The sequence below is a fragment of the Lepidochelys kempii genome, chromosome 14 (assembly GCF_965140285.1).
Source record: "Lepidochelys kempii isolate rLepKem1 chromosome 14, rLepKem1.hap1, whole genome shotgun sequence".
In the NCBI taxonomy this organism is placed as follows: domain Eukaryota; kingdom Metazoa; phylum Chordata; order Testudines; family Cheloniidae; genus Lepidochelys; species Lepidochelys kempii.
This window is the reverse complement of record NC_136393.1, coordinates 31,675,358-31,729,890: the sequence shown is the minus strand read 5'-3', so window position 1 is coordinate 31,729,890 and position 54,533 is coordinate 31,675,358. Positions and strand designations below refer to the sequence as shown.

At 48.4% G+C, this 54,533-nt stretch overlaps 1 protein-coding gene and 1 pseudogene across 3 annotated transcripts; one reads left to right on the top strand and one right to left on the bottom strand.

Moving 5' to 3' along the window:
• Positions 1-6,868: 6,868 nt before the first annotated feature.
• Positions 6,869-38,609, bottom strand: LOC140898207 (uncharacterized). 3 transcript variants are annotated; one of them, XR_012154918.2, is made up of 6 exons: positions 38,529-38,609; positions 36,103-36,215; positions 29,676-29,750; positions 29,214-29,447; positions 15,941-19,052; positions 6,869-11,741 (listed from the first exon to the last, which is right to left on the bottom strand). XR_012154918.2 is itself a non-coding variant. In XM_073311695.2 (5 exons), the coding sequence occupies exons 2-5, from the start codon at positions 36,134-36,136 to the stop codon at positions 16,873-16,875; spliced, it is 2,523 nt and encodes an 840-aa protein (XP_073167796.1). In that variant the 5' UTR covers positions 36,137-36,215; positions 38,529-38,609; the 3' UTR covers positions 15,326-16,872. The 3 variants fall into 3 exon arrangements, 2 of the variants coding, with proteins under 2 accessions (XP_073167796.1, XP_073167800.1); XM_073311695.2 differs by lacking the exon at positions 6,869-11,741 and having other exon boundaries at positions 15,326-19,052; XM_073311699.2 differs by lacking the exon at positions 6,869-11,741 and having other exon boundaries at positions 15,326-19,049.
• An 8,997-nt stretch (positions 38,610-47,606) lies between these two features.
• Positions 47,607-51,565, top strand: LOC140898116 (uncharacterized; annotated as a pseudogene).
• Positions 51,566-54,533: the final 2,968 nt, after the last annotated feature.

The following is a 54,533-nucleotide window of genomic DNA, read 5'->3' as shown; positions in this document are numbered from 1 at the left end:
AATCAGGCTGCATGGTTGGTGCCTTAGAGGTGAGGACCTGGGGGGGCGAGATAGCTCAGTGGTTTGAGCATTGGCCCCCTAAATCCAGGGTTGTGAGTTCAATCCTTGAGGGGGCCATTTAGGGGTCTGGGGGGAAAAATTGGGGATTGGTCCTGCTTTGAGCAGGGGGTTGGACTAGATGACCTCCTGAGGCCCTTTCCAAACCTGGTATTCTATGATCTGAAACTGACTACGAAATGAGACCTCCAAAGCAGCCTCTTTTAGGAATGTCAAGGGTTTTTACTGGGCTATCTGCCCAGGGGCACAAACTGGACTCTATGCATAATGTCCCAGAATAATGTCCCAGGCACAGCTGACACCAGGGGAGCACATTGCCCTTCACCTCCTCAATAGTCTGGGAGAAGATCAGTGTTACCAATAATTCCTCCCGCACCATCCCTTCATCTATACACGTCCAACAGAGAGATTTAGAAAAGCTGATGTCTTAGGGATCAGAGCCAAATCTTCAGGACATTTCCCCATCAGCTTCATTGGTACAAGGCCATTATTTTTTTCACTTATTTCCTCAGTTCCCAGAATTTTACCTTGTCACTTCCCTGGTTCCGATGGCAGATCCTCTAGAGAAAAGAAAGAGTGAAAGATGTGACATCCCATTGTATGTTTGTTATCAGTCCTAGGGTTTTGTTAATAAGAACATGAGAACGGCCCTACTGGGTCAGACCAATGCTCCATCTAGCCCAGTATCCTGTCTTCTGACAGTGGCCAAGGCCAGGTGCCCCAGAGGGACTGAGCAGAACAGGCGATCCTCCAGTGATCCAGCCCCTGTCGTCCACTGCCAGCTTCTGGCAAATAGAAGCTAGGGGCACCCAGAGCATGGGGTTGCATCCTTGCCTATCCTGGCTAATAACCTTTGATGGACCTATCCTCCATGAACTGATCTAATTCTTTTTTAACCCTGTTATAGTCTTGGCCTTCACACCATCCCCTGGCAATGAATTCCACAGGTTGACAGTGTGTTGGGTGAAGAAATACTTCCTTTTGTTAGTTTTAAATCTGCTGCCTAGTAATTCCATCAGGTGAGCCCCTGGTTCTTGTGTTATTGGAAGGAGTAAATAACACTTATTTACTTTCTCCACATCATTCATGATTTTATAGACCTCTATTATATCCCCCCTTCATCGTCTCTTTTCCAAGCTGAAAAGTCCCAGTCTTTTTAATCTCGCCTCATACGAAAGCTGCTCCATACCCCCGAATCATTTTTGTTGCCCTTCTCTGCATCTTTTCCATTCCAATATATCTTCTTTGAGATGGGGCGAACACAACTATGCACAGTAGTCAAGGTGTGGGCATGCCATTATGATATTTACTGTCTTATTATCTATCCCTTTCCTAAAGGTTCCTGACATCCTGTTAGCTTTTTTGACTGCCACTGCACATTGAGTGGATGTTTTCAGAGAACTATCCACAATGACTCCAAGATCTCTCTCTTGAGTGGTAGCAGATAATTTAGACCCCATCATTGTATATGTATAGTTGGGATTATGTTTTCCAATGTGCATTACTCTGCATTTATCAACACTGAATTTCATCTGCCATTTTGTTGCCCAGTCACCCAGTTTTGTTAGGTCCCTTTGCAGTTCTTTGCAGCCTGCTGTGGACTTAACTATCTTGAGTAGTTTTGTATTGTGTGCAAATTTTGCCACATCACTGTTTAATTCTTTTTCCAGATCATTTATGAATATGATGAACAGTACTGGTCCCAGTACAGACCCCTAGTACAGACTACTTACCTCTGAAAACTGACCATTTATTCTTACCCGTTGTTTCCTGTATTTTAACCAGTTGCTGATCCAGGAGAGGATCTTCCCTCTTACCCCATGACAGTTTACTTTGCTTAAGAGCCTTTGGGGAGGGACCTTGTCAAAGGCTTTCTGAAAGTCTAAGTACACTATATCTGCTGGATCACCCTTGTCCACACGCTTGTTGACCCACTCAGAGAATTCTAGTAGACTGATGAGGCAGGATTTCCCTTGACAAAAATCATGTGGTCTCTTCCCCAACAAATTGTGTTCATCTATGTATCTGATAATTCTGTTCTTCACTAGAGTTTTAACAAATGTGCCTGGTACTGAGGTTAGGCTTCCTGGCCTGTAATTGCCAGGATCGCCTCTGGAGCCTTTTTTAAAAAATTTGTGTTAATAAGCTATCCTTTATTCATCTGGTACAGAAGCAGATTTAAATGATAGGTTACATACCACAGTTAGCAGTTCTGCAATTTCACATTTGTGTTCCTTCAGAACTCTTGGGGGAATACCATCTGGTCCTGGTGACTTATCACTGTTTAATTTATCAATTAAATATAATAAATAATAATAAATAACAATAATAATAATAATAATATCTCTTTCCCCTTCATTCCTGAGAAAGAAACGACTGAGTTTTATAGATTGATAGAGTCCCAGGCCAAAAGGCACCATTGTGATCATTTAGTCTAATCTCCTGTATAACACGGTCATAGAAACTTAACAAGTGAGTCCTTACCTAGCCCATAGCTTGTGATTGAGCTAGAGCATATATTTTAGAAAGAGACCTCCAATGTCGATTCATTGACACGAGAAGCTGGATATGAGTCAGCAGTGTGCCCTTGTTGCCAAGAAGGCCAATGGCATTTTGGGATGTATAAGTAGTGGCATTGCCAGCCGATAAAGGGACGTGATCGTTCCCCTCTATTCAACATTGGTGAGGTCTCATCTGGAGTACTGTGTCCAGTTTTGGGCCCCACACTACAAGAAGGATGTGGAAAAATTGGAAAACGTCCAGCGGAGGGCAACAAAAATGATTAGGGGTCTGGAACACATGAGTTATGAGGAGAGGCTGAGGGAGCTGGGATTGTTTAGTCTGTGGAAGAGAAGAATGAGGGGGGATTTGATAGCTGCTTTCAACTACCTGAAAGCGGGTTCCAAAGAGGATGGATCTAGACTGTTCTCAGTGGTAGCTGATGACAGAACAAGGAGTAATGGTCTCAAGTTGCAGTGGGGGAGGTTTAGGTTGGATATTAGGAAAAACTTTTTCACTGGGAGAGTGGTGAAACACTGGAATGCGTTACCTAGGGAGGTGGTGGAATCTCCTTCCTTAGATATTTTTAAGGTCAGGCTTGACAAAGCCCTGGCTGAGATGATTTATTTGGGGATTGGTCCTGCTTTGAGCAGGGGGTTGGACTAGATGACCTTCTGAGGTCCCTTCCAACTCTGATATTCTATGATTCTATGACCTTGTCTACACACAAATATTGTACTATCTAAACTACACCCACATAGTGAAAGTGACACAACACTCCCCTAGTGTGGAAACAGTTAAATCAATAGTTTATTCTTGTATTTGACAAGGATAAAGCAGTACTTATCTAACTGTGTCTACATTAGAGGTTGAGCTGATATAACTAGAAAAATCATACTCCTAACTAAAATAGTTAAACCCATACAAAAACTGTGTGACCAGACATAAAAAATACAATAAAGAGAGTCAGAGTCAGATCTTTCTAAAGTGTCAAGTTTGCAGCAGGTAAGTTTCCAGAGCTTGGCAAAGATTATTAGTTCGGTGTCACCTTTAACCATCAATTTTTTTCTGCTGACTGGGAAAAACCTGTATGGAGAGACTGCAGCTCTCCATTGGTTGCAGTTTGAGGTATTGTTTGACTCATTAAAAAGCATCATTCTGGGTGATTTAGGTTGGGTGGTTGGAGTAGATTGGAGAGCAACAACACATGCCGTGTTGCTGGTGTGTTTCATTGTTCCTTATGTAGGAAAAAAGTAAATTTGTTAGAACAAGCAAAAATGTATTTATAGGTGGCAGGGGATGGATCACTTGATAATTACCTGTTCTGTTCATTCCCTCTGGGGCATCTGGCATTGGCTATTGTCGGAAGACAGGATACTGGGCTAGGTGGACCTTTGGGCTGACCCAGTATGGCCGTTCTTATGTTCTTAAGCATGAAAACTTTAAAAAATTTCAAACGTCTTCTGTTTCCAAAGCAGATTCATTTTTTCCCTGAAGTTTTCTGCAGATTTTGGTTTCGCTCAAGTGTTGTTCTTTTCCAACATTGGTCAGTCACAGAAACTGAAAATATTTCCATTTTGGGAATAACCTAACAAACCCTGCCTTGTGACTGAGCTAGCCAATCAAAACTGGAAATCTGAAAACAAGAAATGGCTGTGGATAGCCAAAAAATAGCCAGAGTTATGACAGCTGGTGCTACCAGCTGTTTTTGGAAGGGATATTGAACCTCTTGCTCCAGAGTTTGGGCCAATCTTTAGCTATTAGAGACTAGGATGAGATCTAATCTGGGGGGAAATTATTCCACGTGTACCACTGTGGAGTTCTTAAACTTTCCTCTGAAGCATCTGCCGCTGGTCATTATCATAGGTGGGATATGGGGCTAAATGGGTCGCAGTTCTGATCCAGTCTGCTGACCGTTTCCTTTGTTTCTATGCCAAACAAATCCTCCACCCACGCAGAAGGGCAGGAGGGGGAAGTCAAGGAAATCTTAGTGGGTTTTGCCAAAAAATAATTCCATTTGGAGGGGGGAAATGCAGCCTTTTTTCCCAAAATTTTTGAATATGAACTTTCAACCATCTTGGTCTTGCCAATTTTTCTCACAAGTCCCATGACACTTGGTGTTTTCTTAAGCCCCTTTCCCATTCACCTCCTCCCTAAACTCCAGGTGTCAGGTGAGAATCTTTAGGAAAGTAGTAAGTTTCATGCTGTGCAGGGGCAGAAAAAAGTTTCACAGCACGTTATAGGCTCACAAACCAGAAGGTAAATAAACAGAACCCAACATTAATTATTTTGAAATTTTCTTGATCTCTAAGCCAATGTCATGATTTTTGGCTCATGACTTTTGAATGTTTGGGCTTAGCAGTACTGCAGCTCTGATACTGATATGTACATAGGCTAGGCTCGCCCCTTCCAGTGGAAATCACAATAAGAGCAGGTGGACAACTCCTTGCGGCTCTCCTTGCAGAGTTGTCCTCTGAGCATTCTGTCAGAGGACACAGCCAAGAACTTTCCAACGGCACCAATCTTCAAGGAGGTTCCATGTGGACACAAGAGTAAGTTTTTCAGAGTGGTAGCCATGTTAGTCTGTATCAGCAAAAACAATGAGTCCTCCTTGTGGCACCTTAAAGACTAACACATTTATTTGGGCATAAGCTTTCATGGGTTAAAACCCACTTCATCAGATGGATGGAGTGGAAAATACAGTAGGGAGGTATAAATACACAGAATCTGAAAAGAGGGGAGTTGCCTTACCAAGTGGGGGGTCAGTGCTAACAAGCCAATTCAATTAAGGTGGAAGTGGGCTATTCTCAACAGTTGACAAGAAGGGGGGGAAATCACTTTTGCAGTGCTAATGAGGCCAATTTAATCAAGGTGGCCCTTTTCAAACAGTTGACAAGAAGGTGTGAGTATCAGCAAGGGGAAATTAGTTTTTGTAGTGACCCATCCACTCCCAGTCTTTATTCAGGCCTAATTTGATGGTGTCCAGTTTGCAAATTAATTCCAGTTCTGCAGTTTCTCATCGGAGTCTGTTTTTGAAGTTTTTTCGTTGACGAATTGCTACTTTGAAGTCTGTTATTGAGTGTCCAAGGAGATTGAAGTGTTCTCCTACTGGTTTTTGAATGTTATAATTCTTGATGTCTGATTTGTGTCCATTTATTCTTTTGCATAGACTGTCCAGTTTAGCCAATGTACATGGCAATGGGGCATCGCTGGCACATGATGTCACATTGGTAGATGTGCAGGTGAACGAGCCCCTGATGGTGTGGCTGATTTGGTTAAGTCCTATCATCAGCCACACCATCAGGGGCTTGTTCACCTACACAAATATCAATGTGATATATGCCATCATGTGCTGCAATGCCCCATTGCCATGTACATTGGCCAAACTGGACAGTCTCTACGCAAAAGAATAAATGGACACAAATGTTGATGTGCCCCCTAGAAGACCTCTGCATACTCCCAGAGGTACACATAACCCTGGCTGAGAACCAGGCCCCTGTTGCAGTGAGATACAGTCAGTCATGTCTCCTTGATGGGGCTCAGCAGCTCAGAAACAGGACTTCCCACCTCAGGGAGCGAAGGGCTTACCTCCCTGCTCCCAGCTTTGGAGATGGGAAAAGGAAATAAGGACAGTGTGTTTGAAAAGCAAAGGGTCCCCCCTTGTTCATCTGAGCACGGGGCAGGGGAGACAAGAGCTTCCCAGCACTGGGGCACCCAAGGACGGATGTTTGGGTAGTTGCCTTAAGAACAGCAAACATGGGTGGGATGAGCACTGCTTGGGTAACTTGCTGTGTAGGGATGCAGTGTGGTTAAGAGACAACCATGCCCCCTTGGGAACCAGGGCTCTAGTCCCCAGTTTGGGAGGGGAGTGGGGTCTAGTGAATAAAGCAGGGGAGCCACGACTCCTGGGTTCTATCCCTTGCTTGGAGAGAGGAGTGGGTCTAGTGGGTTAGAGGTGGGGGGTTGGGAGCCAGGACTCCTGGCCTCTATCACTGGGATGGGGCGGGGGGGGGGGGGGAGGAATGTGAGATAGTTAATGGGGGGGGGAATGAGATGAAGAAGCCTAGGTTTCTCTGTCACTGATTATCACTTAGACCCATATTTTCAATAGACAGAGAGCAGTTCTCATTGCACCAGCAAGCTCCCCAGTGCATTGCTATAGTCACACCAGTGCAAATTCCCCTAGTGTAGCCAACCCCGAATAGACCAGGCACTGGCTTAGCTTCTCCAGGGCTCAAGGATGTCTCCTTTAGCTCTGCTCTCTTCTTCAGCACGTGGCAACAAGGAGTTCCAATAACGCAGCCTCCACAAGGTTGGGGACAAACAGATAAAAAGGTTGAGTTTATTTATTTACAGGCTCTAACGCTACTGCCTGGGCTATTTACAGAGGGTACAAAAGCATAGCAAAATGAAAACAGGCTCAGAAAACAAACAGCAACACTCATAAAAACACTCCGAAGCGCCGACACACAAGTATATAATACAGGACTATCAAAATGAAACTTGTTTGCTTCTATAACCATCAACCAGCTCCGCATTTAGGATCCTCATCCCGGAGATTGGATGTTCCCATCATCCCTCACCCAGGCAAATACGCAGCCTGTCCTGCCTCCGCTGTCCAGGAGGGACATGTGAGAGCATTTAGGGCAGGTACTGAAGACTTGTCAACATGGGAGAGATTTCCTGACATGGCTATTCCACTCCGGTCTAGTTTAGCTATTCCATCCTAACTCCCCCAGGTGGACACTCGTCCAAAATAAAGGTGTTTTTATTTCGGAATAATTACATGGAGTGCTGACTCCAGAGTAAAGTCACTTTTTATTTCCTAATAGTGTGTCCATACTGGAGTGTTACTCTAGAAGAGCTATCGTACAATAGTTATTGTGCTAAAGCTACGCTAGTCATATCTCCTCCCCCTCAGACAAACTCTACGCTGGGCCAGTCCTTCGGCCTTCAGCAAAGATGCTGAACCACCAAGTGCAGTATTGCTCTCAAGAGCAGCTTTTCAGGGAGCAAGGATGGCCCAGTGGTTAGATCACTGGCTTGGGACTCCCCAGCTCTTGGTTCAAGTCCCTTCTCTACCACCGCCTTTCTGCATGACCTTGAGAAAATCACTTAGGCCAGGTCTATGCTATCAAGGGCTTGTCTACACGATGCAGCTTTTAGCAATAAGCCTGTGTCGACACAGCTTTATTGCTAAAAGTCAGCGTGTGTGAACACTGTATCGGTATTTTGCTAGCACTTTTGTCAACAAAACACTTTTGCGGGGGGGCTTTTTAAAGTACCCATGAAAGACAAAAGTTTTGTTGACAACGTCGCAGTGTAGACAAGCCCCATGTTTTTCCAGCAAAGCTTTGCCAGATGGGAGTGAGACAAAATTGTGTCCTCAGAGCTGTGCCGGCAAAACCCCCACCTAGCCACAGCTTACCCTGGCCAGCGAGCCCTTTTGCTGGCATACTTTATGTCGTTCGAGGAGGTGGTTTAACTATACTGAGAAAACAGGGAGGTGGGGACTCAGCCGGGATCGCTAGAGTGATGTATGTAGTGTGGTCTGCCCCATAGCATCTCTGTGCCTCCATTCCCCATCTGTAACATGGGCATGTTAGTCTTTGCCTACCTCACAGTGGTGTGTGAGATGCTACAATGAGAAAAGGGTTAGATAGAGTTTAAATTTGCCTCTTCTTCCTGCATCAACCTATTCCCCATGTATGTCTTTTCTGGAGCAAGTGAATAAGTTTTCCCTACTTTATACTCCGGATAACATGACTCAGAAGGGATATAGCGAATTACAGACTCAAAGTGCAGGGCAGATGTTACACAATTCACCCTCACAGTGCCAATGCAAGGTGGGTGGGAAGCACTGTTATCCCCCTGCCCTCCCTATTTTACAGATGGAGAAACTGAGGCAGAAGGCAGCAACAATGACTAACCCCACCCCAGACAGAGATCTCTGGCAGAGTGAGGATTGGAACTCAGGGCTTCCCCAGCCCAGCCCTGTGCTCAGTCCCCTCCAGACCAGACCAGACCAGACCATCCCTCTCCCTGGCTTCGCATCTGGCTCGTGCATCATCTCCAGAGCTAAGTCCAGTTGCAGACTAAGTGTCAGTGTTGACGATACAGAAAGAGCTCAGCTCCCAGGCTGAGTTTGAGGGGCTTGCATTTAAAAGCAGGATCTTTCGACTTCTCCACTGAGGAGTCACTGAGAGATGATAAACCTGATACAATTTTGCAGTCACTTTCCCAAGTTAGAACTGCACTTCAGCTGCCTCTTTATTCCCAACAAGAGAACACGCAGAGTGCATTTCTTTGGCAGTGCATGTGGCTAAAAATCTTTGTCACCTGCCCATCCATTTGCATCCCTCCCTTTTTCTTTCCATGACCTGGCTTAGATTTCCTATGGCCCCAGGACACATTTACAGCACTGCCAATCCCAAGATGTTAAAAAATTCAAGAGTCAAGCTCCAAATATCATCAGTCTGATTTAAAAAATCAAGAGGTTCTTTTTAAAAAAAAATCAATTTAGGGATTTTTATTCGCTTTCCTGTTTCGGAGCCTTTAGGTTCATACTCAGGGCCCATTTTCAAGTTTTTCTCTTCAACCACGAAGGCTAGAAAGTGTTTTAAATGAAAGGTCAGATTCACCCCTAATTACATGCCTCCAGGAGCTGGGGCTTAAAGGAAAACACCAAATGTCACGAGACTCATGCTAAAATTGTGAGAGTTGGCAACCCTATGTTTAGCATCATTCGGCCCCATTTTCACGGCAACTCATTGGTGTGCAAAGTCATTGTATTATCTTGGAATAGCAATGCTACAAGGACCCTGACACTAGGTCTGCTGAAAAGGTTTAACTAGGGAACAGGAGTTTTTTGGTCTGGACATAGTATTCCAGTAATGCTGCCTACAGAGGTGTCACAATCTCTACCATTCACTTTAGTGAGTTAAAACCTGCTCCTGCCCTCGGAATGGAGGAATTGTTACACTGGATTAGGGCTCCACGTAGCCCCGTATCCTGTCTCTCACAGCCGCCAGCGTCAGCTGCTTTAGACAAAGGTGCATTTATACAATTCCCTGCCCCGGGGGAATTTTGTTCCTCACCTCCATCAGCCAGTGACTGGCTCATGCCCAGGAGCAGGAGCGTTTATAACATGCCCGCATTTTTCACTTTGGTCGTGGAATGGCAGAGCTCATTACCTGCAGCAGGCCTACTTTTTCTGAAGTGACTATTGATTTTGGTTGCCTCCATTTTTGGAAGCATGACTTGAGACCCTTTCCGGGGACTGCTTTTCAGAGAGTGGGGACTCAGCACCTTTCTGAAAACCAGGCCACTTTCAAAGGCGTCTTAAGCCACTTTGGAAAATGTAGCCCATTCATGACTAAAGTTTTTATGAAACACTTATTGCTGTGGCAATGGGCAGAGTAGTATCTAGCGGGAATGAGTTCCACAGGTTAACTACACATTGGGTATAACTACTTTTTTCTTTTATCATCTTTAAATAGGTGCTTTTTCAGTTCCACCATGTGCCCCCTATGGTGGTTGTGTTATGGGAATTGCATGAAGGGGAGCACCTCGCTGAACCGTTCATTTCCTCCATCATTCTACCTCACCTCTACACTAAGTCCTGACCTTTATAAATCTATCCAAGACCCTGATATTTTTCTTTGCTCTTCTGCATCACGTCTCTATTTCTGCCATATCCTTTCTCCTATGTGTGGAAGACAGTTGGCCACAGTATCCAAGCCGGGGGGGGGGGGTTGACCCTTTAGGACGTGGCCTTAGGGCCTGGGATTTTCAAAGGCAAGTGGCGTTGGACCGAGCTGCCTAGTTTTGCCATTGATTTCAGCGAGAGCAGACTCAGGGAATCATTTCAGAAAACACCCTCATTACGTTTCCAGTGACATTCTCAGTACAGCCTTCTGTCTCCTTCGGCTGGATGTGGTTCAGCGCATGCTGTTTTGTGTATGGTGCTCCCAATGGTACTGCAGCAGTAACCCCCCTGCTCCCAAAAAACCTTCTTCACAGTGGGCCAGTCCCCACTCTAGCAGGCTCACCACTTTAGCACCCCAGCAACAGGTCTGCTGCTGTCGGTAGTGGCCTCGTAGACAGAGTTGGTCCATGGCTTGGGTACACCTCATACCTCCAGTTGCAGACAAATGTATTCCCATTCAGCCCTGGCGCCTCTTTGCTGGCCACCCTTTGAAACGCCACATTCCAAAGGGAAGCACCAGCAGGCAAACTGGCTGGTGTTTCCAAGGACTGACAGTGCCATGGAGCCCTTGGCAGACACGGTACTGATCTACCAGTCCATCGGGCTTTCTGACTGGGTTCAGCTTTCAGATCCCTGTAACATGCCCTCAAACTGTCCACAAAGAGATATGTTTCAGTTTTTCTAGGGAGACACCTCTGATGGCCTCTCAAAGTCACTGGCACGGAAACCCTGCATACAATTTGTACCAGCCCCTTTACTGAGCAGGCAGAAGCATCTGCACTATGCTTCCATCACCAGCAGAACAGCTTTCATTTTTTAGCACAAGAGCTCATTCTAGCATCAGCCTTATGTGCTTCCCCAGAAACAGCAGTGACAGGTGAAAAACTCCTGTTTCTTCTTTCAATTTGCACCATTCACAAACTTTCTTGAAGGCACATAACAAACCCACCCCAGATAAGGCATCCCTAGCAGTGTGTTTACAGAATAACTGTTTAAAGCTGTGGAGGTTATTCTTCATCTGTCACCATCACCCTCAGGTGAAAGACCAACAGCTGCTGGAACAGTCTCTCTGCTCATGACTGTGACAGTCCTGTGGCTCTTCCTGACAATGCCATCCCTCGAGATCTCGCTCCTTGTCAATGTACTGTTCCTCCTGGCATTGATACTTCTGTGGTTGTCAAGGGTTCCACTCCATGTGTAACACTTCCAGTTCCAGCTGCAATACCACACACTGGTCTCCCACCAAAAAACACCCCATCCTTATTTATTAACAAGATCACGAGTCTGAATCTTTTGGTCTTCTAGGTCACACAGGAGGTTGAGTCTCAGGTTGCACAAAAGCCTCTGTTATGTAAGCCATAACTCTCCTGATGCAGTTCTTTCTTGATATCCCGTGTCTTTCCACCTGTCTTTCTATTTAACAGGCCTATCTAAGTGTCTGTCTTCAAAGCATCCTGTCATTGTGGCACCTAAGATGCTAGCACAAAATTAAAGGCTGTAAATAATTTAACATCTAAGTTTAATGTTTGTCACTTAATCAGGTCAATTGATTTTATGGTTCCTCACCATATACATGAAATCAAACTTCAAACCAAAAACGACAAAAGTTTTCTTCTGTCACTTCAAGTGTCTGTTTCTTTAAGAACAAGGAACTTCCTGGACCAAGTAGCTCTAAATATTCTAACAGAACTCTGGATCAGCTGGCACTTGCATTCTGGTTGGAAGTTTCCCATTCTGATGATACAAAACCCATTCATAGACTCCGTGGGAGGACTGTTTTTTTCACTGGGCTGTGGGGTGTTTGTACACTGAAGCACCAAACCCCACTCTGTCAGAAACAGACGCTCAAGCCAAAACCCAAATTTGAAAGTGCTTGGGGATTCCAAATCTCATTTTCCTTCTCTTTCATGACCCACAAAAAAGCTAGGATCATCCCAAAACAACACAAGAGTCCAAATGAAGCCTGGTTCTTTAGTCAGCTGTACAATACAATTTTCTGGGTCTTTTTATGGGAGGTTTAAAAACATATTTAGGCCCAAATTCTTAGAACTCGGTGCCTAAACTGTTAGATATTAGACAGATGTTTCATGCACTACTGAAAGGCACTCAGATGCCACTGTGATGAACATGATATAAAAACCACTAGAGTAGAATAGTAGCAGGGGGTAACCGCGTTAGTCTGTATCCACAAAAACAATGAGGAGTACGGTGGCACCTTAAAGACTAACAGATTTATTTGGGCATAAGCTTTCGTGGGTAAAAAAACACTTCTTTACTAGAATAGAATAGAATTCTCAGTTGGAGTTTTTCACTGCCTTCAGGTCAATGACAACACTAATGTACACCAGCTGAGGATCTGGCCCCTATAGCCATATGAAGGCATCTAAATGAAAGCTGCCTGGTTCTCAGGGGCACTGGGCAGCCATAAAGACTATCAATGTCAAGGAGAAGCAGCAGTATTTCACTTATTACTATCATGGGTGTAATGCTTGGGGCCCCAGTCATGGGCCAGGAGCATAGCACCTCTGAAAAATTAGGCCACTCATTTAGGCTGGAGTTTTCCAAAGATGTGATGATGTATGCAGTGTTGTTGTAGCCGCATTGGTCCCAGGATGTTAGAAAGACAAGGTGGGTGAGGTAATACCTTTTATTGGACAAACTTCTGCTGGGGAGAGAGACACGCTCTCGAGCCCCAGGGAGCTCTCCTTCAGGTCTGGAAAAGGTACTCAGGGGAAGTCTACACTTAAAACTCTGCATCGGCGCAGTTGTAGTGCTTCAATGAAAACGCTCTGCGCTGACAAGAGAGCTCTCCCCGTGGAATAGTTAACCAGTGACAGCTATCCTGCCAACATAGCACTGTCTACACTGGCATTTAGGCCAGGACAACACCACCCCTGAGTGATGCAGTTATGCCAAGGTAATTCTGCGGTGCAGACCAGGGCTCAGAGCGTCACAGCGAAGTACAAGCTCGAACAGCTAGTTCAGCATAAGTCGTTAGCCACTATTCTAAGGGACCATTCAAGGCAAAATGTGACTAACACCGTTGAGGTCACAGAACAAGAAGGGGGTTAGAGGGTTACATAAATAGAACAAGCCATGAATCCAGTGTCTTTATCAAGACCATGACTTTAGGTGTCTAGCACAGTGATGAATTTAAACGCCCAGGCTCATGTTTTGAAGGTGTACAGCAGGCTCCTTTGAGGATGAGGCCTGAGAGGTCAGCTACGGGGGGATCACTTTGTGGCAAGTGTTCACTGGTGATAGAGGTTTTGTCCTTTATCATTTTTCTGTGTGAGCTCATTCGAGAGTGTAGTGATTGTCTGGCCAGTATAACTATGTCGCTGAGGGGTGTGGATCATTCACACCCCTGAGTGATGTACTTATATCAAGTAATTCTGCAGCGTAGACCAGGGCTAAGTTTCCCAGATCTGAAGAAGAGCTCTCTGTAGCTTATAAGCGTGTCTCTCTCACCAATGGATGTTGGTCCAATAAAAGATATTACCTCACCCACCTTGGTTCTCTAATGATTTAATGAGTTAATCTGCATGCTTGCAACCACTCTGCACATCATCATTAACTGCAGCTTCTGGCAAACAGAATGTTGGGAATCATTAAGACAGGGATTGATAATAAGACAGAAAATATCATATTGCCTCTTTATAAATCCATGATATGCCCACATCTTGAATACTGCATGCAGATGTGGTCGCCTCATCTCAAAAAAGATATACTGGAATTGGAAAAGGTTCAGAAAAGGGCAACAAAAATGAACAGGGGTATGGAACGGCTGTCATACAAGGAGAGATAAGACTGGGACTTTTCAGCTTGGAAAAAAGACAACTAAGAGGAGATATGATTGAGGTCTATAAAATCATGACTGGTGTGAAGAAAGTAAATAAGAAAGTGTTATTTACTCCTTCTCATAACACAAGAACTAGGGGTCACCAAATGAAATTAATAGGTAGCAGGTTTAAAACAAACAAAAGGAAGTATTTTTTCACACAATGCACAGTCAACCTGTGGAACTCTTTGCCAGAGGATGTTGTGAAGGCCAAGACTATAGCAGGGTTCAAAAAAGAACTAAACAAATTAATGGAGGATAGGTCCATCAATGGCTATTAGCCAGGATTGTGTCCCTAGCCTCTGTTTGCCAGGAGCTGGGAATGGGCAACAGGGGATGGATCACTTGATGATTGCCTGTTCATTCCCTCTGGGGCACCTGGCATTGGCCACTGTTGGAAGACAGGATACTGGGCTAGATGGACCTTTGGTCTGACCCAATACGGCCGTTCTTATGTTATCTTCTAACACTGCGGTGCCCCCAGCAATGATGGGGCAGGACATGAGGCTGCACAAACCTTGGCAAGCTGCAGGGAGTCGGGTGGGTTGTTGAGTGCTGGAGAGAGCGTCTCGGTCCTGTCTGAAGGGTGCTGAAAATGCTGGGGGGGATGGATCCTGAAGTATCAGGGCTGCTGTCTGGGAGGCAGCCAGGGGATCATGTGGCTTGTACTGAATCCCCTCATATTCCATCCCTGCCAGCTGGGCCCTCTGCTGCTGCCTTCTGCTTTTCCCATGCGTTCCTTCCCTGCTGGGATCCAGCGCCAGGGGATAGCAAAAGGCAAGCCAGGGAGGCGCCTTGCCTGCTCACGTGTGGCAGAAAGAGGGAGCTGAAGGCAAACACTTGGGGGTGGGGGGGGCGCATGAAATTCCAGCTGGGATGTGGGAATACATGACAGCAGTTGCAAAATGCAAGGGTGATTTGGGATATGCTGGACACTTGGTGGTTGGATACACCAGCCTAAATATGGATTTAAGTAGTCTAAAGTATTTGATGCTACCACACTGACTCTTTAGTCTCTTAAATGGTCCAGGGCTGAAGGGGAATCTCTCTTTGGGTATCAAGTAGTGTGCTCGGAGGGTGGCTAAGTCCAGATCAGTCCTCCCTTCTTCATTACAGTACAGCAGGTGTTTAAAACACAGCATTCTCCTCTACGAGTAACAGGAAAATAGATTTTTAAAAAATATTTACAGAGTCTAAAACTATCACTGGGCTATTTACAAGGTTACAAAAATTTTTAAAAAGGAAAATCGAAACAGACTTGGAAAACAGAGTCGCAAGAGCAGTCAGAAATAGTAATTGATCCAACATGACAGCAGAAATATGGGACAAGCCAAATGAAATTAGTTTGAGTGATAACTGTTACCTAGCTTTTCAGTGATGATCCTAACTAGAGGCAGTCAAAAAACAGGGTGGAAGGGGAGGGGAAGCAAAAAAATAATAAAAATAAAAATTTCAGGTCCAGTTTTCAAAATTTCATTCTAAAATTTGCACAGAAGTTTTGAAATTCCAGACAATGTTGGCCACGCTCTAGAGATGTTCAAAAAGAAAAAAAAAAAGGAGGGGGGAGGAATTCACAATCAATGTTGGAAAATTAATTTCTTCTCTTTTCTTTTTAATCAAAATTCAAAAGGTCAACATAATTTTTCATCAAAATATGACAAATGTTGACCAGCTCTAACCTTAACCTTCCCCTGCCAACCTATGCTTAGTCTACAAGTATGGAGATGCCAGCACTCCAGTAGCCCATGAAGTCAACGGCTCGGCTTGCTAGGCTGTTGTGTCTCTGGACACTTGAACCTCTGCAGGGTAGGGATTGAATTGTTCATTCCACTCACCGGAGGAGCATGGGACTTTGCTGCTGCTCTCAGCACAGGATGCTTCCAGTCTCAGCCTATCTGCCTTTCCATTCTGGCCTGGGCCTCCTAAGAGTCCTTTTACGACAGCACCATGATCCCTGTGGGGATCTCACGGAGTGAAGATAGAGAGGATCAGAGATGGAGAGGGCTCAGCAACTGCCTTGTCCAGAGAGGGGCCAAAGCTGGTGATGAGCCAGGGAGGGGATCTGGTCCAGCGCTGCAGGGCTGAATGAGGATGTCGTGCAGCAGAATCAGAGGGGTCAGTGGTACAGGCATTGAGGACATGGGAAGGGAGAAGGGGAGGAGCCAGTCCAGGGGAAAGGTCAAAGGGATGGTAAGGGGAGAGGAGGTGGATGGCGTGAATGCTGAAGGAAGAGAAGGACTGGAGAAAGACAAGACCAGCTTCATAGCCATGGCCCCACTGCAGTATCACCAGCCCCACATCTTCAAAAAGCAGGAGCCAGGCCCCAAAACAATCAGGAAGTTGGCTTAAAAATACTAATTTCAGCGTTGAGATTATTTGCCTTCTGGTGTCCGAGCCGCCAGGGATCATGTTTTCCTGCTTTTCTCTGCAACCAGGAGGACGAGAAATTTTCTAAGCTGAAATTCTCATGAAAATCCCCTGCTCTAGGAGCTGGGGCTTTAGGGAAAATGCCAAATATCACGAGACTCACCATGAAACTGCAAGAGAGTTGGCAGTGGTGGTGGGGATGGGGGAGGGAACAGGAGTGGGGACAATGTGGGAGTTGGAGAGAACGCGAGATTCATGGGGTACCAGGAGAGGGAGAGTTGAGATTACGGGGTGCCAGGTGGGAGATTGGAGGGGGAGAGGCAAGATTCATGGGGAGTAAGGAGGGAGACAGACAAGAATTAGGGGGAGCGAGGGGGAAGAGAGAGGCTGCGGGGGGCGGTTAGTTTATCAGTGACGAGGCCGGGGCCCCAGACGGAGCAGGCGAGGGGAAGGAAGGGTGGGGGAAGGCGCGGGATGGGAAGGACAGGGCCCAGGGCAGATCCAGTGGGTTGTTGGAGAGGGCGGGGATGGAGATGGGCGAGGGAGAGGAAGGGAAAGAGGGCAGGGAGGGGAGGGGGGTGGAGGAGGTGCCCAGTGGGGATGAGAAGGAGGCAGAGGAGAAGGCAGAGGAGGCCTGCAGGGGGTTGCTGGCAGCGGCAGAGTTCTTGGAGGCGAAGAGCAGTGAGGGTTTGTCGCCGCCGTGGGTGCGCTGGTGCCGGTTGAGGTGGGAGCTGCGGCTGAAGCACTTCCCGCACTCGGGGCACTTGTAGGGCTTCTCGCCGGTGTGCACGCGCTGGTGGATGGTGAGCTCTGAGCGCTGGATGAAGCTCTTGCCGCACTCAGAGCACTGGTAGGGCTTCTCGCCCAGGTGGGTGCGCTGGTGGGTGATGAGGTTGGAGCTGACGCTGAAGCACTTCCCACACTCGGGGCAGCGGTAGGGCTTCTCTCCGGTGTGCATGCGCCGGTGAATGGTCAGGTCCGACTTCTGGATGAAGCCCTTCCCGCAGTCGGGGCAGGCATAGGGCTTCTCGCCCGTGTGGATCCGCTGGTGTTTCACCAGAGCCGAGCGCTGCCCAAAGCCCTTCCCGCAGTCCGTGCACTTGAATGGCTTCTCTGCCGGTGGTGGCGGGGGCTTCCCCGCTGCCAGGCTCTTCCCGCAGTCCATGCACTGCTGGGCACGCAGCCTTGGGTGCAGCACGGGAGGCGAGATGCCACCCAAGCTTTTCCCGCAGTCAGTGCATTTGTGGGGCTTCCCTCCGGCCGCCACCTGGCCCTTGGGACTGGCACCGCTGGCCACATAGCTCTTCCCGCAGTCCATGCACTGGTGGGGCCTGTCACCAGCATGCACCCGCTGGTGCTTGATCAGTGCCGCGCTCTGGCCAAAACAGCGGCCGCAGTCGGAGCACTTGAAGAGTTTGCCATGCTGGTGAGCAGCCAGGAAGCCCTTGAGGTGCTCGGGGCAACGGTAGGAGGCCTGCTCGGCAGCATGGATCTTCTGGTGCCGGTCCAGGTGGGAGCTGACGCTGAAACTCTTGCCGCAGTCGGGGCAGGTGTAGGGCCGCTCGCCGGTGTGGACGCGCTGGTGCCGCTCCAGGTCGGAGCGCTGGATGAAGCGCTTGCCGCAGTCACCGCACTGGAAGGGGCGCTCGCCGGTGTGGATGCGCTGGTGCTGAGTCAGGTTGGAGCTGCGGCTGAAGCGCTTGCCGCAGTCACCGCACTGGTAGGGCCGCTCGCCACTGTGGGTCTTGCGGTGCTTGGAGAGTGAGGCCCGTTGGGCAAAGCACTTCCCACACTCGGGACACTGGTGGGCAGCCACTGCCTCCTCCTCCTCTTCCTCCTCGGCCTGGCAGGCCCGGTGACGGGCCGCTGGGCTGCCGCTGCAGCCCTTGCCTCCTCCGCAGGCATGGTGGCGGCGCTGTTCCCCCAGGTGGGTGCGCCGGTGCCGGTCCAGGTGGGAGCTGACACTGAAGCACTTGCCGCACTGGCCACACTGGTAAGGGCGCTCGCCGGTGTGGACACGCTGGTGCCGCTCCAGGTCCGACTTCTGGATGAAGCTCTTGCCACAGTCACCACAGTGGAAGGGGCGCTCACCGGTGTGGATACGCTGGTGCTGTGTCAGGTTGGAGCCGCGGCTAAAGCACTTGCCACAGTCATCGCAGCGGTAGGGCTTCTCTCCCGTGTGGATCTTCTGGTGCTTGGCCAGAATGGAGCGCTGGCGGAAGCAGCGCCCACACTCCCCACACTGGTGCGGCTTCTCTGGCGTCTGCACCCGCTGTGCTGCCCGCCCGCAACCGTAGTCCTTCCCGCACTCAGTGCAGACGCCTGCCCCCCGCTGCTGCGACAGTGGGGGCTCTTTCCCCTTCTTGAGGCCAGCACGGCGAGTGGCTTTGCCCTCTTGCTTCCTCGGTGCAGGGCTCTTCTGCTGCGGTGGCTGCCCTTCTGACCGGCACTGGCTCCCACTGGCTTTACCCTGGTCGGGGCCCTCGGTTTTTCCTGGCAAGGCCTCGGGTGACTCCGCCTTCTCAGAGCCTTCCTGAGGGGGGGTCTCCTCCTCGTTGTCACTTGGCGCCCCGTCACCTGCTGGAGAACCCAGACACAAGTCAGTCCCTGAGCTGAGGGGGAAGGGAGATTGGCCACGGTAGGGATTAGCCCAGAGAGCTGCTGGGGAGATTGAAAAATCAGGAGCTGAATCCGCCCCACCCCCAGCCCTTCTGAGCTCTCAGTGGGAGGGGACTATTCCCGGGTGTTGTGGGAAACCATGATGGCTGCCAGGAGGATCCAACAGCTGCTGGGGACAATCCTGACCTGGGTGACATGTGGTAGAATGGGGGTGGGGAAGAGGAGGCAATGGGGGAACCACCATTCTGCTTTCATTTATTCTGCACCTCAATTGTCTACAGCAGCCTGCTCACTCTCACTTAAAGCCATCTCTCTTTGCCTTGAGCTGGGACGGTGCCCACCCACTTCTCTGTCCTGTATCCAATCCCTACTCACCTTCTCCTGGCCTGCAGGACTGCCCAACCCAGCCCCTGCCCTCATCTCGCTTCATACCACCCCAATCCCCTAGTCAGAGCTGCACGGAGCACCAAACCTTCCACTTTCCACAACAGTTTAAAGCAAAGGTGGAGATTCCAGGCTAAGTAGCCTTGAAGTCGTGGTGAGAAAAGGCGCTGTGATGCGACGATGGGGGGGGGGGGGGAAGACGACACAGTTAAGGATGGTTGTGACAAGGTTTTGATTTAAAACTAATCATCAAACCCTCTGAAATCCAGACTAACAGTGAGATCAGCTTGAAAACTGGCATACCAGCTATAGTTGCCACCTTCCTAATTGCTGGTAACCAGACCCCTGAGGCCCGTGCCCCACCCCTTCCCCACAAGGCCCCACTCTTGCTCCACCTCTTCCTTCGTGGCCCCACTCCCTTCTCTGCCTCGTCTCCCAAGGCCCTGCCCCTATCTGTTCCTCCTCTCCCTTGTTGCTTGCTGGATTGTCGCCACCTCCCTCCCCCCAACCCCAGCTGGGCTCCCTCTGTTTTGGGGCTGGGACAGCAGCTGCTGCAGCCTGACAGGGAGCTTGCCTGCAGGTAGGAGGCAGTCCCAGCTGAGCAGGAGTTGGCACAGGTTAATGACCCAGCACACACACACACACCCCCCCGCCCCATGGTAACCAGACTGTTGGTGTCCGGTCAGTACATCTGACCAGACACTGCCAAGATTCCTTTTCTTGACTGGACTTTCCTGACAACCCTAATATGGGGTGAGGGTAGAAGTGAGACAAATTTGGAGTCATTTGGTCCAGTGGATCCTGAGAGAGAGAGCATCCCCGGAACTCCCTGTTTGTCAAACATCACCTTTCTCAGCACAGGCAAAACAGAAATGTGGCACAAAGAACAAGCCGCCAAAACCAGCTGCTACAAAGCTCTTAGCCATGCTTCCAGGAGGGGTGGAATGAACCACTGGAGATCTCACAGAGGAACCTAAGGGGTGGGGTCACAAGCTAAGAGCCGGAAGTCTAGGAGGTCAAGTCTCCATTGGTCTCATTACAGTGACAACACCCATTTTTTCATGTTCTCTGTGTATATATATCTTCGTACTGTATTTTCCACTGCATGCATCTGATGAAGTGGGTTTTAGCTCATGAAAGCTTATGACCAAATAAATTTGTTAGTCTCTAAGGTGCCACAAGTACTCCTTGGTTTTTGTTGCTGATACAGACTAACACGGCTACCACTCTGAAACTTGTTAATATTTCGGTGTGCTTCACAGCTCTTATTGACCAAGGGCTCACAACCTTAATCAGAGATGGCAGAAGCTTCCTAACAATGGAGGGAGTTGCCCCTTCCCCCGCACTACTTCTTCCCCCCAAAACCCCTCCCCCTCCCTGCATTCTTACAACCAGTAAAAAGTGGGAGGGCTATTAAAAGGGCTTTTAAAAGTGGTGGCGGGGGCACATAACCACCCCCCCCATTCCGGTGCCCCTGAACTTAACCTGAGGGGAGATAATTGTTCCCCTCAATTTACAGCTATGATTGCTGAGTTTGCACAAGGTCACTTCTAGCAGAGATGGGAAAAGAACCTAGGTTTCTAATACAGCAGCTCCCCCGACTTGGGGCCTGTCTACACCGCGCTGCAGTGCAGACTATGGGGATGTGAACTGTAGAGCACATCCAAATTTTGCATTCTAACTGTCCCATGTAGACTCTGCTGGTGCAAACTAAGAAGTGCCCAGCATGCACTGATGTAATCCTGTTTCAGAATGGACAACGTTAACATAGATTCGGCACCTTTTAGCTCACACCAGCATACGGCAGAGTGCAACATTTTGGTGACCTCTGCAATTTGCACCCCTGTAATCCAGACTGTGGCCCATGTAGACCGGCCCTCAGTCACACTGCCTTTTAGAATGGATTGGCCAAACCTATGTGCTGCATTATTCTCTCTGTAGCCACTTCTCTCCCCACTAGTTCACACTTCCCTCCCTGTGCCAGAGCTCCTGACTCCCAGCCCTGCAGCGCTGCCTGACACGCACCCAGTAAGCCTGTCAGGACATCTGGAGATGCCACGCACATTATGTATTTAACTGATTTGAATATTTGATTAGTGTACTTGAATCTTATCACCATCAGCCCTATGCTTCTACTGCCTCTGAAATGTCCATTTCTTCCCAGCTCTAAATACATAAATTGTATCAATAAGATAATTCCTCCTCAGTTCAGAAAGCTCTCAGACACCCCTCCCTGGCCTCACTGACCCCCCCGTCACAACTCTCCTCAAATCCCCCCTTGCTCCCCTGCCCCTCCCATTATACCCCCTGAAATCTCCTCAAATCCCTCCTTGTTCCCCTTCCCCTCCCCTCATGCCTACCAAATCTGCTTAAATCCCCCCTTGTTCCCCTGCCGCTCCCCTCATATCCCCCAAATCTCCTCAAATCCCCATTCTCCTGCCCCACCTTCATACCCCCCAAATCTCCTCAAATCTTCCCTTGTTCCCCTGCCCCTCCCCTCGCATCCCCCAAATCTCCTCAAATCCCCCCTTGTTTGCCCCTCCCATCCCCCAAATCTCCTCAAATCCCCCCTTGTTCCCCCGCCCCTCCCATCCCCCAAATCTCCTCAAATCCCCCCTTGTTCCCCTGCCCCTCCCCTGATACCCCCCACATCTCCTCAAATCCCCCCTTTCCCTGTGGCCCCTCCCACCCAAATCCTCAACCCCCCTTCTCCCTCTGGCCTCCTCCCCAAATTTCCTCAAATGCCCTCTCCCCCCAAATCCCCCCTTCGCCTGTAGCCCCTCCCCCCAACCCCCCCTCTCCTTCTGGACCCTTCTCCCCCAAATCTCCTCAAACTCCCCACTGCCTCCAGCCCCTGTCCCCTCGAGTTTCTCATAATCGCCCTCCCGACTCCTTAAATTGCCCCACACCCAATTCATCTCTTATCCATAACTGGCGGGGCTCCTCCTGGCTGGGAAATCCAGATCACACCCATGCCCTGCTGCACCATCCACTCCTTCACTCCTGGTGGGAACAGTGGTGTCAGATCAGATCCCTGTCTCTCACTCCCAGCCCTTCTGGCTCCTTCTCTGCCTAGATGACCCCTTGTCCTTCCTCCCTTTCCTCACACTTGCTGGTTTGCGGCACTCGACCCTTGTGATCTCAGTGTCCTACCTGATCCATCTACCCCACATGGCTGTAACAGATCCATGTTTAACACGCATACTGACAAGGTTCGGTGGCCAGCTGCAAACTAGGGGCGAGAAAGTTCCACTGATTTAACTTAAGGTGCAAATTTAAACCAATTTAGTTAAACCAGCGCAAACCTCTTGGTTGGACCAGTGGAGCTTTCATTGATTCAGAATCAGTTTAAATTAAACCAAAATGAGCCCCTCTCAATCCAAAATAAGGGCTTGTCTACCACTGAAAGTTAATTTGGATTAAGGTAAAATGTGGCGTACCAACATGGGGACCAACTATTTGACAATTGGCTCTTCAATCTAGCAGAGAAAGGCACAACATGATCCAATGGCTGGAAGATGAAGCTAGAGAAACTCAGACAGGGAATCAGGTCTAAATTTTTAACAGTGAGGGTAATTAACCATTGGAACTACTTGCCAAGGGGTCGTGACGGATTCTCCATTACTAAATTTTAAAATCAAGACTGGGTGTTTTTCTAAAAGCTCTGCTTGAAGAATTGTTTGGGGCCTGTGTTATCCAAGAAGTCACACTAGATGATCCTGTTATAATCTGCAGGGCTGGAACAAGGACCATGGGGGCTCTGGGACACTGATGTCTCCGCATTGCCATGGGAGGCTTAGGCTGGGCTCCCACAGGAGGAGCCTGTGAGGCTGGGCTCAGCAGGACTACTGCCCAGCACGATGGGAGTGGTGGCCTCTCACAGCTCCCTGACTGGCTGATACCAGTACTTAAACCAGGAAGCCATGCAGGGGAGCTGTCTGAGCTACAGCATAGATCACCCGATTGCCTCTGCTCCAGACCCAGCCTGCAATAGTCCAGAGACTGCAGCTTCTGACTCTGGTGTGTCCTCAACTTTGCTATTGGATGGCTGATGTCTGACCCCGATCTCCTGGTAACCTGGCCCTGCCTGCCTCCTGACACCTGACTCTCGGTTCTCTGACTTTCCAGTAGCTGATTTGGCCTGACTACTGCTCTGTCCAGTAGGCCTGACTGCCCTCGTCCCTGTCATGACAGTATGCTCAGACTATCTTTGCCTCTTCCCCCCATCCATCCAACCCCTCCACAGAAGATGAAAGGGGCTGGCCACCCTCCAACCAGCCGCTCCCCCCAGTGGCCTGGGACCTGAGGACCAAGACACCCCTCTGCAGGCGGAGAACCTCGCACTACAGACCCACGCTGTGAGGCATGCACTCAATGCACAGACCCTAAGCGAGCAGCTAGCACACTCATGGGGAGAAGCAGTGACACTCTGTGCCCGAACAAACCACCCATCACCTGAACCAGACCCCGCAGTACCACTGCCCGAATGGTTCGATAGGGATCGTCAGAAATTCTGGGATTTTCTGGACCAATGCAGGCTGCTCTTCCTGTTCTGCCCCGAGCGTACCCACAGACCAGACTAAGGTGAGGCTAGTCATCAGCCTGCTCTTTGGCAAAGTGCTCCATTGGGCTTCCCCGCTGTTGGTGTGGAACAGCCCTGCACTCTCCGACTAGGACGTCTTCCTGCAAGCCTTCGTGACCCTCTTTGATGACCGGCACTGCATCTGCACAGCAGAGTCTGCCCTCCAGAAGCTTTGCCAGGGGCAAGAGCCGGCCACCTCCTACATCTCCCATTTCCGACGGCTCGTGGCTGATGTTGAATGGAAGAAGTTCAGTTCCACTCGGGACTCAATGACGGGGTCAAGACTAACTAGCCTGCGTTGAAAACTGATCCACCTAGGCACCTTTATTGACCTTGCCCTGTGCATTGACTCTCAGCTGCATGAACGGAAGGAGGAAAGGAGGGCTGGCCCGACACCCCACACCTGCCCTCCATACCGAGGCCGGCAGAACTGAGCCTTGAACCTGTGTAGGTTGACCGAGGTCGCCGACGTCTGATCCCAGAGGAGAGAGTGCATCGACAACAGCTGAACCTCTGTTTTTACGCAGGTGGAGGGGTGGAACCAGGACACACCTTTGCCTCCTGCCCAGATCAGAGTAACTTGGGAAATGCACCAGCCCAGGCCTGGCGGAGGTGTGTGTGAACTCCATGATCCAGAACGACCCCCACCCTCTAGTAGAGCCCCACCTGGGAACCATGGTGCCTCTCCGCATTTCCAGTTGCTACTGAGATTGCAGGTCTTGGGGCAGGCACAGTAGATCTCCCTATAGCTAGCGATGATAGACTCCGGGACTGCTGCCAACTTTATAGATGCTGAAGCAGCCAAAACCCTCTAGGTCTGGCCAAAACCCACACCGGATCATGCGGAGATGATTGATAGGTCACCTTGATTGTTGGGACCAATGATTCAAGAGACCATCCGTAGTGGAAGGGCACCGAGAAACAATGTGATCTTTGATGTGATCTGTTCCCCATTCTTCTTGATAATTCTTGGCATTCCTTGGTTGGAGTAGTATGACCCATGTACCTCCTGGTGGTGGAGGAGCATTAGCTTCTCCTTCGAATATCGTCAGAAAGCATGTCTCCAATGACGCAACCAACCCCAAAATGACCTGCACCTAGGCCCCAGGATGGAAGGAGACTCTCAGAAGCAGAACACTGGATGGCAGGGTCTACCCAGATGTGAGTGGCAACAGGTCAGAACCTCAGCTTCCCTGACAAATACCGTGACTACCTGGATGTGTTCGAAAAGAAAAATGCAGACTCACTACCCCAACACAGAGACTTTTGCCTGATAGACCTACATGCCAAGCAAAGATGCCCTACCGGCAGATATACTCCACATCTGAACCACAGCTGGAGTCGCTATGTGTGTATATCCAGGAAAACTTCACCAACAGCTTCATTTGGCGATCCAGCTCTCCAGTGAGGGCACCAGTCCTTTTTGTGAAGAAGGATGGGTCACTAAACCTCTGCGTAGACTATTGCGCACTGAACCAAGTGACTATTCATAACCGGTACCCCTTGCCCCTTATTCTGGAATTGCTGGACTGCCTGAGGATGACCAGGATCTTCAAAAAAACTAGACCTTGGAGGAGGGAGCATACAATCTAGAGCACATAAGACCTGGAGCCAAATGGAAGACCACTTTTTGTACCCAATATGGTCACTTTGAATACTTGGTGATGCTGTTTGGCTTAACCAGTGCTCCTAGAACATTTCAGCATTTTGTGAACAATGTGTTCAGGGATCTCCTAGACCAGTACGTGATTATCTACCTCGCCCATAAACTGGTATTTCCTGAGAACCTGGAGCAGAACTGTCACCAATGTCCTGGGGAGACTACAGAAGTATGGTTTGTATGCCAAACGGGAAAAGTGCACCTTCAACCAAACCACCATTTGATTTTTGCAATGCTTCATCTTCCCAGAGGGAATTAGGATGGATCCACAGAAGGTGGAAGCCACTTGCAACTGGGCAGCACCCTGAACCCTTCAGGAACTTCAGTGCTTCCTGGGCTTTGCAAATTTTTATAGAAGATTCATCACTAACATCTCTTCTCACTTAACTTCCCTCCACCGCAAAGCTGCGTGATTCACTTGGTCACCCAAAGCCCAGCTCGCTTTTGACCAGCTAAAAGCTGCCTTCACTACGGCCCCAATCCCAGCACACCTTGACCCAATTTGTCCATCAGTAGTGGAAACAGGTGCATCCAACATGGTGCATGGAGTGGCACTCTCGCAGCAACTCAGACCCCCGTCAGTTCTGCACCGTTGTGCAATCTATTCCCGAAAATTTACCCCTGCCGAGACAAAGTATGGACAAACAGCTGCTCACCATAAAAACTTTATTTGAAGAATGGCATCACCACCTGGAGGAAGCTCAGCACCCAGTACAGATCTTCACCAACCATAAGAACCTCAAGCACCTTCCCAAAGCCTGAATGTTGAACCGGAGGCAGCTAAGTTGGGTCTTGTTCTTTTCTTGGTTTGAATTTACCATCACATACCACCGGGAAAGCAAAATGGGAAAGCTGATGCTCTGTCACAGAAGGGGGAATTCTACCGGGGAAATGAAGAACTGACTTCTGAGCTTCCCTACCTCCTCAAGCCCGGTAACTTTGCTAATGCCACAATTCAGCAAGACCTGCTCTCCCTCATTCAATCCTCCCCGAAAGAAGACCTGCTTGCCCAAGGGACACAGCCCATGCCACCGTGGCTAAGGTGCACCATGCGGGATGAGATAACATACTTCAACGAGCACACATATGTGCTTGTCAGAACACCCCTGACTGAAGCTGTAATGGCTGCGCCATGACATTCCAATGGCAGCTCACTTTGGCCACCGGAAGACCTCCGCATGGTTGCCCGTTTTTTCTGGTAGCCCCACACGTGGATTGAGGTCCAAGCAAATGTGGACTCCTGTGAGTGCTGTGCACGTACCAAGATACCCTGAACCAGAGCCCTTGGCGCCTTAGTACCCCTGGAGACTGCAGCTAGTCTTTGGTCCACCATCAGCCTAGATTTTATCATGGAGTTCCCCCTGTCAGATGGCACACCATAGTCTTAATGGTTGTGGACTGCCTGACCAAAATGGCCCACTTCATCTCCTGCAACCAGCTGCCCTCTGCTGAGGCTAAGGCCCAACTCCTACTGCATGATGTGGTCCAGCTACAGGGACTCCAAGCCACATAGTTTCCAATAGACAGCCACAGCTCCCCTCTCACTTCTGGTGTGAAGCGTTCAGGCTATTGGACATCCGCACATCCACCACCAATGCATACCACCCCCAAATAAAAGGGCAAACTGAACAGGTGAACCAAATACTGGAGCAGTACTTGAGATGCTTTGTAAATTATCATCAAGATAACTGGTCCATACTCCTGCCTTATGCAGAGTGTTCTTACAACAATGCTGACAATGCCTCCACGGGTTGGAACCCCTTCTTCGCTAATTACAGATTCCATCCCGGCATTACCAGCAGCCTCCCCGACCCCAGCCACCACCAAGTGGATCCAACAGATCCATCTCATTTAGGAAGAACTCAAGAACCACCTAGAAGTGGCGAAGGCGGCCTACAAGAGGCATGCAGACCATCAGTGACAAGAAGCTCCAGTATTTACAGTAGGCCAGAAGGTATGGCTTGCCACCATACACCTCCAGACCAGGCAACCCACTTGCAAATTGGACCACCAGCTCCTTGGACCCTTCCCAACATGCCAGCAGATTAACCCCAGTTATCTTCAAACTCCAGCTTTCCGAGTCTCTCAAAATACACCCAGTTTTCCATGTCTCCCTTCTGAAGCCCTACACTGAGCTTGAACCACACCACTGCCTTCACCAGTTGATATCCAGAGTCATGAGGAATGTGAAGTGAATGCCGTCCTCAATTCCCGATGGACACCTGTATTATCTGGAATGGCTATCGCCCTGAAGAATGCATTTGGGAGCCTGCCTTCCATGTCTACAGCCCCCATGTGGTAGAAGAAATCCACAATGCTCACCCAGACAAGCCTGGGCCGGCACCACCCCAAAGGGCTGGAATCTGGGCCCAGGGGGTTCTGGGCCACTGACACCTCTGTCACCACAGGAGACTTAGGCAGGTTTCCCATGAGAGGACCGTGTGAGGCTGCGTTCGGCAGGACAGGAGTGGGGGCCCCTCACAACTCCCTCACTGGCTGATAACCAGTACTTAGAGCAGGAAGCCATGAGCGGGAGCTATCTGAGCAACACCACAGACTGCCTGTCTGTCTCTGCTTCAGACCATGCCTGAGACAGACCCTAGACTCTGGTTTCTGACCCTGGCTTGTCCTTGACTTCGCTACTCAATGGCTGTCTGTAACCAGGTGCCTGACCCCAAACTCCTGGTAACCTGACCAGGCCTGCCTCCTGACACCTGATTCTTGGTTCGCAATCTATCCCGTCTCAGACTCTGACCGCCTGACTCTTGCTCTGACCACTAGGTCTGACTGCCCTCTTTCAAGTCATGACAAGTCCCTTCTGGCCTTGCACTCTATGAACTTAAAGCTATTCCAGAATAACTCCATTTACACACAAGCCCAGAGTGTGTCTGCATAATGGTTCACATTGGTTTAATTAAACCCATTTAAAAACCAATTTAGTGCAACTTTGCTGTTTAGACATGGCTTAATTTTTGCCACGTGGGCTAATTTTAGAGCACTGGATCTCAGAAATCCCTTGATCAATTGCCTTCAAATTTTCCCCACTCACCCAACAATTTTCAAGCTCATCTAACTTTATTTGTATAGAGATTTTACAGAGAGACACAAAACTCTGGCCAGATCCTCAGCGGGTATAAATCAGAGTAGGCCCATTTCAGTCAAGAGAGGTATGCCAGCTGGGGATCTGTCCTTAAAACAGGGACTTAGCTACAGGTTAAATATTTAATAACCACACACACCTCAATGCTGGAGGAACAGGGTCATGAACCCAGATCATTCTGCTCCACAAACACAGGCCTTGCCCATGTGAGCTAAAGGAGAACCCCCACAAGCTGTAGCAGTAGTAGGTCTCTTATTTTCTCTGTCGGCCCAGTCACTAGAATATAACACCACTCAGGTACAAATGCACATACACAGCACCTTGCTGCTCTCCACGCCCCAGGCACCTCCTCCCTCCTCTCCATTAATGCCCCCTGCCCTCCCATCTACCACTGACCGTCCTTGGCACTCCTTGTGGCTTTCTTGCGGGCCTTGCGTTTGCCCTCCTGGCTCTGCTCCCTCACCAGCTCCCGCAGCATCTTCTCCACCTGGCTCCGGCCGGCCGTCTGCAAGATGAGACCCAGCTGCCGACGCAAGTCAGGGGTCATCCCTCCTTCGCTGGGGCCAGCTGCGGCTGAGTTCTGCACCTGGGCTGGCTCCAGCTGGCCCTGCTCTGACTCCATGTCTATACCTGAAAGGGAGCCGGGCTGTCAGCATGCTGCTCTGAGGTGAGGGAAAGTGAAGATAGCCTAGAGGGGTCTGTGTATAAATTAGGAGTAATGCACTTGGATTGCTGAGGCTGATTCCCTGTGTGAATGAGGAGTGTTCTCCATGGACCACCCCTTGATTTACCCTGAGGAGCACTTCTGTAGCGTGAAGAATGCACAGGTGTGTTTCAACCCCACCCAGAACAACTTACCTGACACCAATCCTCTCCTCCTGTGGGACTCGGCGAAAGCGGTTATCCGGGGCCAGCTGATCGCAATCTCCTCCGCTAAGGGAAACACGGATTGGACTGGCATTAGAGGGACAGCACAGACATCAGAAGTGCTTAGATACAAGGGTGAAAACCCAAACGCAGATCAATAAATGACACAGGTAAAGGAGACAGAGACAGGTGATTAGATGAGATTTTCATGATTTTAAGGCCAGATCACACCTTTATGATCATCTAGTCTGACCTCCTATATCACACCGGACAGAGAACCTCTCCCAGCCCATATCTTGTGGTTGAGCTAGAACAACTTTAGAAAGAGATCTAAGGTACTTACACAGCCCCCATTATCAGAACATCTGAGCATCCCATAGCCTTCGCTGCTCTCATCCTCACAACACCCCTGTGAGGTAACACAGTGCTATTATCCCCATGTTACAAATGGGAAACTAAGGCACAGAGAGACTAAGTCCCTAGGAAAAAAATCTGTAGGAGAGCAGAGAACTGAATATGGGTCTTCAGAGTCCCAGGCTAACACCCTGACTGCTGGACTATCAACAGACAGCCACAGTTCATTCACCGAGCCCAAGAAGTAAAGACTTCACCACAGGCCTATGTCAATGTTCCAATGGTTAATTCCCTTCTCTGTTGAAAGCATGCCCCTTATTTTCCATTCGGACTTATCTAGCCTCAGTTTCCAGCTGCTGGATCTCCGCCTGCCTTTGTCTGCTATATCAAGGAGCCCATCTGCTATTAGAAATCTCCTTCTCAGATCGGTACTGGTAAACCATGATCAAGTGACCCTCTTTACTTTGGTTATCAGCTACACAGAGGGAGCTCTAGACAGCTAAGTAGGGAGCTCAGCATGGCAGGATCTCAGCTTGATCCTGTGCTCTTTGAATTCGATGGAAAAATCTCCACTGATGCAGGAACAGACCTCTAGAAAATACGAGTCTGAAGAACTTAGCCCAGCTACGTGGATTCCAACATGGCTTCCTACCAGCCATGCTAATGGAGGAAGCTGACGTAGCGCCCTTTTTCCAGAAGCAGGAAAATCAAGAGGCTCCCTTTTGGCCCAGGAATCTGTGAATCTAGGATGAATGGGCTGGTTACAGGCTGATCGCATCCCTTAGCCTTGGTTTTATCATGTAGGCCAGGACAGATGCTCCTAGTGACTAATAAGCAGTGTGGCTGCCTCATGGATAGTCCACTGGACTGGGACTCAGAAGACCTGGGTTCTATGCACAACTCCAGCTGACTGGGTGACCTTGAGCAAGTCACTGCCTTCTTCCATGCCTCAGTTTCCCCAGTTGTAAAATGGGGATAAAAATAGTGACCTCCTTTGGCAAGTGCTTTGAGAACTCCCGTTGAAAAGCGTGCAGTATTGAGAGACACTGATACTCCCTGCTCTCTCTGGTCACTTGGTGGCTCTTGCACAACATCCTCTGCAATGCTGAACAGTCATTGGATCAGGTGGAGTAGCCATGCCCAGAGCTATGCAGCACAGGCACCTTGGATGCAGCAATCCCCTTTTTCTTATTTAATTTGGCTCCTGAGCAGTTAACCCAAATGGTCCATTCCGCCTCCCGCCACCACGGCTGTCAAAATAGCCAACAACCCCCACGCAGTGTGTGATGTCAGTGGGCCATCCCAGACTTGAGAGCTATCGGGGCAGCTGAAGAAACCGGCTCTAGCTTTTAGGACCCAGGTCAGCAAGGCACTTAAGTAGGTGCCAAACTTTAAGCGCATGAGTAGGACTCCAATGGGAATACTCATGTTCTGAGAACCATGCACATGCTTAAACACCTGGCTTTACTTAGGTGCTTGAACAAGGATTTAGGGGCTGAATTTTAACCCAGTGATTTTAAAGAGGTGGCGGGTGTTATCTCCTATCTTCAGATACTAAAATGTAATGGGAGGCTAACATCATTCCCAAAATACACAGCCTCAGATCTGGACCCACGGCTCAGTATGTTAAACGGTTTGCTAGGACATATGACCACCTCTGAGACAGGCTTCATTCCCTTTCTGCCTTTACTTATCCCTCCTTCTGTAGGGTACAGAATTTGGGTGATATCCCTTTAAATTGCTTGTGAGCACTCACAAACATGAAACTGGATTAATCACACACATGTGGCTATTTCATGGTGTTGCTAAAGGGCAGAGTTAAGGTTGTTTGAGTGACTTAGCTGTGCATTTCTGTACCTCAATGTGTGTGCTGGATTTCTTTTTAAGTTTAACCTTAACTGAACCTCCTGGAATTATAATGCTTGGTTTTTCAGATAACATCCTTGTAATGTATCTTATCCTCAATTACTGGTATGTACTATTATCAACCGTAACTTCATCTGGATGTAGTTTTTAATCACACCTTGCCACAGAATTGTGGTTCAGAATCTCAGTGTTCATTTAGATAAAAATAAGTGTTGAAATAAGTTCCTTATGGTTGCAGAGAGCCCGAAGCAAATGAGCTCTCAGCTACTTCACTTATTTGGATCAGGGCCAGGTGGACTCCTTCCTTCCGTGGCTGTGAATATGGTACTTTCTCCAAGACAGCACAGAGTTCAGCATCTGGCTGCAGCTGGATACTGTTTTTTGTTTCCTTCCCCTGCCGGGACCTGTCTGCAGCTGCCTCTTGCTCTCTAGTTTTCACCGCAAAGGACAGTGAATTGGGTTACAGCACAGGGGACTAGGAACCGGAGCTGGAGTCCTTCTTGCAGCCATGAAGAGGAGGAGGAGTGAAAATTGCAGGCTGGTAAGTGAGGCAGCTGGGAGAGATATGCTTCTGAAGCTGTTGGCTTCTTCCCTGGCACAGATGGGGAAGAAGGGGTCTTTTAATTGTATTATCTAGATAACATCATGGGAGCGGAGCTGGGCTGCTTGGAGAGCACAGCAAAGAAATCCATCCTTGGAAATTACTGTCAAAAATAACCACTGGTCTCATTGACTTTAGTCTCCCCTCAGTTGCTGGGTTGAGTGTACGGGTGCCGGAGGATGCTGGCAACCTGTGATATACAGGAGCTCAAACTATGATCTGATGGTCCCATTTGGCCTTAAACTCTGTGACTCTAAAGGGATATCACCCAATTCCTAGCCATTTCCCCTTCTGACTGAATAGCCCCATGATTTTTTGTTACGGTTGAAGGAAAGTGAATGATTTTATAAGGCAGACAAGGAGAGGCAGGCTAGCCTTATGTTTAAAGGCGTTTGCCTGCAATTCAGGAGAGCAGGGTTTCATTCCCAGCTCTGCCTCTGACCCCTTCTATAAACTGCCTTACCGCTTGGTGCCTCAATTTCCCCACTTGATCATCTTTCTTGTCTATTTAGCTCTTCAGGGAGGGGCTACCTCTTACTGTGTGTCTGTGCAGCGCCCAGCGCGACGGGGCCCTGATTATTTCAAATCCTACCTAAGGCTTTTTATACCCACATCATTATTTTTTATACTACAGAGGCTCATAAACACCTCTGCTGGCTCACACCTGCATAAAACTACAGCTGCCAAACATGGCGAGGTTAAAATCTGCAGCTTGAGAAAGGGCTGTTGATATCCAGGGTAAGGTCACGGAAAGCCACAGTCTTCCTGGAGGCCCCTAGCTCTCAGCCCCTGTTGAGAACTAAGGTTTAATGAAAAGCAGCTGAGCCTGGAATCTGGCTAGAAGGCTGAGCTGCCCTTTTGTCTTGATCTACATTTCGGCCTCTTCAGAATTGTCATGCTGCTCCTATGCAGGTTGGAGAGCTCCAGGCTGCTCTCCGGGGCTACACAGATGGAACTTCAAGAAGCCAGATCCCCAGCTCGTGTGACTTAAAACAGCTCCACTGAAGTCAAAGGCCTGATGCTGATTTATACCTGAGGAGTATCCGGCTTCAGTGGCTTACTCCTAATTTACCCCAGGGTGAGCAAGAGGGGAATGAAGCCCAGTGGGAATTTTCTGTAATATTTTTATGAAGCCTCAGTATGCTTCAGTGTCCCTCTGTACATTGCATCTCTCCCCAATGGGTCCCAAAGGGTTAATGCTGCTCCTGGAGCACCGCAGGAGGCATGTGCGTGTCACCACCTGGTCTGGGGGGGAAACGGTCATTAAAGAACAGGCTGAAACTGACCCAAATCAGAGGATCCAGCAAGACCAAGAGATGCCCCAACCACTGAACAATGAACAGCAGGAAAACCCAGCCCAACGGAGCTGGAGAACATGGTGTCAGGTGACTGAAAGCAGGCGGCTTTTTGGGGGGACTCAGGAGCCTGGACTGGGGGACAGGAGAAGGATGGGTCCACCACAGCTTGGCTGGCCCATCATGGACACAGCTCTTTGGGCTGCCCTAAGGACTTCCACATTCTGTAGCCAGGGGACTAATAAATGGTACCTTGCTTTGCAAAGGCTGCCTGTGTCACTACCAATATTCACTAAGCATTGCATCCTGAAGGGGCACTGCACAGGCCTCCTCCAGGAGTTTGTCTGGGCTGGATTCACTGCAGGGAGCCCTGGAGAGAGAAAGGGAGCACTGGTGCCAGTGCCCCAGGCTGGGAGTCTTGGAGGACCCAGTGGAGCCGTGCAGGACCTTGGGGCCCAGCCCACTAATGGGGTCATTCCCAGGGGACTGGAGAGAGGCTGGGGCATAGACCAGACCGTGTGCTGCTGTGACATGATAGTGGGGCACATGATGGTGGGAGGGATAGCTCAGTGGTTTGAGCATTGGCCTGCTCAACCCAGGGTTGCGAGTTCAATCCTTGAGGGGGCCATTTAGGGGTCTGGGTCCTGCTTTGAGCAGGGGGTTGGACTAGATGACCTCCTGAGGTCCCTTCCAACCCTGATATTCTATGATTCTATGGTGGTCATTGACATGGGGGGAAGTGATAGCGGGCTTCAAATACTTGAAAGGTTGCCCTAAAAAGATGGAGGAAAAGATGTTCTCTCTTGCCACAGAGGACAGGACAAGAGGCAATGGGTTCAAACTGCAGCATAGCAGATTTACATTAAATCTCCTGACAAACTTCCTCACTGTAAGAACAGGAGGACAATGGAACAGATGCCTGGGGAGGTCGTGGAAGCTCCTTCACTGGAGGTTCAAAAGGAGGCTGGATAGCCCTCTGTCTTGAATGATTTAGATGCAACAAATCCTACATCTTGGCAAGGGGTTAGACAGGATGCCCCTTGTGGTCCCTTGTAACCCTATAGCTCTATGATTCTATGACACCAAGTGACTCCAATGCAGTTACCCCAGGGTGTGGGAGAGGCTCACAAGATGATCAGACATTCTTTTCTGCCGTCATCTGCACAGAACGCACCGTTCTTTGGTTGTCACCGTACAGACTGGCTGCACTGTGTTTGGCGAAGGGCCTGAATCTGTTGACACTCTTCACACTGGCTGCCTGTTTGCAGCTACGGACGTTCGTCTGCTTTATTACATGCAATGACATGCTTTTTCCAACTTGGGAGCCTAACACCAGGCTCCTAAATCCCTATTTCGGGTCCTAAATGGGCAGCCTGATTGTCACTCACTTCTCTTTCTCTTGCACTTGCACTTCAGTCGCAGGAGCTGAGCCCATCCCCAAATCCAGCGAGGTGCATTTAGAGTCCACCTGGATTTAGAAGCCTCGCTTTATGTCTCCGGGTTTCAACATTAAGGCTAAAGTGCTAGTTCTTTGCTGCTCTTACTCCGTGTGGGCCAGCTCCCCAGCTGGGGTCAATGGGCCGGAACTCCACTCGAGTCAATGGGGCCAGATCCCCAACTGGTGTAAATCAGTAATGCCCCATTGACTTGAATGGATTATGCTGATTTACACAAGCCGTGTGTATTGGGCATCTGCGGTACTGTGTCCCCTATAGGAGAATAAGGGATTTACACCCCAGAGACAAGACAATAGCTAAGGCAGAGAACAAATAATAAGCCACTAGCCTATTGATTGTTAGTGTGTTCTAGTACATCGTTGATTCCCCAGGGCCACATCGTGCAGAGTACTGCCTAGACAGAGACACACAGTGAGACACAGTCCCTGCCCTGAAGAGTGGATCCTCTAATTAGGGGAGACGAAGGATGGGAGAGGAAACAGAATCACGGAGAAGGAATGGGATGTGCCCAGGGTCCCACACACAGCAGGGCCCAGAAAAGAACCCAGGTGTCCTGAATCCCAGCCTGTCTCCTCTGGGCCCAGGTCCTCTCTGAAGAGGCAGCTTGTTCTGGGAAGATGTGTATAAAAACGAACCTGGAAATGCAGCTCTGCTGCCCCATTGAAGGCCCTGGGCACGTAGAGCTCAGTATCACTGCTGTGGAAGGACATGCAGAGCGTACCACCTCCCCTACACAGGTTCTGGAGATGACTGGGCTGACCGAGGGACCAGGGAAGGGCCCTGAGCAGAAGCCGAGCCGGGCGCTTCCCATGCCTCCTGGAAAGCAGCATGAGCGGGATCCTTACCCAACGAGATCACGTTCTCGTAGTTCTCCTGCATGGCGTCCCTGCAGGGGCCTCTGCAGTGAGACGTGCTCCTTGGTGAAATACACAGCCGCCTCCTCAAAGCTCACCAGCTCCTGAAACAGTCAGAAACACCCTGAGTCAGAACCTGCTGCCCCAGCCACGACCCCGCCCCCCCAGGTCTGTCACAGCTCCCCGCTGCTAGCGACGATCCTCACTGCACAGTGATGTGGCAGCACGACCACATCCATTCCTCTGCTAAGCCACTGCCTCATCCGTGTCCCCTGGTCTGCTCCTTTGCGTTGTGTTTCCCCAACCCGGGGGCGAACCGGCCCCAGCCGCTACACTGGGATGCAGCGAAAGAGAAAGGCATACACAGACTGACAGCGAAGAAGTGGGAACGTTTTGCAAGATTTTCATGGCTCAGTTTCCCTCAGTACTTTGCATTGCTTCCCAGTGGTGGGCAAGGGATGACATTTGCTCTCAGAGCAGGACTAAGACTTGGGTGTTCATATGAGTCATTGTGGACTGCATGGGTCATTAAAAGGCCAACCCATTGCAATGGAAAACACGAGAAGACAATGGAAAACCTCAGTGGGCTGCACATCGATACCTTGGAACAAGCCACCCAGAGAAAGGAACTGGACTGAGCCTCGCAGCAGGACTGGAGGGTGACCAGCACGGCATGGAGCGGGGTGTTGTGGGAGAAGCTATTTTTGCTTCTCCATGCTAACTTCAGGACTTCCAGGGCTGTGTTCAGGGGACTAACCAACCCTGCTCCGGTTTGAAAATACTGCTTGGGTGTCACTGCAAATCCTGGCTGAGGTGCATTGGGCTCTGCAGAGTGGACAGAGACATCCTGGCTGGGATGATTTAGCTGGGGATTGGTCCTGCTTTGAATCATAGAATCATAAAATATCAGGGCTGGAAGGGACCTCAGGAGGTCATCTAGTCCAACCCCCTGCTCAAAGAAGGACCAATCCCCAATTTTTGCCCCAGATCCCCTAAATGGCCCCCTCAAGGACTGAACTCACAAACCTGGGTTTAGCAGGCCAATGCTCAAACCACTGAGCTATCCCTCCTCCCAAAGCAGGGGGTTGGACTAGATGCCCTCCTGAGGTCCCTTCCAACCCTTATAGTCTATGATTCTATGACAGGTCTCTGCCCAGGAGCCTGGCTCAGCTGGACTCGGGCATGCAGCAGGGAGGCTGGAGCCCAGAGGCTCAGCCTGGGAGGAAGTGAGGCCCTGAAGAATGAGTGGGATCCCGAGGGGTCTGGCCACTGAAGGGGATCCTACAAGGGACTGTTAAAAAGCTCAGGTGTAGCACCGGTCCCATGGATCTGTGACACTGAGTACAGCAGCTAAGGCACTGGGGCGTATGGCAGGGCCGAGGGGTGGCGCTCAGGATGCAGCAAAGGGAAGCTGTGGAGGCAGCCAGCTGCAATTGTAGGTGAAAGAGGAGGCTCATAAGAGGCAAGGGCTGCCCTACAGAGCTGCCCCCGGCGAGGCAGACAGCTGGCTCCCAATAGCAGCTACAAATGTGAATTCCCCCACTGGCTGCAGTTCAGCTCTGTTCAGTTAAGCTGGATGCAAATTCAGATCTGGCGCACCTCCAGGAAGCATGGGGAAGAAGGGGGATGGAGCAGGTTCCAGGAAGGACTTTGGTCCATTTCGCAGCCCTGTTCCCCCAGGTCCTTTCCCCACAGACAGACGCTAGACTCTGTAATGCTGGGAAAACCCCCGGTTACTTTATTCCTGGGAAGACCCGGCCCCTCCCACCAGGACCAAACCCACCTAGACATTGGTACCCCCCCCCCAGCACAGAGTCTCTGAACCAAACCCCAGAAAGAAGCAGAACCAAAGGAGCTGCTCTGGGGGATCCCACTGACACTGTCCCCAGGGCAGCGCATCCCCCCAGCAGCGCGAGGACCAGGCAGAGGCAGGAACTGGCTTTTCCTCTCCCTGCGCCTCCCCTTGTCCCAGGAAAGTCAATCTGCCCGGGGTGCTGCAGGGAACGGGGCTGGGCAGGGCTGGGAGCCGGGAACCTCCCTCCCCACTGATTGCTCCTGCTGCCCCTGCCAGTCTCTGCCCCTGTCTCCCTCCTGCCCCCTCGGGCTGGGAGACTCGGTCCCTGGCCCGGCTGGGCCGTTCGCTCTCCCGGCGCTGGCTCGGCTCCTGCAGGCGCTCAGGGGGGCAGAGCCGGGGGGTCAGGGAGGGCGGCAGCTCCGGGACTCGCAGACCCCCGCCCCCGGGAGCAGAGCTGGGGCGAGGAGGGGCCGTTGGTGCAGAGTCACTTTCCTGCCCGGCCCCAGCCCTTTCCCCGGGTCTCTCCCCTCACCTGCAGGCTCCGGCTCAGGGGCCCCCGCGGAAAGCCCCCCCCCCGCTGGGCACAGAGGGGCGCTAGGGAAGGGGCTCTCCCCGCACAGACCTTGCTGGGGAGCAGCAGCGGCTCAGCCCGGGCTCCCGGCTCACTATGGATGCAGCAGCCACCGTGCGCCCTGGGAAGTGCAACCCCGGATACAATGAGCAGAAAGAGAGGCAGAGAACAGCTTCCCCTCCCTGCGCCACATGCAGAGCCCTCTAGTGGCAACAGCTGATGAAATCCAGCCCCCCCTCCTGCCTTTCCCGAGGAAGAAATTGGGCACAAGAAGAAAGACGCTTTTAAAAAGTGTAGCAGCGGGGGGTTGTGGGGGGAGCTAGGCAGAACTCTTACAAGGTGGCAGTGAGAGTCGCTGTGGGGCTAATGCTGCTCCTCTTACTATACCAAAGCCCCTGGTTCAGTGTTAGACGAAAGCCTTTCCTAGCACTCTCTGCCCTGGTCGCAGGACAGGACAAGAATCTGTGACATCCTAATACAGCTAGTCTGACCCAGTAGCAAGTGTGAAAAATCAGGACCCCTTTTTTTTTTTTGCAGGAGTCGGGGTGGATATAGTTGCATATATAAGACAAAGTCCCTAATATCGAGTAGATCCCGGTAATTACAGCCCTGCACGGATACACAATCTGTATCCATATCCGATCTGCAAACACAGTCCAGGATATAAAGCGGATAGCCCCAGAATTGCAGGGCTCTACTGATACTATCAGGATTATCAGCCTGTGGCTAAAGGAGAGTTTGACTATTCCTGGAGGTTCCATGGCATGACACAATCTTTCATTCAAGATGAATCTTTAATTCCTGGAGATGCCAGGACAATCCTGGAGGCTGGCAACGCCTAAAACCTCTGCAGATGGTGTCAGCGAGACTGTTACTGGAGACTGAGCCCAGCTCTGGTGTCCTCACTTCAAAGAGGATGTTGGAAAATTGGGCAGGGCTCAGAAAAGAGTTACCAGAATGACTGGAAGCCTGGAAAACCCACCTTACTGCCAGAGACTTGAGCAGTTCTATCTATTTAGCTCAGTGGTTTTCAACCTTTTCTCTTTGCAGACCCCTACAAAATTTCAAATGGAGATGTGGACCCCTTTGGAAATTTTAGACACAGTCTGTGGGTCCCCAGGAGTCCCCAGACCACAGGTTGAAAACCACTGATTTAGCTTATTGAAGAGAAGGTTAAGAGGTGACTCGATCACAGGCTGTAGGTGCCTGTGTGGGGAAAAGATTTCTGGTACCAGTGGGGAGAGGGGTCAGGGCACGGTCCAGTGATTGGGAGCTGAAGCTAGAGAAATTCGGACTAAGTTACAAATTTTTCACAGTGAGGAGAATTCCCTGTATAACATTGCTAACATTTGGACTTTTCTAAACACCTCTGGAGCCTTGGAGCTGCTGGATGGTTGTGCCCATACTCGGGGGCATTGTTGGGAAGGGCTCTATCTGAATGCGTTAATGATCCTGGCCACAGCCAAGGTACACTGCCCAGGCTTTCCACATGGCCTGTTCTCTTGCCATCTAGCAATCTTCATGCCATGCTGCCAATCCCAGTTCTTTTCCCTGGGCTTTTGGGGAGGGAAGGTTGTACTGGTGGCATGGCTCTTCTGGGAGCACTGGCAGGGCACGTGGAGCACTGATCTCCCTGTGTCTGGTTTGGGGACGCTGCTGTCGTTGTCAGCTGATATTTTAATAATAGTTAATAATAATTAATAATACCCACCTCTTCAATAGCACTTTGCACTAGCAGATCTCAAAGCCCTTTACCAAGGAGGTCAGGATCATTAACTCCATTTTACAGATGGGGAAACTGAGGCACGGGGCAGGGATGTGAGCCGGGAATAGAATCCAGGTCTTCGGGGTCCTGCCCTCAATTCATTAGGCCACACTGCCTCCCCTTTGCCTTACTTAATGTAAATCAAAGGCATTGGCCAGGTAGATGCCTTTTTATGCTTCACCTAAATCTAAATAAAGAAAGGGAAGTAAAAGCAAATATATCAACGGGCCAGACTGGGGTATCATTTCTGATTTTGGTGGGGGGAGGGGCAACTTTAACTGTCATTCCAGGGGCTACTTAGGCACTTGAAAACTCTAGTATTTGGCAGATAACTTAGCAATTAGCTGACAGGAGCACTATATCTAATTCCTATATAAACAAAAGAAAATTAAATAAGTATTAGACCCACTCAGCTCCTACACTAACATGTTCTGACATCTTGTGTCAAGTCACTTAAGGGACACTGGTTAGGTTTAGAATTTTTATGTATATTCTTACTTTGTTACTAACTCTATGAAGAGAGAGACTCCGTCAGGACTCCTGGTTTCTATCTCAGCTCTTGGAGGGGAGTGGGGTTTAGTGGGTTACAGCAGGAGGACAGATACATCTGGGTTATATATAAGAATATCACAATGGCCATACTGGCTAAGGCCAATGGTCCATCTAGACCAGTATCATGTCTTCCAACAGTGGCTAATGCCAGGTGCTTCAGAGGGAATGAACAGAACAGGTAATCATCAGGTGATCTATCCTTTGTCTCCCACTCCCAGGTTCTGGCAAACAAAGGCTGCTAGGGATACACAGAACATGGTGTTGCATCCCTGCCCATTCTGGCTAATAGCCATAGATAGACCTATCCTCCATGAACTTATCTAGTTCTTTTTTTAACCCTGTTATAGTTTTGGCCTTCACAACATCCCCTGCCAAAGAGTTCTACAAGTTAACTGTGAAGAAATACTTTCTTTTGTTTGTTTTAAATCTGCTGCCTATCAATTTCATTGGGTGACCCATCGTTCTTGTGTTATGGGAAGGAGTAAATAACATTTCCTTATTCAATTTTTCCACACAATTTGTGATTTTGTAGACCTCTATCATATCCCCCTTTAGTCATCTCTTTTCCAAGTTGAAAAGGCCCAATTTTTTTAATCTCTCCTCATACAGAAGCTGTTCCATACCCCTCATCATTTCTGTTGCCCTTCTCTGTACCTTTTCCAATTCCATTATCTCTTTTTTGTGATGGGGCGACCACATCTGCATGCAGTATTCAAAATGTGAGTGTACCATGGATTTATAGAGAGGCAATATGATATTTTCTGTTGTATTAACTATCCCTTTCTTAATGATTCTCAACATTTTGTTTGCTTTTTTGACGGCTGCTGCACATTGAGAGGATGTTTTCAGGGAACTACCCATGATGACTCCAAGATCTCTTCCTTGGTGGGTAACAGCTAATTTAGACCCCATCATTTTGTATGTATAGTTGGGATTATATTTTACCATGTGCATTAATTTGCATTTATCAACATTGAATTTCATCTGCCATTTTGTTGCCCAGTCACCCACTTTTGTGAGATCCATTTGTAACTCTTTGCAGTCAGCTTTAGACTTAACTGTCTTGAGTAATTTTAGCGTAAGCTTTTGTGGGTAAAAAACCCCACTTCAGATGCATGGAGTGAAAATTACACATACAGGCATAAATATACTGACACATGAAGAGAAAGGAGTTACCTTACAAGTGGAGAACCAGTGTTGACAAGGCCAATTCACTCAGGGTGGATGTGGTCCACTCCCAATAATTGAGGAGGAGGTGTCAATACCAAGAGAGGGAAAATTGCTTTTGTAGTGAGCCAGCCACTCCCAGTCCCTATTCAAGCCCAAATTAATGGTGTTAAGTTTGCAAATGAATTGTAGCTCTGCAAAAACAATGAGGAGTCCGGTGGCACCTTAAAGATTAACAGATTTATTTGGACATAAGCTTCTGTGGGTAAAAAACCCCACTTCTTCAGATGCAACTGTTTTCATTGTTTTTGTGGATACAGACTAACATGGCTACCCCTCTGATACTGTAGCTCTGTAGTTTCTCTTTGAAGTCTGTTTTTGAAGTTTTTTGGTTGAAGGATGGCTACTTTTAAACCTGTTATTGAATGTCCAGGGAGATTGAAGTGTTCTATTACTGGCTTTTGTATGTTATGTTGTATGTTGACTTTATCCTCACCCACAACCATTTCAGATTTGGGGACAACTTATACCTTCAAGTCAGCAGCACTGCTATGGGTACCCGCATGGCCCCACAGTATGCCAACATTTTTATGGCTGACTTAGAACAACGCTTCCTCAGCTCTCGTCCCCTAATGCCCCTACTCTACTTGTGCTACATTGATGACATCTTCATCATATGGACCCATGGGAAGGAGGCCCTGGAAGAATTCCACCATGATTTCAACAATTTCCACCCCACCATCAACCTCAGCCTGGACCAGTCCACACAAGAGATCCACTTCCTGGACACTACAGTGCAAATAAGTGATGGTCACATAAACACCACCCTATACCGGAAACCTACTGACCGCTATACTTACCTACATGCCTCTAACTTCCATCCAGGACACATCACACGATCCATTGTCTAAAGCCAAGCCCTAAGATACAACCGCATTTGCTCCAATCCCTCAGACAGAGAAAAACACCTTCAAGATCTTTATCAAGCATTCTTAAAACTACAATACTCACCTGGGGAAGTGAGGAAACAGATTGACAGAGTGAGATGGGTACCCAGAAGTCATCTACTACAGGACAGGCCCAACAAGGAAAATAACAGAACACCACTGGCCATCACGTACAGCCCTCAGCTAAAACCTCTCCAGCACATCATCAACGGTCTACAGCCTGTCGTGGAAAATGAGCCCCCACTTTCACAGACCTTGGGAGGCAGGCCAGTCCTCACTTACAGACAGCCCCCAAGCCTGAAGCAAATACTCACCAGCAACTACACACCACACCACAGAAACACTAACCCAGGAACCAATCCCTATAACAAACCCTGTTGCCTTCTCTGTCCCCCATATCTACTCTAGCGACACCATCAGAGGACCCAACCACATGAGCCACACCATCAGGGGCTCATTCACCTGCACATCTACTAATGTGATATATGCCATGATGTGCCAGCAATGCCCTTCTGCCATGTACATTGGCCAGACCAGACAGTCTCTACATAAAAGAATAAATGGACACAAATCAGACATCAGGAATGGTAACATACAAAAGCCAGTAGGAGAACACTTCAATGTCCCTGGACATTCAATAACAGATTTAAAAGTAGCCATTCTTCAATAAAAAACTTCAAAAACAGACTTCAAAAAGAAACTGGAGAGCTACAATTTATTTGCAAACTTAACACCATTAATTTGGGCTTGAATAGGGACTGGGAGTGGCTGGCTCACTACAAAAGCAATTTTCCCTCTCTTGGTATTGACACCTCCTCCTCAGTTATTGGGAGTGGACCACATCCACCCTGAGTGAATTGTCCTTGTCAGCACTGGTTCTCCACTTGTAAGGTAACTTCCTTCTCTTCATGTGCCAATATATTTATGCCTGTATCTGTAATTTTCACTCCATGCATCTGAAGAAGTGGGGGGGTTTACGCACGAAAGCTTATGCTAAAATTACTCAAGACAGTTAAGTCTAAAGCTGACTGCAAAGAGTTACAAATGGATCTAAGGTCAGATACTAAGGTCAGAAGGGACCATTATGATCACCTAATCTAACCTCCTGCACAACACAGGCCACAGAATCTCACCCACCCACTCCTGAAAAACCTCCCCTATGTCTGAGCTATTGAAGTCCTCAAATCATGGTTTAAAGACTTCAAGGAGCAGAGAATCCTCCAGCAAGTGACCTGTGCCCCATGCTACAGAGGAAGGTGAAAAACCTCCAGGGCCTCTTCCAGTCTGCCCTCGAGGAAAATTCCTCACCGACCCCAAATAAGTCGATCAGCTAAACCCTGAGCATATGGGCAAGATTCACCAGCCAGATACTACAGAAGAATCTTTCCTGGGTAACTCAGATCCCACCCCATCTAACATCCCATCACAGGCCATTAGGCCTATTTACCATGAATATTTAAAGATCAATTAATTACCAAAATCATGTTATCCCATCATACCATCTCCTCCATAAACTTATCGAGTTTAATCTTAAATCCAGATAGATCTTTTGCCCCCACTGCTTCCCTTGAAAGGCTATTCCAAAACTTCTCTCCTCTGATGGTTAGAAACCTTTGTCTAATTTCAAGTCTAAACTTCCTGGTGGCCAGTTTATATCCATTTGTTCTTGTGTCCACATTGGTACTGAGCTTAAATAATTCCTCTCTCTCTTCGGTATTTATCCCTCTGATATATTTATAGAGAGCAATCATATCTCCCCTCAACCTTCTTTTAGTTAGGCTAAACAAGCCAAGCTCCTTGAGTATCCTTTCATAAGACAAGTTTTCCATTCCTCGGATCATCCTAGTAGTCCTTCTCTGTACCTGTTCCAGTTTGAATTCATCTTTCTTAAACATGGGAGACCAGAACTGCACACAGTATTCCAGGTGAGGACTCACCAGTGCCTTGTATAACGGTACTAAAATCTCCTTATCCCTACTGGAAATACCTCTCCTGATGCATCCCAAGACTGCATTAACTTTTTTCACAGCCATATCACATTGGCGGCTCATAGTCGTCCTATGATCAACCAATACTCCAAGGTCCTTCTCCTCCTCCGTTACTTCTAATTGATGCGTCCCCAGCTTATAACTAAAATTCTTGTTATTAATCCCTAAATGCATAACCTTACACTTCTCACTATTAAATTTCATCCTATAACTGGAGTAATAGTAATAGGATGAAATGTAATAGTAAGAAGTGTAAGGTTATGCATTTAGATCAAAGAGAGAGATCTGGATCCCAGGTTAAGCAGGTCCCTTTTCCCTAGGTAAGGTAACAGGGAAGGGTTTTGTTTTTTTTTATGTTTTTGTATATTTATTTCTACAACCATGATGGCTAAAAAAACAGTATTTCATTTCAAACAAAATTGTACAATTAGGAACCACTGAATGTTCCCCACAACACACAGTTTTTTAACAGTTGTAACTTCTCTTCTTCCCCCTCACCTACTATTAAGGATAGATTGCACAAAGAAGAACTTCTCCGATAGATAGCAGTACATGAAGCTGTAACAATCTGCTCATCGAAGGCAGATATATTAGCCCCACGTTAAGTAGGTCCCTTTTCCCTGGGTAAGGTAACAGGGAAGGTTCCAGAACATTCAGGAACTTTCTGGAAACAATTAAGGCAAACAGGCTGATTACAACACCTGCAGCCAATCAAGAAGCTGCTAGAATCAATTAAGGCAGGCTAATCAGGGCACCTGGGTTTAAAAAGGAGCTCACTTCAGTTTGTGGCATGCGTGCGAGGAGCTGGGAGCAAGAGGCGCAAGGAGCTGAGAGTCAGAAGGCGTACTACTGGAGGACTGAGGAGTACAAGCATTAGCAGACATCAAGAGGAAGGTCCTGTGGTGAGAATAAAGAAGGTGTTCGGAGGAGGCCATGGGGAAGTAGCCCAGGGAGTTGTAGCTGTCACGCAGCTGTTACAGGAGCCACTGTAGACCGCTACAATCCACAGGGCCCTGGGCTGGAACCCGGAGTAGAGGGCGAGCCTGGGTTCCCTCCATCCCCCCAACTCCCTACTTGATACTGGAGGAGTTGAACTGGACTGTAGGTTCCACCAGAGGGGAAGGTCTCTGGCCTGTTCCCCAATCCACTAGGTGGATCAGCATAGACTGCAGGGATTGTTCTTTTTCCTTTCCCCATGCTGGCCAGTGATGAGGCTAACTGAGTGAACGGCAGATTTGAGCCATAAAAGTGGCCAAACTGAGGGCTGCTGTGAACCTCTGAGGTGAGAAAATCCGCCAATAAATGCAGGACCCACCAAGGTAGAGGAGGAACTTTGTCACAGTATGCTCAATGCAGGAATAGCTGGTTAATTTTCTCTGGCCTGTGTTTTATGCAGGCAGTCAGGCTAATTGAACGTAATTGTCCTTTGGGCCTTCACATGTCTGATTCTGAGTCTTCAGGACTGTAGATTACCCGGATACCCAATTAGTCTTTTCTCTGGACTCAGGTCCCAGTTACAACAAGCATCCCTCTTCAGCGAAGAACTGGTGTGGGCTTAACTCCCAGTAAAGTCAGTGGGGCTCAAGCTGTGAGCTGGAGTCCACAGGGGGGGCACCTTGGAGATAATTCAGATGGGATTGGTGAGATTTGTCGGGCGGAGGAGTCTCCCACGTTTGAGCCCACGGGATCAGAGGTTGGAGAATAATTGCTCCTCCTGCCGAGCTTTCCTCTCTAGGTGTGTGAAGCAGGCTGAGGGAGCAAGGAGACCCAGCACCAGGCCTATGGTGTCTGCCCCTCTGTGGGGGCAGAGTGGGTCTCCTGAGTGATGGAGAAGGGCTCATTGACCCTTCACCACCTAGCTGTAGTCCATTGTGACCCCATGGAAGGAGGATCTTCCCTCCCTGTGCTGAACTGGGAAGAGGTGTTTAATTATCTTATTTCCAGGCCCTGGTTGGCATTTCTTCTGTTTATTTCTTCACCACTTGTACTGAGGAAGCACCTAAAGGCCCCAATAAAGGCTCACAGCCCCAGAGAACCAGGTGCTGCATGGATAAATAGGGACAGTCCCCAAACCAAATTGTTCACACTCTGAGTAATAGTTTCTTTTTCTGGCTTGTGTTTTAGAGGGATATGGGGGCGGGGGAAGAAGAGGGGTTTCATTGGCAATGAGGAGGCTTAGTTGCAAACTAGATACCTAGAGCGTGTAGCAGCTCTGCTCAACTCCCCAGGGGAGTAAGTCAGGTTCATTCCCCTAGGCAGAGTGGATGAAGCCTTGCTCAAGACAAGTGCATCATGGGATCTTGTACCATTTATGGCCTAGTCCCTGTAGGCTGGGGTTAGGGAGAGGAAGGCGCCTCCCTGGGTGGGCTGCTCATATTCTGGGTCTGGAATACTACTAACAGCCCTTACCCTAACGAACAAGATCAATTCTTGTTTCCTTTCCCCTCCCCCGCCCCCCTCCCTGCAATCCCCCAAGCAGGATTTCCAATTTCCAAACCAGATGTGATCTCCCGGTTGGAACAAGGGGAGGAGCTGTGGGTCCTCTGGCTCCAGGATTAGGAGGAAAGGGGAATCCCAGGAGACATCCACACAGGTGAGGAATCAACTAAAGTGACTTCATTTTCATATTTGCATGGCAGGCATCCTTAATGGATTTTCACCAAACATGTCTGACTGAAAAAACCCCTCTCCTCCTCCACATCCGGATGAGATGGGGAGGCAGAATTGGTCCACCTCCTCTGGGGAAGGTTTGCAGGGGATTTATCCCTGATTGATTTATACATTTATTTATCTCCCCAGGGTTATTTTGGTTTCTTCTGCCTTGTCTCACCTAGGTCAGGATTGCCCTGGCAGGTGAGACATCCTCACAGGAGACATCACTCATGGTTTCCCACTCACCTGGCAGTAGCTCGCTTTTTCTCTGAGTGTCTTGATGGGATGTGGAGGCAGAATCAATCCCCTCCTTCCTTTCCAGTGAGGAAGGGTTTTGAGGGGAAATCATTATTAGAGTTTGTTCCTTGCTTACCCTCCCCCCCCACCCCCACCACTCCCGGCCCAGGGAGTGACTCCTGCCTGGATTCTCTCTGTCCCAGCAGGTGATGGGACGGTGAGTGAGAACCAGGAGGAGACCCCTCAGCAGGAAGGTCCTGAGCAAGTGCAACCACAGGGGACGGTATCAGGAAGAGCTGAAAGGGATGTTTCCCAGAGTCCAGAGCTGGGAGAAGCCCATGAAAGGTGGCACAGGCCAGAGAGGCAGCAGAGAATCCAGCCAGCAGAGAGATTGAGTAAATCCACTCACAGGAGCAGAGGAGTCAAGAAAATCAAAGAAACTGTTCAGGCGAGGATGCCTCCTGAAGAGAGACCCTACAAGTGCAGTGCCTGTGCGAAAAGCTTCCACTGGAGATCAGTCCTTATTACTCACCAGAGAATCCACACTGGAGAGAAGCCCTATAAAGGCAATAACTGCGGGAAAAGCTTCAGTGACAGCTTAGCCCTCACTAAACACCAGAGAATCCACATAGGGAGAGACCCTACAAATGCAATGAGTGTGGGATAAGCTTCAGTCACCACTCGGCCCTTGTTACTCACCAGAGAATACACACAGGAGAGAGACCCTACACGTGTGATGACTGTGGGAAAAGCTTCCACTGGTGATCAGCCCATATTACTCACCGGAAAATCCACATGGGAGAAAAACCTTACAATTGCCCTGACTGTGAGAAAAGCTTCAGACAGCAGTCAAACCTTTTTAAACTTTACAGAATCCACATGGGAGAGAAGCCCTGTAAATGCCCCAACTGTGGTAAAGTCTTCACTTGGAGCTCCCGCCTTATTGAACATCAGAGAATGCACACTGGAGAGAGACCCTATAGGTGTCCCAATGGTGGGAAACGCCTATAGGGTTGGGATAGGGCAGGGGGTAGGGATAGCTCAGTGGTTTGAGCATTGGCCTGCTAAACCCAGGGTTGTGAGTTCAATCCCTGAGGGGGCCATTTAGGGATCTGGGGCAAAAATTGGGGATTAGTCCTGCTTTAAAGAGGGGGTTGGACTAGATGACCTCCTGAGGTCCCTTCCAACCTTGATATTCTATGATTCTTTGTCAGCTCAATCCTCATTCACCATCAGAGAATCCACACTGGAGAGTGACCCGATAAATGTCCCAAGTGTGGGCAAAGCTTTGTTCGACAATCACAACTGGTTATACATCAGAGAATCCACACAGGAGAGAAGTCTTATAAATGCAATGAGTGCGGGAAAAACTTCAGTGACAGATCAGACCTCACTAAGCACCAGAGAGAAAACACCGGAGAGAAGCCCTACAAGTGCCCCAAGTGCAGGAAAAGCTTCTGTTTCCAATCAGACCTCACTAAAGTCTGGGGGGAGGGGTAGCTCAGTGGTTTGAGCATTGGCCTGCTAAACCCAGGGTTGTGAGTTCAATCCTTGAGGGAGCCATTTGGGATCTGGGGCAAAAATTGGGGATTGGTCCTGCTTTGAGCAGGGGGTTGGACTAGATGACCTCCTGAGGTCCCTTCCAACCCTGATATTCTATGATTCTAAACATCAGAGAATCCACGCAGGAGAGAAGCCCTTCAGTTGCTCCAAATGTGGGAAAAGCTTCGGTCGGAGATCTGACCTTATTATACACCAGAGAATCCACACAGGAGAGAGATCTTGAGTGTGAAAAAAGCTTCAGTGACAGATCAGACCTCATTAAACATCAGAAAAAACACACAGAAGAAAAGCCCTACAAATGCCTTGAGTGTGAGAAAAGCTCGGATCGGCACTCAAACTTTATTATGCATCAGAGAATCCACACAGTTTCCATGGTATGCATCCGATGAAGTGAGCTGTAGCTCACGAAAGCTCATGCTCAAATAAATTGGTTAGTCTCTAAGGTGCCACAAGTCCTCCTTTTCTTTTTGTGAATACAGACTAACACGGCTGTTACTCTGAAACCACACAGGAGAGAAACCCTACAATTGCCTGGACTGTGGGAAAAGCTTCAATCACAGCTCAACCCTCACTACGCACCAGAGGATCCACACGGGTGAGAAGCCATACAAATGCCCTGAGTGTGGAAAAAGCTACAGGGACAACTCAGCCTTCATTAGGCATCAGAGAATCCACACAAAAGTGAAATGCTGGAAGTGTCCGTGTCTTGTGAATAACACCTGTGCCGATTCCCATGAATCTCAGAGGTCAGGCCAGGCTGAAGCAGCCACATGATGAGGACATGCAATAGTTATTAAAACAGAGAATGAAACTGCCTTCCTGGAATAGCGCTGTGCAGAGCAAGAGGCTGAAATAGGATTCCCACATCATGACTGGATTTGATTATTATGTCTCAAGAAGCTCCGAACATCCTCTGTTCAGTTCCTACATTTAAGTTTAATTACCCACAACTGGTCAGTTCACTCTCTAATTTAGGGATGTTCTTGTATTCCTTGCTGACACTAAACTCTCACATAGCAACAATCCACAAGTAACAGTTTCTATCATCTCTGGTTGGCTAGAAGACGTCATCCCATCCTAGTGGATGAGGACCTCGCTCCCTCAGCCACATTTTTGTCACTGCTCGGCTGGACTACAACAATGTGATATACCTGGGCATGAACCCATCAGCATGTAGGAAATTCCAACTACTACAGAACACTGCAGCTTGTCTGCTCAGCAACACAGGCTATCGCAGATACATCAGGCCATAGAACATCAAATCAAGTTCAAGATCTCAGTCCTTATCTCCATGTCCAGGGCCTAGGATATCTAAAACGCCATCTAAAGCTCCAGGATGAAAACCACAATCTAGTGGCCAGCCAGATTGGTCACAGAGGGGAGCTGGGCTCTGTCGGTTGTGATCCGAGGCTCCTAGGATTGTTGGCAAGACTAACCCAAAGTCCCATGGCAAAGCACCCTGGTCGTATAATCCTTTCTCTTAGTTGAAGTCTATGGATTTTGCTGTGTCATTTTATGACTGGTTACTCCTCAGTCGGTGTTATGTTTTGATGGTTAGCATTCCAAAACACCTCCGGGAGGGTCATCCTGTCCTGGTTTCGATTCAATCAATTATCTTGTGTTTAGGGATGCTAGCCTCCAACTCAGGGTCGTCAATCTGCCCTTCCTCAATCATGGATGCGCGTTGATGGTTTTCTGGTGTTCTTAAGCATCTTCACTCCTCCTCCCTTGACCATCCGACTCTAACAATGGCCTTCACACCTTATCCTTTCCTGATGCATACATTCTTCATTCACACAAACAGTTCTTTACAGGGACCTTCAAAGGTATACGAATAACAGTGTTTTATGTTGAACAAGAAAGGCATAGTAAATTAAATTTTACTAAATCTTTTAACTATCTTGCCTTCCATTGGGGCCTGGACCTTCAAAATTCCTCTAATCTAACTAACATAGGTCCTGTCTTTTTACTTACAAGGCATGAATAAAAAGAAAATGGCTAATACTAATATCAACTATTCTATTCATTAATTCTAATACCTTACCCCTTACTACAAAACATGCAATGTGTATAACAAAACATAATCAATTATATAGCACAGTACCTAAGGTACAACAGTATGGCCTGGCAATGTGCATGCCAAATAAGAGCACTCTTCTCTGTGCCTTAAATGCTCTTTCCTTATCCCTACAGATCAGCAGTAAGAGCAACGCATAATGAATGGACTTTTGCAGCAATTGGTCTGAGCCCAAGAGGTTAACAATGTAGCCACAAATGCCTTATTATCTGTATGCAATATGAAATGGCTCTGTAGCCTCATTTGGGCAATTATCACCTCTGACAGTTAGAGGTGCTGGAACTGCGGGTGCTGTTGCACCCCCTGGCTTGAAGTAGTAATAAAAAACACCAAATCAATTGTCTCCCTCAGCAGCACCCTCACTATAGAAATTGTTCTAGCACCCCTGCTGACAGCAAGCATTTAGAAATGTAAAGGAAGCTAAAAGCTCAGGGCCCTGATCACACTGTGAACCAAAGGACTTTCTCTGTTGCTTTTCCTCTTGTAACTGCCAGTGCAATAAACAGACCTGCCCTGCAACCTGCTGGACTTTAACCTCAGTGTCTCCATCTTAACTGGGAGCAAGAGGGGCTGCAGGCAAGGGGGACGGGGAAGGGAATAACATGTGACACATAAGAGGGCATGTTTGGCTGATGGTTGTGAGACTTGATACTTAGGGGAAATAAACCCTTTGGACCTTAAAGTCTCTGGTGCAGATGCCATTTTGAGCATACTGGGGGTGGGAAAAGTTGCGCAAGTGCAGAGGGGTTCAGAGTAGGGCTGTCAAGCGATTAAAAAATAATTGTGATTAATCACAGTGTTAAACAATAATAGAACACCATTTATTTAAATATTTTTGAATGTTTCCTACATTTTCAAATATATTGATTTCAGTTACAACACAGAATACAAAGTGTACAGTGCTCACTTTATATTTATTTTTTATTACAAGTATTTGCTCTGTAAAAATACAAAAGAAATAGTATTTTTCAATTCACCTAATACAAGTACTGTAGTGCAATCTCTTTATCAAGAAAGTTGACTTACAAATTTAGAATTATGTACCAAAAAACCTGCATTCAAAATTAAAACAATGTAAAATTTTAGAGCCTGTAAGTCCTCTCAGTCCTACTTTTTGTTCAGCCAATCACTCAGACAAACAAGTTTGTTTACATTTGCAGGAGATAATGCTGCCAGCTTCTTATTTACAATGTCACCTGAAAGTGAGAATAGGCATTCTCATAGCACTGTTGTAGCTGGCATCACAAGATATTTATGTACACTGTAAATATTTGCACTGTAAAAAAATAGTATTTTTCAATTCACTTCATACAAGTACTGCAGTGCAATCCCTTTATCATAAACGTTGAAATTACAAATGTAGAATTGTGTAAAAAAAAACTGCATTCAAAAATAAAACAATGTAAAACTTTAGAGCCTACATAGAATCATAGAGCATAGAATTTCAGGGTTGGAAGGGACCTCAGGAGGCCATCTAGTCCAACCCCCTCCTCAAAGCAGGACCAATCCCCAACTAAAGTCCACTCAATCCTACTTCCTGTTCAGCCAATTGCTCAGACAAACAAGTTTGTTTACATTTGCATGAAATAATGCTGCCCGATTCTTATTTACGTCTCCTGAAAGAGAGAACAGGTGTTTGCGCGACATTGTTGTGGCCGAAGTTGCAAGCTATTTACGTGCCAGATGTGCTAAAGATTCATATGTCCCTTCATGCTTCAACCACCATTCCAAAGGACATGGGTCCATGCTGGTGATGGATTCTGCTTGATAATGATCCAAAGCAGTGAATGTTCATTTTCATCATCTGAGTCAGATGCCACCAGGAGAAGGTGGATTTGTTTTTCTTTGATGGTTTGGGTTCTGTAGTTTCCGCATTAGAGTGTTGCTCTTTATGACTTCTGAAAGCATGCTCCACACCTCGTCCCTCTCAGATTTTGGAAGGCACTTCAGATTCTTAAACCTTGGGTGGAGGGCTGTATCTATCCTTACAAATTTCACATGGGTACCTTCTTTGCATTTTGTCAAATCTACAGTGAAATGATTCTTAAAATGAACAACATGTGCTGGGTTATCATCCGAGGCTGCTATACAGTAAAACATATGGCAGAATGAGGGTAAAACAGAACAGGAAACATACAATTCTCCCCCAAGAAGTTCAGTCACAAATTTAATTAACGTGTTATTTTTTTAACAAGCATCATCAGCATGCCCTCTGGAATGGTGGCTGAAGAATGAAGGGGCATATGAATGTTTAGCATATCTGGCACATAAATACCTTGCAATGCCAGCTACAAAAGTGCCAGGCAAATGCCTGTTCTCACTTTCAGGTGACATGGTAAATAAGAAACAGGCAGCATTATCTCCCACAAATGTAAACAAACTTGTTTCTTTTAGTGATTGGCTGAACAAGTAGTACTCAGTGGACTTGTTGGCTCTAAAGTTTTACATTATTTTTTTTTTTGAGGACAGTTATGTAACAAAAAAAAATCTACATTTGTAAGTTGCACTTTCACAATAGAGGCAAAGAGTCCTGTGGCACCTTATAGACTAACAGATGTGTTGGAGCATAAGCTTTCGTGGGTGAATACCCACTTCATCAGATGCATGTACTGGAAATTTCAAGAGGCAGGTATAAATATGCAAGCAAGAATCAGGCTAGGGATAACGAGGTTAGTTCAATCAGGGAGGATGAGGCGCTCTTCTAGCAGCTGAGGTGTGAACACCAAGGGAGGCCAATGGGGGCTGCGGGAAGGGCGGCCAGCACGTCCCTTGGCCCGCACCACTTCCCGCAGCCCCCATTGGCCTGGAGCGGCGAACCACAGCCAGTGGGAGCAGCGATCGGCCAAACCTGTGGACACGGCAGGTAAACAAACCGGTCTGGCCCGCCAGGGTCTTTCCCTGAACAAGCGGTGGACTGGCTTTGAGAACCACTGGTGTAGACACTGACATAATAGGTCGATGTAAGCCACCTTGCATCAACCTAACTCTGTAGTGTAGACCAGGCCTTTGATTTTGGCAGTAAAGAACAATAAGCTTGTGAGAATGAAGAACATCGTTGAAATGTGTCATAATGTACGTATCAACATAGAAAGCTATGAAATTACAGTA

Excerpts from the sequence above, each read along its gene's own strand:
- LOC140898207 (XM_073311695.2), bottom strand. The coding sequence starts at position 36,136 with ATGCAGGAGAACTACGAGAACGTGATCTCGTTGG. Across the intron at positions 29,751-36,102 it reads CGAGAACGTGATCTCGTTGG|CGGAGGAGATTGCGATCAGC; the intron begins GTAAGGATCCCG and ends TGTTTCCCTTAG. Across the intron at positions 29,448-29,675 it reads GAGGAGAGGATTGGTGTCAG|GTATAGACATGGAGTCAGAG; the intron begins GTAAGTTGTTCT and ends GCTCCCTTTCAG.